The sequence below is a fragment of the Mytilus galloprovincialis genome, chromosome 10, assembly GCF_965363235.1.
Source record: "Mytilus galloprovincialis chromosome 10, xbMytGall1.hap1.1, whole genome shotgun sequence".
Lineage (NCBI taxonomy): Eukaryota > Metazoa > Mollusca > Bivalvia > Mytilida > Mytilidae > Mytilus > Mytilus galloprovincialis.
Window position 1 is genome coordinate 4,337,025 of NC_134847.1, and position 72,089 is coordinate 4,409,113.

The 72,089-nt window shown below is 30.9% G+C and overlaps 1 protein-coding gene across 6 annotated transcripts; it reads left to right on the forward strand.

Annotated features, from left to right (window-relative positions):
* Positions 1–5,267: 5,267 nt before the first annotated feature.
* On the forward strand, positions 5,268–51,807 carry LOC143049683 (PR domain zinc finger protein 1-like). 6 transcript variants are annotated; one of them, XM_076223342.1, is made up of 5 exons: positions 5,268–5,374; positions 28,099–28,265; positions 39,727–39,849; positions 41,194–41,449; positions 46,840–51,807. In XM_076223342.1, exons 1-5 carry the CDS (start codon positions 5,311–5,313, stop codon positions 48,723–48,725), a joined length of 2,496 nt encoding a protein of 831 aa, XP_076079457.1. In that variant the 5' UTR covers positions 5,268–5,310; the 3' UTR covers positions 48,726–51,807. The 6 variants fall into 6 exon arrangements, with proteins under 6 accessions (XP_076079457.1, XP_076079456.1, XP_076079458.1 ...); XM_076223341.1 differs by lacking the exon at positions 5,268–5,374 and adding an exon at positions 12,674–12,812; XM_076223343.1 differs by lacking the exon at positions 5,268–5,374 and adding an exon at positions 22,579–22,703.
* Positions 51,808–72,089: the final 20,282 nt, after the last annotated feature.

Here is a 72,089-nt window from a genome sequence, read left to right on the forward strand (position 1 = left end):
GTTGACGCTCTCTGTGATATCAGTGCATAAGCCCTTCAAGTCCTTATTGTTTAATTTATGCACATTTTTTTAAGGGAATCTTACAGTGAGTTTAATTGGATGAGGAGATTAACTTAAATATTCCCATTTACCAAATTTTATAGTTTTTCAGTTCTAGAGTTATGCCCCTTTAACAAACGGTAAATTTACTGAAACTTTAGTTTCCTTTCTCTAACATAAGTTTGCCCTAACTAAATGTTATGAAACATATTTACAAAGCTTATTGCCACAAAATACAGATCATTGAAGTACAAATTTAGGTAGCATCACTTTTACAGTTCTTGAGTTATGTCCCTTTATAATGTTATATGCAAGTGGGGGCATCATCTGTGTCCCATGGACACATTCCCCATTTATTTAAGTTATCTTTTTAAATTGTTTCTGCTCTCAGGTAAAAGTCATATAAAAATGTGCTGTTCATAACAATATTTTGCTTATATCCAAATTATATGACTTACTGTTAATAGTTGGCTCATTAGCAATTGTACCCATCTCTATAAATTAATATTGACCCAAATGGTTTAATGCTTTTTTGATGAACTATATTAGTATGCACTATTGTGTAGGGGCCTGAATACGCCTCCGGGTGCGGATTTTCTTGCTGCGTTGAAGACCCATTGGTATGTTTTCTGCTCTTTGGTCAGGTCGTTTTATCTTTGACACATTCGCTGTTTCTGTTTTCAATGCTATATATATAAGGGGTCTCATTGGGGGGTTCTGGTCCCGGATCCTGCTTACTGTTTTGTCAGATTCCTGTATCCCGCTTACTGTTTTGTCAGATTCCCGTATCCCGCTAACACTATGTACAAAAGCAATTCTCATTTTTTTTGTAATTTCCCGTGTCCCCCTAGACTTCATTTCCTGTTTTCACAGCACAATTATTCGAATTTCAAGTGTCACGCTTACAAAAAATCGTCAATCCCGCTTCACGCTTATACCCCAATGAGACCAACTATATATAGATATTTGTCAACTGTATTAATTGTTTTTTTTAGTTCAATGAGGTATGATTACATGGAAGGCAGAACAGAAAAAGATGAAATATGGGGATGTAGACAGGAAATTTCAAAATAGTAGAGAACTGAAAGTTTAACTGCTTTTGGAGAGAAAATGACCAAAAGATGAGAGAAAGATTAGAAGAAACAAACGAAGAAAATAGGAATGAAGATAGTGGAAAACATGAAGATTTTCAACCTTTAGGAGCGATAATAACCTTGGTAAGTGATAATGACCTTGGTAATTGATAATGACCTTGGTAATTGATAGTGACCTTGGTAAGTGTAAGTTACTGAGAATTAAAAAAAAAAATTATATGGGTAGAGTCATCAACAAACCAGTTTGGTTGGGAAATTTGAATGGAAAGTTAAGAAGATTTCCGGCTCTGTAGATTACAATTAAACATAACAGGAGACAAATGTCTGTTCACAAGTAACTAATATCCAATACAAAGACTGAATGGACATGTAGGATATCTGTTGGGTTTCCATTTTATTTGAAAAACTTTATTTCCTTCAGAAATTAACAAAAACTAAAAATACAATAGAATTTGTGAGAAAAAATTTCATCTTTTTTATGTCATGCGATTAAAATGATTTTCTCTTTTGTTTATATGAAATTATAGTAGATATTTCTGTAATGAAAACTGGACGGAAGTAAATTATCTGTTAGCTGTGTTTTTCTCTGGTCATTTTCTTCCCTATTTAATTACAGTGATTAGTTAAATTAAAAATCACAGAATTTTATTTTTTTAACAAGAAACTTCTTAGTGACCTCTTTTCGACGAATTATTTTTCCGTTTCAGTGCAGTTAGAAATTGCTGGTTTGTTCGTTTATATTCTTAAAACATGCAACCCTGTATTTTCCTCCTTTTTCATTAAAGATCGTCAAACATTTATTTCTCAAAATTAAATGTCAGATAACTTGTACCACGACTGGTGGTTTCCGGATTTTTAATGTTAAAATTATTAAGAAAACCTTATATTCGATAATTTTTACTGCCAACTATTTCTTGTCATGATACTTTAACTTGTACGACCCTCACAGGTTCACACCTAACTCATTAATCTGTTAAATAAGCATTTATTTACAAGAGAATTAATTGAAATTTATAGTAATTTTCAGATAATTTTTGTTAATCATATAATTATTTTCAGCTTGATTTTCGATTGCTTTTTTCATCACAGGAAGTTAACAGGGTTCTTTTGGCCATTATTATATTCAGGAATAAGTTATTAGAAAATTCTTTGGTTTTTGGCTTTTTACAGAACCGGTAATAGTTATGATTATTATGCAAATCTGTGAAAAAATAACTATAAATGGTTAAAAAAAATATGTTTGGGTCCTTTTATGTAACAGATGAAAACAGAAAACAAAACAAGCTATTTTTAAAGAAAAAGGGGGGAGGTTTGAACTAAGGTAGTCCAGAAAGGTTAGCAGCTAGTCAGACATTCCCCATGGTGCTGCTCATGTAGTATATATTAAAGAAGATGTGGTATGATTGCCAATGAGACAACTGTCCACAAAAGACCAAAATGACTCAGACATTAACAACTATAGGTCACAGTACAGGTGCAGTACAGCCTTCAACAATGAGCAAAGCCCATAGCGCGTAGTCAGCTATAAAATGTCCTGAAATGACACTGTAAAACAATTCAAATGAGAAAACTAACGGCCTTATTAATGTACAAAAAATGAACGCAAAACAAATATGTAACGCATAAACAAATGATAACCACTGAATTACACACAGTAATGTTAGGTAATTTTTTAATCATATAATTATTTTCAGCTTGATTTTCCATTGTTTTTTTTTTTAATCCCAGGAAGTTAAGTACGTACTATTGACAATTATATTTTACAGTACATTTGTACTAGTTTTTATTTGTATACTGGTATATGAAGAAATACCCATAAGTTTTGGTAAAATTATTTAATTTTGGTCATTTTACATAATAGCTAGACTGAGATGAAAAAAATGAATTTGTTTTAACTATAAATTGACCGTCTGCTGTTTTCTATATGGTGTTTTGTGTACTACTGTTTTTCTGTTTGTATGCATCATGTTTGAGGGGGATAGGACCTTTATCGGGACTCCGGGATCGGGTGTTTTTAAGCTCGGGATTTCGGGATTGACCCTTTCGGGATCTGGGAATTCTTTTTTTCCAATTTCGGGACCTCGGGATTTCGTGTTTTTAAGCCCGGGATTTCGGGATCATGTGTTTTTAAGCCCGGGATTTCGGGATCAGGACCCCTCCTACACCCCCTCATGCTTTCTTCCCTGGAACAAGCTTGTTAAAGGTATACTATTGTGAGGCAGTTCCTCCATTGACTAAGAGAGGCAAAAGATACCAAAGGGACATTCCAACTCATAAGTTAAAAACAAACAGACAACGCCATGGCTAAAGACCAACAGACAAACAATAGCTCACAAAACACAACATAGAAAACTAAAAGACTGAGCAACACGAACCCTACCAAAAAAATGAGAGTGATCTCAGGTGCTCCAGAATGGTAAGCAAAACCTGCTCCACATGTTGCACCTGTTGTGTTGCTCATGGTAGTACATGATCAGTGGAAAGTCTTATTTGGTAGGTCACATTTTGGGAAAAGGGTGACCCAAGAATCTCTCCGTTAGCAGTGTAAGTGGTGTACTCCTTTAGCTCAGTTGGTAGAGTTGTAGCTCATACTGTGCCAGGAGTCCCAGCTTTGAACACTGCTGGTACAATTCATGGAAGGAAAATCTGACTCCAATGTTTTACTGCAAATTAAGGAGTTTTGTTTTGGATGGGACTCTTTACTATATTTTAGACAGATTCTAACCTACCTTTAAATTTTTCTGAAAGGTATTGGAAGGGAAATATTTAGTTAAAAAAGTATTGTAAATTTCTTTATAAAGATAATTACATTTTGGTTCTGTTATTTTTTTAGTATTTAAGCTTCTAACTGAAATATATATGCATATTAAAGGAAAAAGGTCATGTATAAAAGAAGTGTTCAGATGGGAAAGAAAGTGCATCTTTAGATGACTTGAAGAGATTAATTATATCAGAATAAACATCATATTATACCATTTTAGCTTAGATTTCACATATTCATTTGTATCTTTTGTTTTTTTCTAGGTGAGAGAGAGAGATGGAATAAGGAGAAGGGATATAGTTATAATAAAGTGAGTCACTTGACTTTTTTTAACAAAATATAGGAAGTATCGGCTGTTTCTATATTCCATTTTCACACCATTATTTGTAACAAAAGGATTCACCGTTTTCATGAGAGTGAGAAAAACACGTGGATAATTTAGAGATTTACTAGTTTTTTTTTACAAAAGATCCAATATTTTGGAAGTTAAATTTAATCTTTTTAACATCTAGTTTTATAGGTTTAATATAATGTTGTCTATGTTGTGTGTAAACAGCTTAAAAGCTTATGAATAAATTAGCACATTGTGGTTTTCATTTTCTAGGGTCCCTGTTATTCAGTAATGTTTAAGATAATTTAACATTTATGATTGTGAAAATTTTATAAGGTGGCAGCATGAATCAGTTTAGATACTGGATCTAAGTGTTATCCGAAGACTTTTGTTAAATCATTGCAGAAATTTAAATGAAATTTGCATAAAATTTTCTTTTATCATATTAAATAATACCGTAAGAGAAACATATTTGTTTTATACCATTAATTTGAATACATAAGCTGAATTTTAATTAGAGATTTGCGATTAAACATGAAATTTACTGGTACAGTCACGCCAAAAACAATTAAATATGATACAAAAGTTACTAAACGTTTATCAACCGTGTTCTGTGTCAATGCACGTTAAAGATAAAAGCCATCATAATTCTGAAATGATTTGAAACTTTGTATCGAAACCGTCCCCTACTGAGAAATTTGTTATCATTAAGATCCTATAGTTCTTAACCAGTGTGAAAATAAGCCAAGCAAAACACACTATTCTCTATAAGATTTTCCGTTAAAGTATTCAGCGAAGATGACATTTGTCTTTGTTTTGTAGGCGGGCACTCACATTGACGAAATTGTAACATTTGAATTGTATCTTTAACTCAAGTTATTTCTAATCTCAAGTAATGAACAATGAATTTTCGGATCAGATTACAGAAAAAATCTTGTCCCGTTCAATTGTTTAACGTTGATTATAACAAAAGCTGAAAAAATACCATTCAACTGTAAAATCTCTTTATCATGTGTATAAAATTTTAATTTGAAATAAAAGTTATCATTTCTAAATGTAAATTTGTTGTAGAAAGTTCGTCCATCATGGAGAGCAGATGTAATTCAGCTTCGGACATTGATCATATTGTGCAACAAGAAGAAACAACAAGTAAGTCACATGACTAAATAGAAGTGAAATTATTGGATATTTTAAACTTTCTATTTTAACTTTCACCCATTCAAATGTCAAGGAAAGTAAAAGGGGTGGGACTAATAAATATTATTGTTTTTCATTTGAGGACATGCATACTTGGAAATATCATATTTATAAGTAATTCAATTAATTTTACAAAATTTAGATATGTGGAATTAATAAGATATTTAGAATACAAATGATTTTTTGCTAAATTCATTTTGATAAGTAATGATTATTAATTAACTTGGTTGAGATAAAGTTAGGTCTATTTGAAATTTTTTATGTTTGATATAGAATTCATCCTGCCCTAATATCTTTAACTGTAAACAAGGTAAAAAGAATGGTAGCATCATAAAATAAAAGAAAAGAAAAGAAGGTTTTCTTGAAGTATCATCCAGGCAAATATTGTTGCTTATTTGGCCTTCAAATCACTTTTTATGATAGTAATATCACATACAAATTGAGAGGAGAATAGCACTGCAATTCTCTTCTTATATTTTTTCGCTTTTTAGTTGGATTGTTTGATTTTAATGGTGCCTTGTAGCTTTGACTGATGACATATTTCACAAAGAAATACTTTTATATTTGGAATATTACTTTATTTTAAAAATTAAGATATGAGGGGAATAAAATGCCACATATTTTTTTTTAATAACATTACAAAATTTATATTCATCGAATAATTGTTACCAACCAAAAAGATTCTGAATTTGATGGTTGATGCCATTGCAAAAGACTAAAATATCTGGAGGTTTTCAAAATACAAATGCAATGCTATGTTTGCATGCCAAAGTTTGTAGTTATTGCAAAATAAAATAAAGGATAAAAAAAGCTATAACCAATTTTAAACATTTTCCGGTTGCATATGTTTGCTTATTCTTGGAATTTTTTTTATAAAAGATATGAGAAATGTTTTTGTGAAGATCTTTTTCTTTTAACCTTGGGTCTATTCTTTTCGTAAACATTGTGTTCTGTATCCATTAAGATTCCAAAAGATATACTTGTAATTGTAAACAAAAAGATAAATTCTGAAGTAAAAGTTTTCAATTTCAACAAAAGAATGTGACTTTTTATAAAAAAAAATTGTCACTAATGGGAGAATATGTATGACCTTTATTGTGTCGTCTTTATCGATCTTTTACCAACTTGAAAGAAATGTCTGCGGAAAAGTGTTACGGACAAATGCAATTAATACTATTGGGAATTGTACGATTTGTAAAATGTTTGAAATCAAAGTCGGCATCTATAGTGAAACTGCGACATAAAAATACCAGTCTTTTGTTTTTGTATTTACCCGGTAGAATTTGAGGTACGCTCAGGTGTAAAAGAATCGTTAAATTTCATCAAGATGTAATGTTGACAGTTGTCATCCGACACGGAGAAAGAGATGCTCCCGAGAGAATAAAATAGACAGGCTTTTAAGGTGTTCCCAAAGCACGTAATTTATTACGTTTTTACCTGAGTATTAAATTGAAAACAAAATCATTTTAACTTTTTTCTTTCAGTTCTTTGGTATTCATTTGCATAGTATTTTGTTTCTATTTCTAAAACGTTTTGCTACGGACGATATCCGTTAACAGCCATTATTACATTTACGATTTCTCGCAAATTGCATGGTGCAGTCTCAATAAATCACTGGTAACGACATAATATTGTCGATGGAATCCAAAGTCTTTTAAAATACACCTGTATCTTAACATTTAAATGGACAGATCACATTCAACACTTTTCACTTTTTATGAGCAAATAAATACTAAGTGATACAGTTTCTAATTTCAAGATTGAGAAATAGAATTTTTCGTTAAGTCCTTTGAATCTTTTGACACACAAACCTGATCTTTCTTTCAGCGTTTTCTTATTCTATGTCTGAAAGAGGATACACGATTTAAAAAGTTGATGAAAGTGATATACTATAGCTAGGGAGAATTATCTTGATTAGTTTTGAGTAACTTCCAACAAAAGATAAAAATTTCTTAACAATTGTTAAAGTTTTTATTTTTATGATACTTTGTCTCAGACTTTACAATGTACTGATCAATTTTTCATGCTGATTTCATCCTTTTGTTTTCTTCTAGGTATTTGTTTTTCTTTAGTTGTTGATACATTTTTTTCTATATTTTTTTGTTTTGTGTTTGCCTTTTTGGTATGTGAACAGAAGAAATTGCAGAGCTTGCAATATGATAACAATGCTTCTCGGTAGTTGATTACCTTGACCTTATAATATCTGATTTGTAAACCTTTGTAAAACCATTAAATCAAGTGTCCACAAAAAATAAATGTTGATATTTGTTCTTCTTCTGTTGTATTTTCCTAAAAACCATTACTGCAATATTCTTTCAAAGATATATCCTTTGCCTGAATAGAAAACTGGGATTTATTTGGGTAATTTTTAGTACATTATTTTGGGTTTTTTTTTTACACATATTTATTAAAACTTTCTGATTATATATGTTATAGTTTTCCGAGTTGGAAATGTACTGCTAAAAATTAAGACTTAGTTTTCTAGACGAAAATTTTTATGGCCTTACAAAACATTTATAACAAGAGCTGATTTCACTACAAAATTTTATATTGAGACATTCAAATCTAATTAACCTTTTTTCTTCTCTCTTTCAAGTGGGAAAATTAATTACTTTTTACATCTTTTCATTAGGAAGGGAACAATAGTTGCTCTTGATAATAAATTTTATACAAAGGCTGTGTCATCTGACATATTATCATCAATATATGCAGGGATCATATTGACAGAGTTTAACGCAATCCATTTTGACGCTAACTATGTTTGACTAACGTAGAAATTGAATATGTTGCATTGAGGAGTTAATTATTTATCTAAAGTTTTGGTTTCGTTTTTTCACTGCTGGCTATGAATAGAGGTTTTGACCTTATTTAATTTTCGAAGGCACCCGAGTAACGTTTCTTGTTAAATTATTCAGCCTCTGGGCCCAGTCGTAACACGTGTTAGAATTTAAATTGAGAAAATAAAAGTATTTTGTTACGGTTTTGGCAAATTAACACTTGGTGCTGGATGCAACATGTTGCTAGTTTTCTACGACACAGCCAATAATTAGATATAGACATTACACGGTAATCGGAGTAAAGCATAAATCATATATGCTAATTATTGTAACAACAAAACTCTTGAATTAATGAAAAATAATTAGTTACAACTTGTTACTAAAAAGTGTCATCTTCAATGTTGCTGTCTGGCCTTTATTCAAAAACTGTAAGTGTTTATAACTTGTAGTTTTTTTGAGTCAGCTACAATGCAAAAGTTTGTCTTGAACATGCATGAAATATTTGCCACTGGACATCAAGCAACCAACAATCAATCAATCAACAATACAAAAGTAATAAATAAAAAAAACAGTTGAGGTCACTAAATATTCTTGTTTGAGGTAGAGGTCACAGATTCACCTGTCTATCTTATATCTGCTGTTTGAAAGTCTGTCCATCTATTTTTTAAAAGAATGCAGTAATCTTTGATAGAGTATATTGTCAATGTATTCAGTAATTTCTTCATTTTTAATCATTGGTGTTTTGCAGTTTCAAGTTTTTTTATTTAGCTAGCATTATTAGTTTCCAGTTCTAATCATCATCTTCTTTTACTCATATGATATCACAAATGAGAAGTTTGGTGAACCATTAATATATATATATAAAGAAGAATATGTGGTATGAGAGCCAATGAGACAACTCTCCATCCATGTCCGTATGTATTTGATCATTTTATAAAACCACAAAATTATCTTAAGAATATGTAAAAAAAAAAAAGGCTAAATCATTGTATATAAAGTTTGAAAAATAAGATGAATTAAAAGTTTCATTTTCATAGAAACCTATAATTTGTGAAAACTGAATAAATGAGAGTTAATGTTATTTTAAGACTAATAAATTTCGTTAATCAAAATTTTATTTGAATTATTTTAATAGTACAATTTTTCTACTTCAGACTTATATTAAAATGACACTTATAAATTTCATTTGCCGATTAATTATTCATGTGACCTCCGTCCTAAAGTAAATCTGAAGGTCAGTCAAAGTAACATTCACGTAAAACTGCACGTAACTTTTAATTGTCCTTGAGAGCTACATAATATGTTTTCATTTGATAAAGGGAGGATAATTATACGACATCATCGTTACTGTTTATCTTGGCAAGGGGTACTCAAAGAAGATATTCGTATGCTAATCTACGTTCTAAAATAACAAAATCGTCTTCAAATTTCATTTAATGATATTTCTTTTTGATGAAAAGTGCAAGAAAACTGATTTCTTCGTATTACATATATATGGTCATCTATATAAACACGTTTGTGCCAGTCGCGCGTCCTGCTTGCTGGAGGCATTCTATTTGAGAAGCACACGAATTGCAAGCTTTCATCCTTGATAGAGTCACACTCCCTTCCTTTGTTAACGAGAGAGATACTGCATAAATTTTGCATATGATTTTAATAAATAATAATCACTTATAAATGATATTTTTATTATATTTTTTCTGCAATATGATTGAATTTTGACAATTTTATCACAATAATTTTAAGGATGAATTTTTACTCATTGAAATTCAGTGACAAAACTCATGATTAATGATTTGATATTTACATAAAATAATTGAAGTCTTTCTGTTAAATATCTACTATTAACATGAAAACATGTGAGGTGCATGTAAAAATTTTGTGTATTTTTTCTGTGTTTACTTTTGTACTTTTAAGTGAAATCTTGCAAAGTCATTTTAATCGAAATTATTTTTTAATTTTTGTCCGCCTTTGCCTTTGTGTCTTTAATGAAATCCGTTATCATGTTTAGACTTATAAAATATTGTAATTGATTTGAAACATTGAATTGATTCTAACTTGTACAAGCAGCATAAAAACTCCATTGAAAAATCCAATATTTGAAGATAAACTGTTTATGAAACATAACTGCCTATACCATTGATTAAGGCAAATTGTAAAAATATGTTTGTTTGCCTTTCTCCCCCATCCCCCCTTTTTCATCCAATCATTTATGATATTGAATGGAAGGCAGGAAAAGGTTAAATTCTTTCATAAAATTAAATTTGAAAACAGTTTTCTGTCTGCATTTCCCCACCTATTATTCTGTTTATTCAAGAAAATTCAGTAAATATTTTCTTGGCTCTTAATTTTCACAGTGAATTTTGGCGATTGTGGAAGGGTCACCCATAGATATTTCTGGACAATCAATAAAAAGAATATGACAGGGTCATACATACGTGGCAGATCCAAAACTTTTCATAAGGGGGCCCACTGACTGACCTACTGGGATGGGGGGACTCCAGTCATGCTTCAGTGATTCCCTATCAACCAATTTTTTTCCACAACAGCTGATCCACCTATATGCATACATGAAAGTGCAATCTCTGCAAATCACCAGTTTTCACAGTCAACCAACAAACACCAGCAAGAGGGACTTTTCTTCACTGTATCCCCTTGTGTGTGAATCAGCTTTAAGAATCCCCTTGTGTGTGAATCAGCTTTAAGAATCCCCTTGTGTGTGAATCAGCTTTAAGAATCCCCTTGTGTGTGAATCAGCTTTAAGAATCACTTTGTGTAGGAATCATTCATTTTGAATCCTTTTGTATGACACCTGTTAAAAGATCACATTTTTAAAAAGTTCTGTCCAATCATGTAAAAGGCCCCCCCAAAAAACTAGTGAAAAACCATTCAATTGGGAAAAATCAACAGTCTATATAAAAAAGAGAAACAAAACACATATAAACTACATAAACAGATGACAACCACTGTACATCAGATTTCTGACTTAGAACAGGTGCAAACAGGATTATACATTTTAATGTACTTAAGCCTTTTTTAGTGATTTTCTTTTAGTATTAATGCACTGAAAAAAAGAAGTATCCTGCCCATTTGTTTTCAAATCTTTTGGTTATTTGTATAGTTGGGTTGCTGTCTCGTTGACATATTATTCACATCTCCTACATTCATATATGTGCCTGTTGAAGGGTGTTATCGCCAAGAAGCATATGTATGGTACATGTAATTACATTTTACAGCAATAATTTAAAAAGTATAATTCAATATAGGATGAAATATGAATGTTAGTTCATGTATTGCAAAAATATGATGTTCATAGGAAGAATAAAATTTAGGATTGAAAAAAAAATACTGGATCAAAACTAAATTTTATTAAATTCTTTTTCTGCAATGTGAATACCTTTTTGAATTGGGTGGGAAAAATTAAAACCCTTTTCATGATATCTTGATTTTAACGAATTAGCTTGTTTACAAATTGGTCTGAACATCAAATTCATTATGAAAACATAGTTATCCAATTGAAATTTGATTCTAATTTTACATTTAAATAAACGAGTGTCTAATCTAAAACTCTTGTTGCTTTTGTAGATACAGCATAAAAACTCACTTTTAAATTTTGTCAAAATTGATTATAATAAGTTTTACAGGTTATTAGTGGAGTAATTTGTTGAAATGTGATCTCTATAAACTCCTTGAAAATATTATTTGTATGAAACTTAATAGAGATATTTACCAATGGAAGAGAAAGGCTGAATGATATAATACGGATAATTAAGGCTAAAAGCGCAAGGACGAAATGTGTTTTCACTTTAATTAAATAATATGTAATTATTAAAATGATAAATGTTGTGTAACCAAACCCGGACTAGATATGTCGTTTAAATGAATTAATTAAAATGAATACGGTTAATAATTTTGAATTTTAGAAAAAATTGATTTGTGTCTGCAAGTGAAAATTCCAAACAATTTCATTTCTATAGGATGAGCCGAGATAATTACTTTTACATGGTCAAAATAAATAAGGTGTAAAATTGGTATCAAATTAAACCAGTGTTCCTTTAAGTCGTAAAATTTATTTGTAATGATAGTCAAATAAAATCATTTCAGTTTCATTTATGTATCTTAAATTATGTTTGAAATGATAATTCAATATGGATTTTAAAACCTTCATCATCAAAAGTCACCGCAGGTGAAAAACGATAAACAAGTATTAAAATTTTATGCTGTCACAATTAACTTTCACACTAACTTAAGCGCATAAAGCATTTAATACTATTCACATCGTTCTGAACAAATTTAATACCATCCCCACTTTGAATGTTTAATGATGGGAAGGCCGTCCTATTAAAATTTTCTTTTTCCAATTTTGCACTTCTGTTCCGCTTGACTTGGCCCCTTGTGACAATTTTTCGAATGAAGGGTAACATCTTCTGATTAGTTTGTGGATGATGCTCGAGTAATCCCTACATGTTATTTCCCCATTGTTGTTCCACCCAGTTGTCAGCGGAAAGTGTTTGATCCAAAAATGCAGAAATTGGACAGTCCCAAAACATCAGATGACGAAAATAGTAATTCTGAATCGTGTAAAAATGATGAAAAATCTTCTCCTGATACAGGTTGGTAAAACTTTGAAATTCTCAGAACGAAAAAAACGATGTTCTATAATTTATGTTTTATTTGATTTTTTGGTATATTGAGAAAAAAAACATATTCTGAAAAATGATGGTAAAATAATTTTTTTTTAATATAAATAATGAGAAAAATGTTTTAATTGATTTAAGTATTCAAAAATTGTGATTTGAAATGAAATTTTTGATATCCATGATTTTCATTCATGGGAAATCATATAGATATGAAAGAAAAGAAATTATTTTTCATTTTTTTTTAATATTTCTGACACAAAACTCTAAATCTTCTATACAAAGTAGCTTAATTTAAGAGATTTATTTCTTCTCTATTTTATTATCCCTCTCATGTTTAGATTTTAAACAACTGTGTTATAATTAAGGGCCAACATAACATCAAAGGTTTAGTGTATTGGGTTGATATAAGATGCCAATCTAGAGGTCATATCATACATAAGTATAAATAAAAACTACATAAATAAAAAAAAGATTTTTCATCTATTAAAAAATAAAATCTTCATTAATGAAAAGAACTGTTTCCTTCTTTTAAAATTTTCTTATCAGCATCTTCTAAGGATATAAAGATTGTTTCAAAAGTTCTAGATTTCTTTTAAATCCCAACATCAAAACTTTTACTTTTGACTGGGGTTCTAACAGCAGCCTCTTGACTCCAGTTAGGATTACTTTACATAAAAAACTTAAATGACTTTTTTCAAGTAAGAGATGATGGCGATAATACAGATCTAATCAGAATATATCTATAGATTTAATAATCCCCACGAGCCTTCGACACTAATTTCAAATGAAAAAACATAAACATTTTCCCTATCTGTAAAATCGCCATTTGACTTGTACTTAAAGAGCCATGGCAGCATGCTACGGTGGCGCTGTGTCTTGAAGGAGAGAGGAAATAGTAGAACATTATACTATCTTGTTATATCTATAACGATGAGATTAGCGATGTTATTTATGAATGGTTTGGAGTAAAGTAAAGTGTTCAAAATGAAAGTACACATGTTGATCATACTGGGAGATGATATCCAGATAGGATGAAAAGATACAAGGAAGGAAATTAAGTATTTATTTGAAAATTATTTTTCTTTGGCACCTAGGTTATGAATAGTTAACAGGTGACTCCGTGCCGAACTCTCTTACGATAAGAATCTCTGGTAAAATTATGAAAAATAGTCTTTTCTGCCATTAATGCAGGAAGTTTTACTTGATAGAGATTTAAGATAGAAATTTTGACATCGGTTATACTGTGGAATATTGCCTTTGTATCAAAATCCGACAGAACTAGATAGGTTATAAATTATACATAAAAAGTCGAAAATAAATTTCCTTCAATCTGATATGACTTCATATCTCCAATTTATACTTATATCAAAATATGAAATCAGATTAGGTTTTCTATTAAAGAAGTTTTATGTTCACTTTCTGTTTCAGTTTTACTGATGTCTAAACAGAAAGGATTTAATATTTTTTAAGAACACCCAGGTTTATGGTTACTGAAAGATATATGCACTTGGTGCAGTACTATCCATTTATTTTTACCCCAATTTTAAATAACCTAATTCTGGAATACCAAAGTCTTCTAAATTTTAACCTCAGCAGCATAGCAAATGTTTTATAAAAAAAAAAAAAAAACAGTAGACAAAGTTTTGAATGAATTGACCAGTTGCTATGATATTGGTTAATGAGGTGAAGCTTTGATCATTAAAAATTTGTCATTTTTTTTATAATGTACCAAATACTAGCACTAAGGAAAAATTGTTTTTGAAATATTTTGTTTTAGCTTGGTTGGTTTTGGCTTTGTGTAAGTCCTGATGCACCTCAAGTAATTATACATCCTTAAGACAAAAATTTATAATGGTTGTGATAGTAAAGGTATCTAAGTTTTTTGCTTGAAGGCAAGCAGTTCTGGCTATGATAGGCTATTGAACACCAATTCAACCAAAAAAACTAGTATTTTTTACTAATTTGGGGCTTATAACGGAGAAGGAAAGAGTTGAGATATTGCATCACACGCTAGGTAGCGGTAGATTCTACATATACATATATCTGGTAACAAATAAAGATTTGACTTCCTGGCTATCAGAATTAAATTTCCTTTAATTGTGATTTAGACTATCATATCATCTACTGTAATAGTTGTTTTTGCTTTCCAGAAATTTATTTGCAAGATTGAAATTATATCTGTCACTCATATTTCCATTCATTTGAATTAGAGATATGGAAAAAAGGGAACAATAAATTAAAAAGTTAATACATCTTAATTATAAATAGTAGATATTGTCTAATTAATGGCAGATGGTTCTTGTTAGGGTTTGGAATATATCATAAATAAGAATTGAAAAGGATAAAGACAAATTGCACCAGAAAGAATAGAGCCTACTAACTATCAACATAGTCACGACTACTTTTGAAAAATGAACACAAAGATGCACAACAACAAATTGTCTGATCACAGAAATCACTCCAAATATTGGACCTAAAAACAAAGACCAACAAATGGTCCCTACTGTACAGGGCTCAAAATGTAGTGGATGATTCAGATGTACTTTTTAAAAAAATGCATTAATGAAATTCTAAAACATTTCAAATTGACAACATTTAAATATCTCTGTTTTCATGGTCGACTAATGGAGAGAGCAAAAAGCATGTTTTGTTTTTTTGTGCAAATAAAAAATACCTCAAATGTAAAGGATTGGGTGAGAATTGCTATGTATGTGATTACATACTCTGATAATTTCAAGTTCAATACCCATTACTCTACGCATCAATAGGAAAGTTCAAAATTACATATAACTGACCACAGAAATTACAAATTTATTGTGCAGTACAACAAACCGCATAAACCACTAATTTATACCCTACTCCTTTTAACTCGTCTTATGCATACTATAACAATATAATCATTAAAAATCAAATATTATTTGAGGAATGTGTAAAATAAGAGCAATATCAATTGTTGAATCATTTACATTTAAATTGTATGAAATTTACCCATGATTCTCTGATAATTACCTATCATTCTCCGGTCCTTGTCATTTAATTATCTTTTCGATGATCATCAATTCGGTTGACCCCAATGTCACTCCAATCCGTTGAATTTCAACCATTAGAACAATATATCTTCACTGATCAAAACTTAACGTGCATGATGCACGATTTCTTTTCGGTTTGATTTCTAGTATTCATCTGATAAATTTAAAAAATATCTTTATGTGTTACAATGAGTGGTCAGTTATCGGTGATTAGAAGAAAATCAGGGTTTTGTTTTCACCATTAAAGAACCCCCACTTTGCTATCAAAATATATCTAACTTTTATCTGCGGTTTTTGATCTATTAAATGAAGCTATGGTTTTGTCATGCAAGCTCCTATTGAAAATCGATGAGGCAGGCAAATTGACTATTCACACCAGTTGAGCAATAAAAATGAGAAAATATAACAATTTGAAAATCTTTTGTAAAATGATTTGTGATCTGTTTATATTGATATTTTCAATTCTATTTTTATTGTTTTATTGTAGTCTTTAACCAATACTTTGTTACAAAGCCAAATCTTATCTTGTTTTGATAGTGATCGATTTTAAGGCCTGGTGATCGGAAATAAAAAAAAAATGTCTTATTTTGTGAAAACTTATTTGTTCCCTTCATATTTTATGAAATTAGATAGACGCACAACAAATGGAAGGATAGCTACAAAATAAATATCATTTAAGGAAGAGTCTGTGGTCTTGTGGTCATGAAGTCTATATATAAATATAAGAAGATGTGGTATGAGTGCCAATGGATGTTACTCTCCGTCCAAGTCACAATTTGTGAAAGTAAACCAGTATAGGTCAAAGTACGGTCTTCAACACGGAGGCTTGGCTTACACTGAACAGCAAGCTACAAAGGGCCCCAAAAATGAACATTTTAATAGGTACCAACCTTCACCCTTATCTAAAACAATAGTGTACCTGACCATGCTGACTGTCTTCATTATGAAAGCTTTTACTTTCAATTACTGAAAAAATAACGAAAATTATGATATTTTACACTGTGGTGATTAATGAAAGACTTGACTTATTTTATAAATGAAGACTTTCAATGAATGCTACCAACAAGATGTCTTTTGTTTATATACAGCCGCTGCATGTCTAATTGAATTGTACCCCACATTTCCTTTCCATTCATAAATAGAACAAGTATAATTCTATAATGAAGACATGATAAATAAGACATTCAACTTTTTTCAATGGGTTTTAAAAAGCCATCAAATAGTTACATAAAACTGATCTACTTGTATCATAGAAGAGTCATAAATAAACCATTACAGTGTTATTAAACATTATTTATGATTGTTATTTTTTTTAACGATTTTATGACTTAATTCATCATTACTTAAAATTTTATATCATTTCTTTTGATAGAGAGATTTTTATCACTGATTTCTAGAATTGAGATTGTTTCCGCGGTTTTGTCAATAAATAAATGTTTTTGCCCTCACTTGAAAAATATTGCTAAATATTTAGTTACTATCTTTAAAAACGATATTTTTTCCGCTGCTCTTAAGTTTGAATAGGTCATAATCCGCAATTTAATAGAAAATCGGCCACATAATGATCAGAAGTGAAGTGATGTTGAAGATGACCGTGGACCGTCCTACATTAGTTTCTATGGAAACCTTATCTATGCCACAGAAAAAAGTTTTATTTTGATTGAAGAGAAAATATGCATTACACCTGAACTAACGCTTTGTTTATTCACATGGCGGAAGTCATAAGGCTCTACGATGCTGGATACTTTTTTATCCACTTATATACTACTTGTCCATCAGGTCGACTTGTATATTTCACTTAGATACCAGGTAAATTCCATACAGGTAAACGTGTCCCTTAGATATCGTGATATGGAAAGTTGTTGAAGATATAATATAGAAAATCGGCAGTTTGTCGGAGATTGATGCCATGCTGAGGATGAGAAACGTGGGCTTGGCAAAAGATTATTTCGTTGTCAATTTTTATCTTTTTATTATCATCAAGTAAGGCTAATATTAGAAATTTATATGGTTTTTTGTAGACAATAGGATTGAAACTAAGATTAAATTCGTCATTTTTTTTGTTTAAAGTATCTAAACTAGGGAAGGGAAGATTATATCAAGTAGGCTGACTTTATTAGGAAATTTACAAATTGAAAAAGTTCAAATTTTGAAATTTCGTACAACACAGTATGTGCTTTTTTTTTTACACTGCAGAAATTGTTGGCTCCACACTGTTTCCTGCTTGGGTTGTAACGTCTCCTTAACACTTTCCCTGTTTCCATTCTCAATTCTATGCTGATTAGATTCTGGAGGTTCTGGTTTCAATGATGTTGTAATTTGAATTGTTCTAAGCATTGATAGATTTAGAAGGGTGAGAGGGCATAAGTTAGAGTCCAATACCTCAAACTCCTTTTATCCTGAATTTCTGATTCCTTGTCTGATCAGAAACAAAAAAATCTTTTTTGAATACACAGTCTTTTCTAAAAATTAAACTTATAAGATTAAATTTACTTTTGAATGAAAAATTTAAAAATCAGAAAAATACATAAATCTTCACAAAGTTAATAAAACTGAAGGAAGCATTACTATGATATTGACCTGTGACCTTAGTTCTTTACACCACCTGGTAGATTTGGATTATTGTATAAACAAACACATTGAAAGTGATTTTGTGATCTTTAAATACCTGAATAGAAAGGAAATCAACGTGATAATAACACAGCTATGTTTGTATAGATCATATTAGGGAAGATAAAACTTTCAATGTTGTTGAGGAGGTCTTCATCAGTTATCAATGGATTACGGTCAATATTGACGGTCGGAGATCTTCAGATTAAATGTGTTGGTGGTCATTTTGTCACTGACCATAGCGTCCAAATTTACAACTAGAAAAAAATAAAACAGGATTATTTATGCATAATATAATTCATGTACATCTTTGATTTTTTTTTAAATTGAAGTTTTAATCTTATTTTGATGGGTTTTTTAACGGTATTAAAAATGTCCAGTGACAAATAGTTCATGCTGTAGATATATTAAATGAAACAAGTCTTATATTATCATAAATTGGTCAGGATTAGTGTCTTTTACACTGTTCTTCATCAAAGTTCTGTAAGTTCTTCTCACACTGATCTAAAAGACCTTACTTCTTTATTTGTTAAAATTGTTGAACTATTTTTCATTATGATCAGTTAAGCTTTTTCTTTATATAATTTTTTTATCAGAATAATTTAATTGCTTTTTTTTTGGTTAAGTTGCTGTTTCATTAGACATATATGCTTCTGTTTCTAATTCTATCAAATGATCTGGAAATAATTTTTGTTTGCATTAATTTTAATGATTGATTTATTGATTGATTGATATTTACTCCATGTCCAGTGACAAATATCTCATACATATTCAGAACAATTAACGTTATATCTTCAAATAAAGATTGCAGCTGTGAAAATTTTAATTTTCTTTTAAGGAGAACTTTAAGGGAACCTTGAAACTGTTTCAGTGAAAGCGTAAACTGGACTATAGTTCTAATTGACACCTTTTTTATGCTGTGAAAAAAAAGAAATAAATATGATTTTACATTAAATATGATTGAAAACTTTCAGTCTTTTCTTAAACTTAAATTTGGTCCAATTTCCTATTTCTGAAATTGAATTATATAGTTTTATCAAGGCTGTGCTCGAACAAAGTCACGACTGTTTTACTCCCGTTGGCCTCAGTCCTCATTGTATATGTATGTTTTTACTCCAACTTTTCAATTTCATAACAAAGAATTAATATTTGTAAACAAGGTCTTCCGCTGACTTCAAAAGCAGTTAAAAAATGAACAGCCAGGAAAAAGTAATTGAATTTCTTTTTAAAAAGAAATAATTTTGTATTTGAATGTTTACCCACTTATCGTATAATCATACAACTTTATAAAAAAAGGTGAAAGTTTTTCAGAAAAAGGAACATCATGTTTTTCTTATGAATGGATACAAAATTAATAATTTATATTTACTTTTAATTGAAAAGAAAGTCAATATTTCAGTTTTCTAACAAATCTCGGAGAACAAGACCTTCTTTATAAAAACGATGAAATTGTTGTATTTTTGCAGGTAATGCACTGGCTAAGTCAACATTCATGGATGACACTTTATAGGTTGTTCTCTGATTCTGTTTTCCCGCACCGTGTAATTTTAGATGTAATGCATTATTAAGTCTGGCGACAATATTCAAATAAATTTCTATAGGGAAAGAAAATGAAATTCATAGTCTGCCGTATAATTTTATAAATATATGATTTGCTGATTTTATGAAGAAGTCTATCAAATTAAATTTTATCCGGAATGAAGACTGGCATTGTAACTTCATTCACTGTAATTATGCTTTCAGTGAAAAATTATAGGCATAGGGGGATGATTATTTTTTCAACAGATATTTTTTTCTTAAAAATATTGCAATTGCTTTTTTTTTAATGTTAAAATGTATAACTTGTCAACACATATATTAATTGCAGGTGATATTTTTTTCAGTTATAATTTTTTTTCAATTTTAAAATATTTTGAATATTATTTGAAGGTAGGTAAATATTTGTAAAATTTGTTTTTAATTTCATAATTTTCAAAATTCATACAGTTGCAATCATAAAGATATAAATGTGATTTATGAAAGTTGCGATTTGGGTTATCATTTTGTCTATGTCAGCAGGGTTCAATTAAGACACCTTTATTAACTACTCAAATCAGCAGGGTGCAATTAAGACACATAATGTTATCACTGAAATACATGAACTTAGTGTATTGAAGAGAAAATCACCTGTCTTTCTTTCAAGTGACCAATCAATGACCAGGATTGACCACCCACTGACCAATGTTGACAGGGATGGCAATTAATATGCCAGCTTTCTTTAATAAATCAAAAATTGAAAATTTCTGACATTCCTATTTGATTGACAAGTTTTGATTATTGATTCAGAATATTTTACATATTTTGATTTTCAAGTAATGAGTTTGAAATTGAATTTAAGATTTGGTAATCAGATACCAATATTATGATTGGAAAGTCAATAGTGTTTTCATCTTTTTGTTTACCTGTTTATTTTGCTAAGCAGCATATGTATATACCTTTACACAAATTCAATTTATCCTAAGCTTGAATTTCTTCTCAATTTATTACTGCCATATCAATAAACCATCTAGTTTAATTATAATTTTTATCCTTTCTGAATTTTTCTACATTCTCTTCATTCAACACATGAAACATTTGCCACTGAACATTAAACAAACAACAATCAAGCATTACAAAAAAATGTAAGTGCCTTCTTTACTAAAACAGATAGCATATTTTATTGTGTAGAAAAAAAAACTACCTTTGTTTGCTTTGACTAATTGATTGCGAAAAACAAAGACTAAATTTAAGTAAAGAATAAATAAAAGCTGAATTTATTTAGTGGAGTAATTCTCTTGAACTTTGGTCAAGGGGTCAGAAATCAATGGGTTTTAGAAGGATGGCTTTAAAGAATCACACAGGTGTTTAAGCCAATAGATAATACCTGTTTAAAAAACAGATAGGTGGGATACTGTTTAGATTGACGACTTTTGAATTCAACAGCCCTCATGGATTTCTATCTTTTCCCTGTCTCAGATACTTCGACTATAAAGCATATTTTAAAGCGTTATTTTTAATGAAAAATTAGGGATAGTTTTTTAGAAGAAAAATTTATTGATTTTTAAAATAAATTGAAACAAAGGAAGTTAAATCGTGATGTCATAATCCCGTTAAATCTATAACATTGGGGGATTTAAATGAATTATCCAGGATACCTAGAGTGGATTGCTGAATCCGCAGTTGTTTACACTGGTATTTAAATGATAATAAATTAGCAGTAAAGTCCATGATAAAAAGTTATAGTGAGTTTAAAATGATTCAAATAATGGAGAATTGATAAACATTTTGATAAAAGGCTGTGAAAATCATGGATAAAAGCTGATAAATTCAAGCCCTGTCAAAACTTGGGGATAAAAAGAAAAGTTCAAGTCCACGTTGAGTGATAGAGGAATAATAAATTTATCTATAAATTTTTATTAAATTAATTTTATGTTATTCCATATTTGTTTTTAAAAAGTTAAGAATATTTAATACTTGCCATCTTTTAATCTAAACTCTTTCATGCACATTTAACTGTTAATTTTATTCTTAAACGAAAACCATTTCAACGCCCAGTGTTTATTGCATTGAAAGCGAAAGAGTTAGGAATATACTTTATTTATAAATATTCCTCCTTTAAGTGTTTAAATACAATGAACTATGACGCCTTATATTAATAAATAAACATAATTCTTTGAATAAAAATGAACAAATCAAGGTTGATTAGCTTCCTTCTACTTCTAGTTTTACTGTAAATAAAACACCAGGAGACAACTAGGGGGCGTGACCCATCAACAGTTTTGTAATTATATGAGGTTAATTAATTTCATTTCATCAGCCAATCCAATGATCAGTTGCAGCCACAGACAATTGATTGCTTGCTGTGAGAATTATAGATCGAAACTGATGCCTGCTGAAATGTACATAATATTTGCTATCATTGAGAAAACGCCCACTTTTATTGAAATCCATGTATGAAATATTTAATATTAAACATAATCAATGTTTGAATTGTGATTTCTCAGATTTTTTTCTTGTTTCTCCTTTTTTTAATAAAATAAACATGTCATTGGGAGATAAAAGATGCTGTGTAATAAAATTGTCCCAGCCCACCTGTAGAGACCCAGGTAGATAGAGGCGTACCTGTACAGGTAAAACAATAGTACAGATTGTGTCAAGATGCTGTACAGAAACTTTCCTGGATTTAGAAGAAATTTTAGAATGAACAGTAAGAAAATTATATTTCAAAATTTTCTTTTCTTTTAAATTTGTTTAAATTATTTTGGCATATTTTAAATTATTTGATTTGAAGATCTGTTAAGTTTATGGGGGTGTATCTGTTCCTCCGTATGAGTAAATGTAATTAGTTATTGTCTTTAATAAGATTATTAAATGTTGTAAAATATATTGTAATGTGATTTTTCATTGTGTTTAATATAACTTTTTTTTGGTAAAAGGTATTAATTTTCATTGTAGTTGAGTCTTAATTATTATAGCATAATTAACTTTTTGAAGACACAAATGGAAAATCTTTTGAAGTTATAAATACTAATTAAAATCAAACAATAAATTAAGATAGTGATAATAATAATAAAGTTTGAAAAGAAATTAGATTTCTCAATTTTTCTGGGTTCAAATTAAAAGTATTAGAGTCGTCAAAATTTGACTTCGATTAAACTTAGTATTTCATATAATTTTCAGTGTAAATTTATTGACTAAATAGTGTAACAGCAAATTATTGAAATAGAAAAAAACACCCTTGTAAAATTTTATAATGACAAATCAATGGTTGATTATTTGATATAAAATCTAATAGCTTTTCATTAGTTTTTTTCTAATATTTTCACATTAGTTTTTAATCTTATGACAATCTCTTAGAACAATTGCACAACATGTTGCCCACCGTAGAGGGAAAAAACGAGTGCCACAATCTGTTGCTGAACGCTTTCTTTGCCAATGACATCACTTTATCTTATCTTGTAGTAAATTAAAACTTGTTTTAGTTTCCATTATTAATTTTTGGTTATTGACTGTATCCTTCAGCTGGTACCATATTTAATTGATAATATCTCACCGATGTAACAAAAGTGTGTCCGTGCTCAAATTAATCTACCATTTAAGTATTTTTCATTGATTGCGGGGGAAAAATGTTTATTTTGTTGCACAATTTGCATAAGTTTTTTTAATCCATTTTTGTTTTCCGTTTGGTAGATTTGAAAATATTAATTTCTACGCAGTTAGTTGATACAATGAATCTGTGACCATTTTAGCAATAAAATAATTTACTTTTCCTAATCATAGGGGTCCAATTATATGATTTAATTTAAATTTACTTTCAATATAAAAGAAAATGAAACTGAAATAAAAACTAAGGGTCAAGAGATATATAATTAAATATACTTTTGTACAAAAACAAATTTTAGGACTATGAAATTTGGTCCAAATGTATTGCCTTCTTCTGTTGCAAAAGGTGTGTCTAACTACCCTTTCATGCATCCAATTTAAACTCTTTGTTGCCCTACTGTTTGTCTTTCCATAATTGTGGTTATACATTTAATAGCATTCTTGGCAATGTTTGCAATTGCCCTCCCTTTCTCAGTGAGGCTGACTTTGCCTTTCTTATTTGGAGCCAACATTTTAGTCATTAACAAATCTTATATCATTTATAAATATGTACTATTGAATTTTTCTGCTATGGAAGTCTTTATGGTTATTTGTGTTGGTTTGCTGTCACAGTTGTTTTTGTAACAATTTCATAAAACTTTTATGAGTGTCTTTGAGTTCTCATTTTGCATATTTGACTAGGAAAACTATAGATTTGTGGTTTTTGCCTATATTATAATGTCTTAAGATAAACCTACATGAAATTGGTAATTATTATATAATTTCACCGCTTTTTTTCAAGGAAAATGAAGTTTGATATTTGAGTGAAACAGACATCGTCCCTCCTTATGACCATAAAACTAGGCGTAACACTGCAGACAATCTTTATCATTTTTTACAATGATAAAGAGAAAACAAAATGAGACTTTAATAGGTTCCAATTTTAAAAGGAAGGAAAATGGTTTGTTTTGGAAAAAATAGATGTGGGGTATGTCTCAATGAGGCAGAAAACCAACTACATAAATAACAAAAAAAAAATCTAGTGGTCAAAATTTACAATAGACAGATATGTTTAACAATATATCAAGCTATTGAAAAAGAAAAAAAAGATGGACATGAGTTTAGTAAAAAGAATCAAAGATCTAGTTTATTCTCATATTCATATTGATTTGCATTTTTACCTGACAGAAACCAACCAAATATGGCTAAAAGGAGTTAAAGGGTAATATACCAATGAGACAGCAACCTGAAAAATAGAAAAGACAGCAAGGGTCATCTGTTTAATTTTTGAAAATTTAGAAAGCCATGATCTGTATATCTTTGGGGGTTGCTGTCTTTTACTCTGGTTAATATTTTCCTACATATATAGATATAGCAAGATGTGGTGTGAGTGCCATTGAATCAACTCTCCATCCAAATAACAATTTTAAAAAAGTAAACCATTATAGGTCAATGTACGGCCTTCAAAATGGCGCCTTGGCTCACACCGAACAACAAGCTATAAAGGGCCCCAAAATTAATCCATTGATTCATAGATTTCAGTAAAAATATAACAATAGAATTTATAAACAAGTACGCATGTACTCAATGTCAGAATCATTTGTATGGTGTTTTAAGGTAGTGATGTTATATATACTTCAATGAGACAGCAACCAAATGACAAAACCAAGACATTTATATGTGGACATTCAATTGTATATTAATAGGTATTGTTGAATGATCTTGGTCTTTATTTTTAGACATTTTGTATCATTGTTTGACTTTGCCCCTGCCCTTTAAGTGGGTATTTCTGACTTTAAATCTCAGTCGACTTTGAAAATGAAATTTAAATTTAATTCAAGGAGAAATCTACCATGCTGAGAGATAAAAATAGTAATTTTTGTTTTTAAAAATTGTATTATTGTTTGTATTTCCCCACCTTTTTCTGTAGGTTACTTTTAAATCTCAATCAACTTTGAAGTTTAAAATGAAATCCAAGGAGTAATCTAACATGCTGAGAGACAGAAATATAATCATGAAATAAGGCATCTCTTTTAGAACTAATAATAGTTTGATTAGAAAGTAAAAACTGACAACTTTTATAGCAAATGCCTTCATGCAGATAAGATAAAATTATCAAAATTATGATCGTTTATAATTGAAAGATTGAAAACTTAAGTGAAATATAAAAATGTTTATCAACGAGAAGTTTAATTGCTTGTTTTCTTTGGCAGATTTAAGATGAAATAGATGTTTCTTTGACCTGATGAATGCTTAAAGGTTTTCTCTGATATTTTTATGTCATGTCTAGCAGTGTGAAATAATCTTTTACAATCTTTCTTCAATTTTTTTTTATTATTTCCTGTAACTATTTTTTTTATATATCTGTCATAATGGTATCAGCAAGAAATATTGGTTTAAATCATGTTTAGAGGAGAAGGTTTATTAATCTTAATCAAAAAAACTTTTAATATCTGCCGTGCCAAGCTCTGGTCAGGATAGGAAAGGTTACAGACGCTTTATTAAAAATTGTTTTAGCGCTGATAACTTTGGACCTGTACCTGCAGAGCTTTCGCAGATAAACAGTGAAAAATTACACATTAACGCGATAAAATATGAAATATTGTAATCATCTGACACAGATTTTGATGAGTGGTTGCCCATTTTTCTTTTCTGCAAGTAAAAATTTGTCAGTTAGTTACGTTGAAAGTCCACAAGATACAAGTTAAGTGTTATTTTTGAATGATAACAGTTTCATTTCGTGTCTAAACTGGCTGGTCGGAAAGTGTTTGCTTAAGATACTGTCCTATCTCCCTCTCTGTGGGCTGCAGACTCAACATCCTTCACTGATAAAAATAAAAATTGACCTTGAAAACAAGGGGAGAAAACTCTGGTTTATTATTTTCTTAACCTTTTTGGTTTCTTTCAGTACATGATATTTTATCTCTAGTTCAGGAAGCTGTATGTGTAAACTGTCAAAATAATTCCTAGAAATTGTTTCAGTATCATTTTCCCCCTTTTTAAGAGGTCAAGACTTTCAGTGAAGATAACCAGTGAACAAATAGTTTGTTTGCTGATATTTATGATAAGGAACAATGTCAAGATATTTACAACATAAGAAACTTGCTTTTTTAAAAAAAACATTTCTTTATTTTCTTGTTTTTGTTATTTGTTGAGATATCAAATTAACCTCCCTATTTCTGGGTTTTTAAAAAGTATCTTTTGTTTTGTCCACTAATTAACACTCTAGACTCAAGGACGCTATTTTTGCCTATTAGTACAAGGATTCATAATGACTGCAATAGGATATTTGACTTTCTATATCTGAAATAGGGAAATAGAATTATGAGCTCACAGGGAAGAAGATTGCTAAGAACAAATATTATCCACCACTTTCAGCTTTCAAAATGAAATTAGGGAGAAGTTTAGTAGTCATTTTACAACTTCCCTGCGGGTTAGGTGCATCTACTGTTCTCAGAAAACTCTTTGCTTCCATGTTAAAAACAGGTAGGTTAAAAATGTTAACATTTCTTTCTTTTTACTAATCCAAAAGCTTTGTGCTTTGGAATCATAGTGTCAAAAAAACTGCATCAATGTAGTTCATTCTTAGAAAACTCTTTGCTTCTAAGTTTACTCACGGAAGGTAAGCTTTTTTCTTTCTGTAGACAAAAAGTAATCATTGCTGTAAAAAAGTATAGTGTAAAAAAAAAGTGGGCTTAAAAAATTATACTGCTAATTAATTAAGTTACTTTTATAGTTATCAATTTTCATTGAAAAAGTTTTTTTTTATCAATTAGGTATCTTTTTTTGTGGCTTTATCATTTGGCTCTTATTAGAGTGACTTGAAATTTATATTTTGATTAAATATTTATATTTGTGGTTTACCACCTTCTGGTTATCCACAAAATTGGTATCTCAGGAATTATAGAGAAACCACAAAAATTTGATGGATTAATGGGATACATGTCAATGAGACAGCAAGTGAACAACAGAAGTAGATATAGAATAGTTAGTATGGTCTACAAGGCAGGACTGCCATTCACATTGGATGTGATGTTCATTCTCAATACTTCAGGTAATAATGTTACTGTACATTTCTTTTCTTCTTTGTATCGTTGGGTTACTGTCTCATTGACATATACAAGAGGGGGAGGACAGGGGTAAGGGAGACGGGGAGAAAGGGGGTAGGAGAAAGGAGAAAGGGGGTGGGAGAAAGGAGAAAGGGGGTAGAAGAAAGGAGAGGAAGGCTGGGAAAAAGGAGAAAAAGTTGGAGAAAGGAGAAAAAATAAAATATCTCTCCTTTTAAATTTTTTTCCAATATTTCAAGAAAAAATATCTCAAAAGGAGATGTTTTATTCTAATGGGAGAAAGTTGAACGGGGATAGGAGAAAGGAGAAGACGGGTGGGAGAAGGGAGAAGGGTACCCCCTGTCCTCCCCCTCATACAAGTCATCTCGTTTTATATTCACATCTACATGTGGCAGGGTTGTAAAATTATGAAAATTGATTTACCAGTAACTGTTTGTTGTTTTATATTTTCAGATATGGACGATAACTGGGACATTTCTAGTTTAAAGGAAGACGACTTTGAAGAATTTTGTGTTTACATTGTCCATGACAGAGCCTGTGAAAGAGTCTGTCCAAACAGAGCCCAGGCCTCACTTCCAAGAAATCTCACTCTAAAACCCTCACAGAGTAACGGTGCAAATGTAAGTACAATATAACCTGGTCCCTGGTCCTCTTATACCATATAATAGAGCCCAGGCCTCACTACCAAGGAATCTCACTCTAAAACCCTTACAGGGTAACGGTGCAAATGTAAGTACAATATAGATTAGTCAGTGGTCCCAGGTCCACTTAAACAATACAAGAGACTTCAGCAGGCAGGCCATTCATTAGGAGGCGGTACCCGGTACTTTTACCCTCCTATGCTATTGACAAGTACCGCCTTAATGTAGGAATTTTTATATAAGATATTCACAGAATAAATTGAAAAGTACCACCTAGAAACGTGGAAAGTACCAGTCAACATGAAAGATAATGAAACCCCTGAGCAGGCATCAAATCACTTTCATGAAATCTCACATTTAAATCTTCATAGATTGATAGGACAAATGGAAATACAATTTAGATGAATTACTGGTCTTATACCATACAATAAACCCCTGCATAAGTCCTAATTTTGTTCACCTTAATTAGAATGATGGGACTTTGACTTTCTTGTTATAAATTGGTCCCTATAATATCTGGACCCATACAATAGACCTCCATCCTCACTTGTAAGATCTGGGATGAGTCTTATAACACTCAGACTCTAAACCTGTAGTATTTATAAAAATGAAATGAGGTTCTTCATGGGTAAGTCTTCTTTTTTTCTGAAATATTTTAGGCAAAGTTTATTATCTTCTCTACTTTATATTTTACTTTTTTTTAATTGATATATTCTCTATTCTTTATATTATAGAACCCCATGATTATCTATTATTGTTTTTTTAGCCAACTATTCTAGTTTTGTAAACACCATCAAGATCCTCATATATTAGTGAAAGTGAAAAGCATGATTAATATCTGTAAAATAACACTTCAGAACTGTTCAATTTCCTGAAAAGCTTACCAAACTGCAATGTTGACGTAATTTTTATAAAGTACTTTAAATTATTTGGTCAAATTGAATTCTGTTTTGCCCTTATTTTCAAGTAATAAATACTTAAAAAGTTTTAAAGATTATTATATGTAAAATATAAAAATACGCAATGTGAAAAAAAATGACATAGATTACTAATACATCATTTCAATTATAAAAAGGGATTCAGTATTTTTTTATTTAGTGTTTTTAAAAGTATGAAATAGACAATTTTTATCATTATCAATTATGCAAATTCATAAAAGAAGATTAAAAATTAAAAATATTTTTCAATAAAGAAAGTGGAAATGAAGAAGCCAGATAAAAATAAAGAAGCCACAAAACTTTGAAAAGATAAGAAGAAAAAGTGTTTTGACAACAATTATCTCCCCTTATCAGAATTAATCAGTGAACTTCAAAGACTTTTACTAAATGTTAAAACAGCAACTCGCTTGTTTTAAATATTTAAAATTAGATCAATTTGATTGGGTTATCAGAGATTTTGGGATATAAGATTTGATTTTGTTATCTGGTATATTTCATTGTAAGAGACAAGCATAGGTCATAAGGTATGTTTATCAGATCTGTTATTTTGATTTTTTTTGCAGATTTTTTAATATTTTTTGCCATTTTTTTTGGCAAATGACAGATTTATAGGAAGTGATTTTTTTAGATTACAGATTTTCTGGTTTATATCAGAATTATTTATAAGTTTTAATTGACTTATATTAATATAGAAATAAGATAATCTTAATGGAAATGAAACTGTGTTGGTTATTTTTAGAATTTTTTAATTGAATTTGTTAATTGTTTTTTACTGCACTAATAAAAAAAAAGATGAAAAATATTGATTTTAAATTATTATAAATTAAAGAATTTGATTGGATATTTGAATCTAGCCCATGGGAGAGGAGAACAATGCAATGTTGCAGAAAACCATTTTACATGATATAAGCTGAATCTCAATTACCACAATAAAGCCTTTTTCATGAAAAAAAGCAAAATGTTGCACCTTTAAAACTTTTTTTAATGGCTTTCCATACTAATGTCAAAAATGTCATCAAAGGTGTAAAACCTCTAACTTTTTTTAGTGGTAAAATATTGCTTCGTCACAAGAATCAAATAAGAGTGAAATATATATTTCATGTAACCCTTACTTAGATACACACATGTATAATCTATTGATTAAGTTAAAACAAAGCCGATATGTGTTTAATAACAAAATTGATTTATGAAAGAGAGATTAAGATTTTGTACCGTGTGACAGTTGTCAGCCCCATTTCTGATTTTAACGCCTAGGAATTGTGCTATTTAGATCAGAGTAGACCATGGCTGCAGGGGCTTCTTTAATGGATTGGTCGTAGTAATTCATCTGCGGTGATAACTTTTTGATGGTCAAAACTGAGGTTGTGAGTTAAAACCTCACTCGTGGCAGGTGTGTTGATAGACAAGAAATGCCCATGGTTGGTGTTTTTCTCCCAACAATTTGGTAGCCACTACAAAGCAAAAAAGTGGCTTACACACCAATAATCAATCAATCTATGGCTGCATGGTTTTTGTTCTGGACAAGCAGATTTCTATTTATAGAGCAAAAACCCTTTATTTAAACAACTTTTTCATTAAAAAACTTTTAAATTCTGAATAATATATATGACAGTTTGTGTGTGTTTATAAGTAAATGAAGGTAGCACTACATCAGGATTACTCAATTTCAATATTTACCTAATAGATGTATACGGTTTACAGAAACTGGACCCTATACTGATATTGTTTCTATACCCGTTTTGTAAATTAAAGGTGTTTGAAAGTTCATGTTAGTCAACACAGCATGGTATCCCTATTAAATCTTGACGTTTCTTATAGCATGTCCTTAAATGGCTTTTTTCTAGTATTGAAACGTTTTCACCGATTAAGAGAGAAAAATCAACTTTCGTTTAACATTGTAATGAGACTTTATATGTAATGATAGAACTGTTATTAGATGGGTGTGAATAATTTATCAACGTCTTATAATTACAGAGGAGAACATTAAAAAGGAACAAAAAAGTATCGGAATTTCATGGGAAAGTTTTTATGTCACCATTTGAAGATTTAAATTTCATTTAGAAAACTTGTTACATAATATTAGTATAAGAATAAGATCTCAATTTGTTATGTGTCTTTTTGTTCATTTTGTCTTTTGTTACATTGAAACTTTATGAGTTATCTCCCCTAGAAAAAAATATCTTTGGTTGATAAAAGCTTATTTTTTCACAAATTTCAACTTGAACTATTTTATGGAAATTAAGTATCAGGGATTTTCCTATGAAAGAATACAGCTTCATTCATTTCGTCTTTTGGTTACATTGGAACTTTCTGAGTTATCTCCCCTAAAAAAAGTACCTTGACAATTTTATTATTTTATTGGTAATTATGTATCAGTCCTTTTCCTGTGATAGACAACAGTTTCTTCATTAGAACTTTCGATCATGGGCATGAAATCTTTAGGTCACTGAATGTAGTGTTAAACACCAATCAAAAATCAAACTCAAGTTGGGTCTGTACATAAATAAGTGGCTTGGGAGGGGGTGAGGTTCTGTACAAAGGTAGGGGATCCCTTTAATCACAAAGTTAGATAAATATATAAAGTCAAATCCCTAAACAAAGTAAAGAAGGACACCCTGTTTATAGAATTCCTTGTTGAGCTGATATTTTTACATACTTAGTTCAACTAATTATTCGTTGAATAAATTCTCTCTGATATATTTTAAAATGACTTTTCATAGATAAGAGTAGCATCACACTCTCTTATGCTGAGATTTGGAGGAACAAAATTTGAACGTATGACTAAACACACTTCAGAAGTGAAGTACTTGTTGAAAAAATTACTTTAATCCGTTTTAAGATTTTGTCAGTCTATTTCAATATATCTCAGAAGAAGTACTTGTGAAGAAAGTATATTTTGATCTACTTGAAAATATTTCAAACAGTCGGAAGAGATTCTTATAATATTTAGTGGGTAGAATCTAGACTAGTACACTTACATCTTTTACTAAATGACATGAAAGATATATTATATCTTAATTACTATGGCTTCTATTATTTTTGTTAATAATTATTTTTAGTGATTAAGGAAATAATTTATTTTTGTTGATAATTATTTTCTTGGTTTTTATGATTTTTTTTATCAATTTTGCCCTTGAAATACATGTCAATTTGTATCTGATAAATGATTATGAATCCAAAGTATTCAAAAATGACCTAATTTTCCAATTAAATCTGTTTCCTGGTAGTTCCCAATTAGCAGCTCACTTAATTAATCTGTTTTTTTTATTACATAAGGATAAATTTTTACTGCATTTCCCGCTGCAGTTTGTTCCTGGTTTGTCTGTTAAAAGCATGGCATAGAATTGATGAGTTCAGGCAAGCTAATGTTGTCTGGAAAAGCAAGAAACTGGTTATATTGTGAGAACTAAGCATAAAGGACATCTAAGCTTATATCTTTTCTTTCTTTTAATCTTGACTTAAATTGTTTCAATAAAAGACAACTTCAAGGTATACTTTAATAAGGCAGCAAGCCCGGCCTTGGAGGCATAAAACTTTGCTCAGTGCTCGGAGCACAAAAATCATGCTCGAAACATGAAATCCAGCAATTTGATTGGTTGATTTTCGATTCGGAGTACAAAAATCATGCTCGAAAGTTTTATGACTGTGAGGCCAGAACAAAAACACAAAAATAAACATCTATAATAGGTCAAGATACAGGCTTCAACAAAATAATTCCTAACATGCATGAAATATTTGCCACTGGACAAATCAACTTAAATCAACAAAATAAAGGTGTCTGCCTCTCAAACTAACATGTGTCTGTATCCACACAGTAAAAGGGACAAACAGCAAACATAGGCAATAGTAAAATTTAGATAAAATAAAGGGCCTTCTTAATTGATTTTCTTGCAAGCCTATAAATTAAATTAACAGTTAGCAATATGTTTGCTCTTCTATACACAGAACTACATTCTTCTGTGTCCACACAACAGAAGGGAATACACAGAACTACATTCTTCTGTGTCCACACAACAGAAGGGAATACACAGAACTACATTCTTCTGTGTCCACACAACAGAAGGGAATACACAGAACTACATTCTTCTGTGTCCACACAACAGAAGGGACACACAGAACTACATTCTTCTGTGTCCACACAACAGAAGGGACACACAGTTATAGGAAAATTCAAATAAAGGACTTTCTGATTGATTTTCTTGTCAGCCACCTACTTAACTGTAAGCAATATGTCTGCAAAAAAATATGCATTAAAGTAAAAACTTTGATCTTATGAAAAACTGTTTATGACAACTAACAAAGTTCTACACTACTCATTTTGATAATCCTTCAACTCAGTTCACTTTCTCAACTCGTGAGTAAAGAAAAACTGAAGTGACATTGAACATTTTTTCAAGTAATTTTTCAAATTTTAATAACTTCTGATACATATTTTTATTCTCTGTCGAGGATTAGGACATTGTAGCTTTCTGAGTAGCACACTTTCCTCTTAGCTATCTCTTTCATGGGAGATATTTACTTAAACTAAAGTTTAAAGAGATGGGCTTTTAACAAGGTTGAGTCGTGGAAAAAAATAAATGAATTCACTTTCCGTTTTTTTTTTACATTTGAAGTTTTTGTACATTAAGTGAAAGACGTCTTTATCATAATAATATCGTCCTTTGTAAATAATACATACTTATAAAAATTATGAAGAGACTTTGTTAAATTGCAAGGATACTTATTGTGTAAAAGGGAAATTATTTTTCGACTGGATGACTTTCAAAGTCTGATCTTACATGATTTAACTAGTGGGTCAGTTTTCAGTAAAAGTTAGTATTTAAGAAGAGTGTCACTTTTCGTCAAGAGTGTAAGAGTGGAGTGTTTTGATACTTTACATCAAGGTTAGAATTCTACGTTAATTATATACACACAGAAAGGATAAGACGATTTTTTTATTTTGGAAAGTTGAAAGTTATAGTTATAAAGAATGATTCAGATAAATGTGGTGCTGTTTTTGAGAAATGACATTTTGTTTTAAAAAAAAGTTAAGTTTGTGAAATTAATCTGTATTTAAGGTAAGAATTATATATTGAATGGGGTGGGGGGGGAGATTTTTTTAGGTGGGAAACAATTTTTTGAGACATATTTTTTAAATTAAATAATATAAAAAAGAATAAGAACTGATGAATTGTAAAAGTTTCAGTATAATTTTGAAGGGAATGGATTAGTTTGGTGATTTTTTTCTTTGAAAGTTAGAAAAGCAGTCTTTGAAGTAGGATTGCTTGCAGTTTTCATATTTCAAGAAGTACTTAAACTGCAGCTTGCACTACTATGGAACAATATAGAAGTTTGTTATTTTCAGCAAATGTTTGTGCAGGTGGGAAGATAAAAATAAAAAAAACATTTTTTTTGAAATATATTAATCAAAATTATAAAGTGCACATTGAAATTAGAGTTTATGAATAAGAAATGTTTCCCTTGATTTGAAACTTTCACATGACATTTGAAATTGTGAGGTCACATCATATGATCTAGGATGATTGGATAAATAAACAAATACACGATAAATGGACAAAGCAAGCTATTACAAGTATTTTACGAGAGAGTAGTGAAAACACTCGAACAACAGTTTGTGAATGGATAATTGTTGGTGTTATCTCCCTTTATCATCCTCCGTCAATATTATAATCTTATCGATATTTAAATATGTGCAACATTCTCCGTTAGTCTAGCTTAATCTCACCATTGACTGACAACATGTAATATCAAGGAAAATTTGTTTTGTTTTAACGTGTCACTCTTATCTGAAAAGTGATAGTAGAAAAGCTCCAAAAGGACAACGATGATCTCATTGTTTTTAGAATATTTTACCACAGCGGAGAAATCAATCGATTTGATCGTTACTTTCTCCACGACACTCGAGAATCGGTACAAACATTTGGCATAAATATTTGGGTAACTTTAGAATACTGACATGTCCTTTTGACCAACTACACCGATTCGTTACATAATACGTGTATACTAGGCTCTAGAATTATGTCAAAGTTGTTAAAACAATACTCCTTCTATGTCTAACTTCAAACGGCTTTACCATTTCAACTTGTCAAGAATTGGTTAGATCGAAAGTCTTATTGCAAAGTATTATAGAAGCTGAGTTTGCAGACAAATTAAGGTAACCAATTTTTGCACTCAAAAGTTATATGAATTATTTGAAGAAGGATAGGCAGTTGTACACTTTTTTCTGTAAACATCAACTGAAATAAAAAAAAAATAAGATCTCATTAAAAAAGACGGTAAAATGTTTATTTAAAAATGTGATTTTTTTTTCAATTGATCAATGAAAAGAAAGTGTTGAATGGTGCCTTTATTGACTGCATGGTTTTCTCTAGGATATGGAAACACTGCTATCTACTAAAAAACAAGTTATTCATTTTGAATCTGTAGAAAGGTGGTTATGTTCTTGATTGTACATTTTAATTAATGCAATTTCATTTGCTTTGTAGATTTTTTTGTCTTAAATTTTAATTATTAACCAATCCAAATAGTTAGAAGCTATTTTTTTAAAACAGGTTTCAGAAAAAATAAATTAAAATCATTTGGTTCTGAATTAAGAAATCAAACCTTGCAAAGTCTTGCTGACTGTATAATTACTACGTAAATTCTTTAAAAGATTTGATTTGATTTCTTATATCACTTTTAAATGTAAAATCATAGCTTTGATAGCATGATTAATACATCAGAAAGTTAAATCTTTCATTCCTTTGAAATATGATATCTTTTCCTGTCAATTTAAAATATAATTAACAAGTGGAGATATTCATAAAGATGAAAAATAAGCTGTCACTTTCGTTTGAATGAAAGTCCTTGACGAATGTACATGTTCTTCAAAATTCTTTCACTTTCGTTGATAAAAGAAATTGAAATTTGAAATAAATTTTACGAAAAAAATATTAAAATAAAATTTGGACCTCAGATAAACATCCTTATCATTTGATAAATTGATTAATTTTTATTTGTTTAGATTGAAATGATAAAATTGATTATGATTTTCCACTCATTTTTGTGTATGAAAAGCTTGAAATGATGGATAAGGGAGATGAGAAAGTTTGAATAGTAATGAATGAGAAATAATTTATAATAACACATGTTTTAATAAAGAAGGATCAAAAGTTGGACATCAATTTCCCTGGTGAACCATATTTTATATTGATATTGATGATGATATGATCAATTTTATATTATGTAAACCACAGAACTTTTGAAGAAAAGTGGGGCAAAGCATCATTGGTAATAGCTCTTTTTTAAATATGAAAGGGGAGATTACTCTAATAAAAAATAATCTTTGAATTGAAAAGTGGGGAAAAGCATCATTGGTATTGTTAATAGGAGATAACTCTTTTTTAAATATGAAAGGGGAGATTACTCTAATAAAAAATAATCTTTGAATTGAAAAGTGAGGAAAAGCATCATTGGTATTGTTAATAGGAGATAACTCTTTTATTAAATATGAAAGGGGAGATTACTCTAATAAAAAATAATCTTTAAATTGAAAAGTGGGGAAAAGCATCATTTGTATTGTTAATAGGAGATAACTCTTTTATTAAATATGAAAGGGGAGATTACTCTAATAAAAAATAATATTTGAATTGAAAAGTGGGGAAAAGCATCATTGGTTTTGTTAATAGGAGATAACTCTTTGAATGGGTCATGTCTTTCTTTCATTCAATTTGTTGGCACTTTACTTTTACTTTTATTATCCAATCATTAACTCAAATAACTAATCAGAAACAAATTTCCTGTTGTTGCATTTTATATTTTGCTTTCCCTAAATTCAAGAGCATTCATCAAAAGATATCATGTGATTGTCTGGAAAATGTTTTATTTGTTTTGATGATAATGTAGTCTTTTGCATAACAAACAAGGACAGTATTTTTAGGAATGCTTTACTTAAAGTATTTTTATGCTCCTTCATGAGTATTTTTCTTTAATTGTATATACAGATTTATATATTTTTTTGTTTTTGTTTTAGTTATATTTTTCAAGGTTTTTACTAGATATATGCAATCTAAAAACAATCTTAAGATATTATTAGATCTTTAGTCAGCAGTAATGCTTTATCTGTACTTTAAGGACACTGATATTTGTCCTGGTGGTGTTACCAGATTTGCCATCTTTTGACCTTGCAGTACTGTCTACCTTAATCTCATTGTTTATTTGGTTTATCTTTGCTTTATAAGTTAATATTATCTATATCATATTGATGAAATTAAAATTTTTCATTATTGAGTCACATAAAAATATTGATCAAGTCGGGATAAATCGGTAGAAATAGATTTGATTGGAGAGTTTAAATATTTGTGAATGATCTTAACACATCTACATACTATCTGACAACTAAATAAGATTTGTTAAACGATAGTGCTCATTTTACTGTTAATTATACACCTCAAGCGTGGAGAAAAAATATTACGAGATGGAAAATTATTGATAAGTATTTTCTAATCGTGTGATTTAAGTGAGCGATAGATTGCAAGTGACCTTCGTCTACTTAATTTCTTTCTCCAACTTTCACCTCAAGATTTCGTCACTTTTTAGTCCTGTTTCAAAAAATTGGTAGATTAACTTACATTTAACCAATTCGGCTATTGTTGGGATAAAAGCAATAGATCAAACCCGATCGTTACTGTCTTTAAAGGTCATTATAAGATACTAACAAATTACAGAAATTAAGTCTGCTATGATATTTGTCATATAGTTATTGATACCATCATAATAGTATTAAAGTTAATTTGTGGAAAATCAGTTTTGTCCAAAAGTGAAAGGATCGACCAATTTTACCAGCTTTATAAGGCGCCCGATAATTATCATGATTATTATCCAAAACTTAGGGTCAAGTTTACATGGAAAAATGATTATTTAGTACGAGAAATTATTTGAATTAGATGTAATTTAAACTGGTGAAAATCAGTATAGTTGTTATCTGTTTTATGAAAAAGATTTCTGGATTTTTTCAATTTCTGAGCTTTGAACGGAGTTGTTGACTAACAATATCCAGTTTGAGATGGTAAATCTCTGATTTTATCGGTTGGAATATTTTTCGTTCATTATTCTGTAACAGGTCAGTAACTGTTGAAAAAAATAATTTTGGCATATTCTTTAATTTTAGTCCTTTACAATTGAGGTTCACTTTTCTTTTAGATTATTCCGTTGAAGATTTCAGATCTATTCTATTTTAAAAAGTGAAAAAAAGCTTTGGTGCTTCTAAAGTGCTTTTTCTAGTTTTCTTCATAAGAAATGCTGAAATCTTGAAAATTTTATTTAATGAATTGCATAAAAATATATTAACATAGGAGGAACTTCATGATAAAATAAGGGACCAAACAAGTTCATAAAAATGTTTGACCATGGTTTTTTTTTAACCAAATTTATCTTATAAGAGAAACATAATATAGAAAACATAATTAGAAAACATAATGTTATGATAGTCATTGCATTATAAGATGGCTATATTCACAAATTAATCCATCTTTTAGAATTAAAGAGTTGTGAGAAAAACGTCAATGAGATGATAAGCTATTATGTTAGGCTGTGAAAAAAATATTAAAAAATAAAATAAAAATTTTCTGCAGAAAAAAAATCTCTAAAAAAAAAATTAATTTATGTGTATCATCTATCACATATTTAAAATGTCTTTTCAAATGTCAGTTATGAAAATAAACAAACAGTAAAATACACATAAAAATATGAAGAAAAAAGTTAGATATGAACATAAATGATTTGTGTCAATTCTAAATCACCTGGCTTAAATAGATAGTTCAACGATTTGATACTAGAATTCTGTTTCATTCACAATAAATAGCTCCCCATGTAGCAAAGTAAACAAATACCTTATTTCCACTCCTTAACACAGCTGAATATACCGTGAAAAATGTATGGTTTATATAGGGTTTTTGTTTTTGCTTGGCTCCAACTGGGCTTATCTTCAAAACAGCTCCAGGTTTGACCCGATGCCATCAAAGTTAGAGATGTAATTTACTGACTTTTAATCAGTTCATCATAAAAAAATCATCTCTTATTTTATCAGTACTTATAAGTGTGGGGGGTGATAGATTAATATTCATATCTGTAGTAAATATATACAGGAACACTTGTCAGAATTTCACTCTGTTTCTTTACAAGCTTTCAGGTAGGAACTAAAAAAAATCATTTTTGTTCGTGTTTTTTTTTTTTTATTTTATTTTTTTATGAATTTAAAATGTTTGCTTGTACTTTTTAGAAATGAAATATTTTAAATTTATCATCTATTCATTTTCCAAGGGTGGGATATGCATTGTTTGAAAGGTATTGTTGTTTGTTTTTCATGCAGTTAAATACATCTTGTATAGAATGATGAACAGATTTGTCTCTTTTCATTCTTAAGTTACAAGTAGGTGAAATAGTTTCTTCCCTATTATTTTAATTGTCAACTGCAATTTTAAAAAAAATATTTTGATTGTTGATGTGTTTTTTTTCATTTTCAGAGTTTAGGAGTTTGGAGTTTAGATTATATTCCAAGAGGAACAAGATTTGGACCTTTAGTTGGAGAAGTGTATACCAAAGAACCTTACGTTAACACAGAACCAGAACGTATTTCAATTTGGAAGGTAAAAAAAATATCTCTTCTTAATTTTCCTATAGAAAGTGAATAGTAAAACTATTATAAATTATGAAGTGAATTACATAGTTTAAATTTTATTATCATTATTTGTCTCATAATAAATTGTTTTGTTGATAAAATAAGTGTTTTAATTTACAAATTCACTTTTATACCCATTTAACTTTTTAAAAGCATCAAATATTTTCAAAACATGCTATTACAATTACAATACAAAAATAATAATTTTTCTGCAGTCGATTTTAAAAATATATATGTAAAAAAAATCCCTTTCACTGTTTAAATTGAAATGCAAAAGCACAAGAAACCCAAACATTATCTTGTTTATTAATGGCAGTCTGTTATCATATAACCTTGATATTGAATTCATGATAATTATATTTCTATCATTTTCATAATTTGAAAATATGGATAAGAATAGAAAATATTACTCATATTTAAATTTCCGTTTGATTAATGTGTTTCGGCTGATGTTCACTTTCGCTGATACATATCTTATTTTTAAACATCGTAATAACTATCCTATTGTTAGGACAGTATGATGACATTTGCTTTAGAACATTATATAATAAAATTTTAATGAAGGTTAGGAGTGGAATAAAACTTAAAAGGACTTAATTATGTTAATTAAGTTGTTTCACAATCCAGCAGTTCAAAATTATAATATCCACTCTAAATATTTCACATAACTTCGATTAAATCTGAATTTTTAAAAATTTTAAACTTTTGTTGAAAGTAGTGTGTAAATGATTGCACTTCAATTATTGAGTTTGCTGTAGGTACTATTTGTAACACCTAATTTGATTGGCTACGATCACAAATCATCAAAGCTTCACCTGCGGGACTAATAGCGTGTTAAATCTCTTAACTGATAGAAACATTTTTTTGTTGCATTTAATTTTTGTGTTTAAGTGAAAAGATGTTTAAATGTTAGATGAATCCAGAGGAGCGAGGTCTTTAATCACAGGTGCTTGTTTAACGTCTTATCCGACACCTGTTAATTTGGGGTAAAAAATTATGTTTCATCACAAAAATTGTGAAATATGAGAAATGTTTATGATTAAAATAATCTCATATGTAAAAGTTACTTTCTAATATCAGATTTTCAGATAGATTTTGCCATGTGTTTGAACTAATTTTTGACTTATTTTCAAAGATTTTAAAAATTTTATTTTTTATTAATAATAATATTCCAGCTGTACATTGATAAAAAAAAATATTTTTATTTTTCGCACTTCAAATTTAATCGAATGTTTGATTAAAATTATAAATAATTCTTTTTTTATAACTTATACTGATATACATATTCTAAATATCTTTTTTTGTTTTGCAGGTTTTCAAAAACAATACTGTATACCAGTTTATTGACAATTGCGATACGACCAAATCTAGTTGGATGCACTATGTGAATTTCTCCTACAACACAACAGCACAGCAGAATTTAATCGCCTGTCAGATCGACTTTAATATTTATTTCTACACAACAAAACCAATTCCTCCCAATACAGAACTAATGGTTTGGTACTGCCGAGAGTATGCTGACCGCCTCAACTACCCCCTCACGGGCGAAGAGATGCTACAAACATGGCGTAAGTTTCACTTATTAATTAATTTTTACAGCGTATAACCTTATTTTTGTAACTTTGAAAAGTGAAAGTAACCATTCATATTCTAAAGTTGATAATTTTGTTACATATTTACAACATAAACAGTCCCCTTGAATGTCAAATGTTTAGGAATAAGGTTGTGGAAATTTAAAAAAAGGGGGAGGGGGTCCAATTTGTTTTAATCAGGTTATCTTTGATTTGATAAGCTGAATTGAGACGAGAGGAAGACTATTTATTGTGGAATCATTTATTTTTCCTGGATTAAGGAATAATCAAATTTTAATGGATGATTGATTTTTTAGGGGTATTAAGTTGGTATTCATTTAGCCCCTGTCAAATTTGTACTTTGCTAAAAAAAGTTGATTTGTAGTTAATCTTAATTTAACGAAAAAATTGGTATGGTAGGGAAAAATAACAAATTCACAGGATACCATTTTGTGTAGTATCTTCCTTCATAATAAAATTGTTTTTTTTGGAGGGAAAACAAAGTTTGGGAAAGTGTTGATATCAATTTTCATATATTTATACATTTCATAACCCTGAGGTTTATTATTGGAACAAATCTGAGTCCATTTACTCCCCCCCCCTCCCTCCTCCCCTTTAAACTTTGTCCTTATGACCTGTACTCTCTAAACCTTGTAACTTATGGATAGAAAAGGTACTCAGTAGAATTTAACAAGAGTACTTAACCACTTCCCAAAGTTGACAAACAGTGAAAAAATATCGTTCATTTTTAGGATAAACCCCAATATGCCTATTTGACAAATAAAGTAGACATTTTTTTTCTGTTTTATGAGAATTTTTACCATGGTTCATATTATTCCTTATTCCTCTGTGGAAAGTACAGATATTTTTAGGTCTTTATTAAGAATTTTAACAGGGTCTATAAAATAAACAATGAATGAGTCGATATGATGTATTTGTTAACTATATTGTTTTTGACAATGAGGTCCTTTGGAAAGTTATAATTAATACAATATAATTTCTTCCTGTTTAGAACAAGTGTATTTTAGTAGCATTATTTATTTTTTCTATGTCATACAATTAGGTTTTCCTATGACCATCACCTTAAAAGATCCTTAAAGCAAACTTTTTAATCTCTTTTCACCTATTTTTGAATTTCAGATTTTACATATAATCTTTTAAGTGGGTTGCTATTGTAGTAAATGTTCCTTTTTATCAATGAGTGTTTCTTTTTGGAATACTGGGTTGAGGCTACTAAACTGATTTTATTCCTCGTAATTGGGAAAGTTTGTTAGCACTGAAAAAGGATAGTTTAATTGAATAGCTGATTAATCCATGTAAAAACCTAGTGGTCATGACTAAACATATGCTTATTACATTTTGTAGTTAAGATGAAATTATCCCCTAAAAAATCAGCAAATTATCTCCCTTTCAACAAATTATGAGTGTGGAATTTTATTTGCTCACACCATGCAATCCCTTCAAATGGGGATAATATTAACATTCTTGCCCTTTAGAGAGGTAAGACATTTTGGTAGTCCCCTTTTATTCATAAATTATCAACCCCTAATTACCATGAAAATGTCTGCTCATGGTTACTAAATAGTCATCAGCACTGGTAACTTTTCTGGGTGATGGATATTAGAAGTTTTACTGTCATGTCTTGAAGAAAAAAATGAAAGGTGAAGAGGAGCTAAAGGCCAAGTTTTATTGTTTCATAAGATATTTTTAGGGTTTTTACTGCTTGATTAATATTAGAATTTTTGTCTGACGATTCTGTGAAACATGATGAAAATTACCGTCATTTCTAAATCCATAAAACTTCTAGAAATTAATACTCTTGAAAAACAAGTAATTAATAAGAAAAGGCTACAAAGAGCACAGAATTTTTTATGACTATTGTCTTGTTTGGTGAAAGGTACAAGAGAACTCTATTATCAATTTTTTGTATGATTAATTTTACTGATGCTAGCTTAGGGTGCGTTTGATATTATTTGGATTTTTTTGCTTTTGAATTTCAAAGGAACTAAAAACGATGAAATAAGTTAATGAAAATGGTTTATAGTGTCTCTTTTTTGTAATTGTTTTTTATTTGTGCTTAAAGCTAAGACGTTTCATTTTAGATTTTATGAAACTATTTCCTAATAAAAATAGAATTATGAGCCATTGATATTAAATACAAATAAAAGGATGTGTGGGATTATGTTAATGCAACAGTATAAACCATATTACAAAAATAAAAAACAAAAATCCTGTCAAGAAAATGTCAATAGGTGAATTATAAAAAAAAATTAAAAAAATTGAATTTGTTTAACAATAATTAAAAAAATTTAATACCAAAAATTAAAAGTGTATGAAAAATTTCAAAGGATAATTAAGTACACATGTCAGCAAAGATTAAAATATTAATCAACAAAATTACAAGCCTAATATTAACTTATTATAATTAAGAAGTTAATTTATTTCTTTTTAAAATCACCAACATCATCCATCGCCCATTAAATACCCGACTTTTATTATATTTTAATACCAAACTTGCAGTTTTAATATCAATCAGTGAAAAAATACCGACCAAGAATGGCGTGTTCTGTATGCTTTAACTTAATAATAATTTCTGACAAGAAACTCGATACTTGCCCCTAATTATAGGGTTTGACAACTTTCTCTTCATAACCATTCTCCGATATTTAACCGGAAAGAATTTATATCAAATCCTCACAACACAAGCTTTTATTCGAAATCATTAAAACTGGTGAAGCGCAAATAATTTGAAATATCATCATTAAAAAGTAAAAATCACAGATGTTTTTAAAATAATTCCCGTACATTTGCTCTATTGACATCTTTGGTCCAAGTAAGGTCATGAAATTTTGTTGGTAGAAAGGTTTCTATGTTTGTTAAGGTAAAGAACAAAGATGTAATTGCATAATTAAAATTAGATGATTATTACAAAGCATAAAATTGTCATCCAAAAGATTTTATCTGTATAAAAAAAAAAAATTCAGGCGATTATTGATAATTATCTTCATGGACCAATCAGCAGGCTTAATCAATGACCAGCATATCCATTGTCAGTTCTTTCAATATTTTGATACTTATCAACATCATTTTGTTATGGATGTTGGAAAATAAGCTCTTCAATTTGTTTTTAAATTTCATCTTAAAAATTGATTCTGCATAAATACATGTGACCAAATGTAATTGATAGTATGGTGGCCCATTTAAGTCATAGCAAGGAAAAACTTCTTTAACTACTTCACAAATTACAATGTAAATGTTCTCTTTTACTTTTTCAATTCCTTTAACTTACGAGACAAACTATTTACAACCTATATATGTGATACTTTTTTGTCGTTAATATGCAACAAAAACTTAGCACTAGATCTAGCTCTCAATCAGTCGTAAATTTTTGATACAAACAGTTTTAGCCTCTCTTTCTCTCAGGGTTAAAGTGGTTTAACTTCGTATTCTTATTTTAATTTTGCAACTTGTTTTAACCCCAACCTGATAAAAAAGAAGGCTTCTAGAAAAAGTTTTACATTTGAACCTTCTCTAGATAAATAAAGAACTGCTGAACCAACTCCTCTAAATTTCATGTTGGTAGAGATCCTTTCTCCAAATAGATATAACTTTTGGCAAAGAACACATTATTCAATATATATTAAAACCTTCATAGAAAATAATTGATCTAGTCTTGGTACGAGCAGAAGTCAACAAATTTTACAGCTGTATATAGATATAGCATCAATATGTTTTCCCTTCATCAATATGACTTTGGTCTAGTTTAACGAATCGTCATTGTATGATTCAACCTCCAGGAGACATGAGTAATTCGCCAAAACAAAGCCAGAAAAAAAATGGCGTTCTCATTATCGGAATCATCCTTTATTATTTGATTGAGAATTAAAATCAAGTAGTTGCACAAAGTCAAGATATTTTTTCGTCAGTGGTGAGAAATTGATTTTGAATTAATTAACAAACATAACAAAAAAAATGTTCGCCCGTTCGTAATAAGGGAGCACTGAGAACATTCCTTTTCTGAAGTGAAAACGAAAATAATGGCGAGTGTCTATCATCTCTTTGAAGCCATCGGATAATTGACTGTTAACAAGTCGCCTATTAATGTCAAGTACTCTTTCTTTGAATTAGAACACCGAGCTCTCTTTACCAAGACAAACAAACAGTTATATAAAACACTCTTACAAGTGATTTGTCAAGTACGAGCCGGTATTATCATTTTCTATTTCGTTAGACTTCAGTTTTATTCAACTATTATATAAGTGATTGCATGCATACTTCACAAAGATGAGACTTGGGTCTATTCATTAGGCTAAAGCACTGTCAAGAGTCTATATCGTTATAACGTTGATTTTTTTTTTTAATTTGCCGATTGTAATTTTGTAAAAGTTTTCGCTGGAAGTGTTTTGTAGAAAAGATATTTTTTTGGATGAAACACCTGTATCAACATTGAGGTTGACATTATGACATTTTAATGCTCAAATTTAAATGAAATTAAAAGTTAAAAATTTTTAAATTGAAATTTAAGAATCTTCCTACAGTTTTATTTTCTTTGGAAAATTAACATTTGAAGAAATTTCTGCTCTAATGATTAAAGCCTTTGAATATAAAATGAGAAATTTTATTTTGTCAACTTCTAAATAGCTAGAAAAGCAAGATTTTGGCACATTTTCTGCATGTACTGTTTCTCTAAATATGAAGTAACTTAAATCATTATTATAGTTCAAAGACATTCACAAAACAAATGTTTAAAGTTCAGCACAGCTTAATCATAAATCTTTTAAAATGTCTTTACCTTTCAAAATACATAAGAACCCAATTTTTTTTACAAAGATTGTATATTCCATGCCCTACTTCAACTCTTTGACCTTTCCTTCTCCTTTCCATCTGCCTCCAAACTGTCTTTTATATAAAGACTTAAAATTGAACCCCAAATCATCTAAATCTGTGTTATTATTTAATTTTTACCCTATTGAATTTACTTAGGTTTTAATATAAGAGGAGCTCTGATAATTTTCGATTGTAACCAGGTGCATTTGATCAATTGGAATATGATGGAGTTTTTTCAGCTACACCCATTTTATTCTATAGGGCACTATGAGGATAAAGTGCTGCCACCATTATGAGGCAAATGTATTCAAAGTTAAAATTGCATTGAATACCAAAGTAACAAGCAAAGAATATGTTTTCAACTTTGAAATTTCTTCAGATTTAACCTAAATGGTTGATAGATGCCTTCCTTATACTAAAGCAAAAGGGAGATAATTATAAAAAAATCTTAGGAATTTAAAAATTGCATACTTATGATAAACTTTATATATAATGGAACTTTTTGTGTATAAAAACAGTATACTAGTCAAATATTATATAGTTTTCTTTTATCTTTTCAGGACGGCAGATGTTAGAAAGACAAATCCCAATGCCGAAGCCATTCCTACCAATCTGTCCTAATCGACCAATGTTCAAAGAGGCACTGCCAGAACTGAAGCCAGACATTGAGAGGTCGCCAAAGGAAAAATGTATGGTTGAAACTGATTACAGTCAGGGTGATGGATATGCAATTGATTATAGCATGCACAAACGTGACGGTAGTCCCACAAGTGATGACAATGATCACCATGACAACAAAAACAAATCAAGATGTGGGACACCAGACGACAAGTATGATAGTGGCAAAGAAAATGAACAGGTCTCACCAATTCAGAACAGCCCAACCAGTATTTTCCCTGGTCAAAATAGAACAATAGCTCATAGTACACCAAAAAAGAACTCGGGCATAATTGAAAACTTATTGTACAAGAAAATGAAAGAATCAGGTGAAGAAATACCAGAAAAGATGTTAAATGGCGGCAATGTGTTTCCAATGAACAAGTCTAGTCTAGACTTAAAACCTCAGATCACACCAGCTCATGAACATAAGGTAAAGATGGAACAGTTTCCAGAGAAGCAAACTCCCGAACAAATGCCACAGTTCAATCCGTTCTTTCCATATCCTCCTAAGTTCATGCCACCGAGTCCATTTATGGACAAGTCACCAATGCAACAGTTTATGAGTCGAACAGAAGAGTTTAACAAAATGATGACACAAGGTATGGGAAAAATGCCGTCGTCTGGTCCGCCATTATACTTCCCGACACCAACAATGCCTGGGATGTATCCTATGCCAGGAATGTTTCCATTCCCTCCTTATCATCCTGGGCTAGCTTGGCAGATGTACCCACAATTCCATCCTGGTCATCCAATGGCCAATCAGCAACAGATGTCACCACCCTTCCATCCGATTGGACAGCAGCCTGATCAAGTACTCAACCTTAGCAAGCCTAAGATTGATTCTAGAGGTCACAGGTCATTGCCATATCCATTACGTAAGCGAGATGGGAAGATGCATTATGAATGCAACGTTTGTTCAAAGACTTTTGGACAGTTATCCAACCTCAAAGTTCACCTGCGCACACATACTGGTGAACGTCCTTTTGTTTGCCAGACATGTGGTAAAGGCTTCACACAACTTGCACACTTACAGAAACATCATCTGGTACACACTGGGGAGAAACCACACGAATGTCAAGTGTGCGGGAAACGTTTCAGTTCAACCAGCAACCTCAAAACACACATGCGTTTACATAGTGGAGAAAAGCCATTCCATTGTAAATTGTGCCCTGCTAAATTCACTCAATTCGTCCATCTGAAGCTTCATAAAAGACTGCACACAAATGAGCGACCCTACGAATGTCCTCAGTGTAATCGTAAATACATTAGTGCTAGTGGACTCAAAACTCATTGGAAGACGGGTAACTGTATCCCGTCTGGGATGAATATAGACTATAATGCTCTGTTAGAGAACACACACCAGTCAATACTGAGTCGTGACAGATTAGATAATTTAGATGACAGCACCTTGTCTCAGGAAGTTCGGGAACAAATTGAACTCAGTATCATGAACAGTACAAACAATCAAAGTGTTTTTGACAATCCAAACAGCAACTCATATGACAATGAGTCAAACTCATTTGACAATCATAATAATTCATACAGCCATCAGACCTCATATGATCCAGAGAGTTCTAATCATCTCCGCCTAAACAGCTGTAATACTAGTGAGAACGGCAGTGAGGATGAGGAAGAGGTTAAAGATCACATGACCATGAATATGGAATCCGACCAAGATACTAATGACAATTATACTAAACCGATTCATTATTTGAGTCCTTCGCCAAGGATGGTTTCACCTCCGACATCACTGTCTCACAGTGTAGAAGCGATTACTGCATCATAAACAATTTGTGTTGGTTCCAGCTGACAAAGCTTCTAATACCCAGTAAATCAGTGTAGTGCATTTAAACTTTTTTTTAAGTCATACCTATGTAGGGCACAGATTATTGCATTTATATGACAGGTTGTATTGTTCTGCTAAGTTTTCAAAGTCCCAAAAATTGTTGCCAAAGGAAACGACATCTAGTCATTGTAATATTATTGCACATGTATAATCAGCAATTGCACATTTAGGTCAGATGTTATTATTGCACAGTAAACTTACTAAATATAAGCATGCATTTGCATTTAGTCTCAATGAATAAAAATTAAGCTAATATCTTGTCAATCATTTTCTATATATTTTGATAGATACAACATAATAATTTTAAAATTGTTTATGATTGTTTTGTAACTAGGGGCAATGAAATAAAGTATTGAAAACAAATTGTGAGATCTGTTTGTTTCAGATTTTAACCTATTTGTGAACATGAAACAATCATGACATATTTTGTTTTGATAAATTTATGTTTTCTTGTTATTTATTTGTAAATACTTTTGATTATTTTTTTTTAAGATTTGTTTTTTATTTGCAATCAAAGTGAGTGCCATAGGATTCTGGGTGCCATGAAAAATTATCTTCGTATGATATTTGTAAAATTTGAAAAAAGAAAGATTTTTAAATCATTGATTTTTTAAAAATTTAAAACAAAAGATGCATTTTTTTTAAATTCCAGACTCTTTTTCTTCTGTGACTTAGGCAGCATTTTTTTTTATGTATATATGTGTTTTTTATTTATAATTGGAGTGAACCAATAAATTTGGTCGTTTTGGGAGTATGACTTCTGGTCTTTAGTTATTCTAACCAAGGTTTTAGAGTGCCATATTTAACTCTTAGTGATTTTGATTTTTGTTTATACTGTAATACAAGCATAATATCCATTATTCTATTAATATAACATGTGCATGCTTCTAAATTTGTCCAAATTTAGGAAAAATATATAAAAGGCACAGTTGACAATCTAGGTTTTTCTAACATTTATAAATCTACTTTTATGATAATTTACACAAAATATTGTTTTTAAAATGTGACATATGTGCATAATTGTCTATAGATTTAACATATGTGCATAGATTTTTTAAAGAAGAGTTATTATAAGAAGCTCATGTGTTAAAAACTTTACCAAACATTAATTTTCAATGCTTTACATATTTTGAAGTCTTTTATAGTCTCAACGATTGCAACATTTTCAACCATGCTTCTGACATAGAAAAAGTCAAACTTAAATTATCAAAAAATTGAAAATTGAATCAATTTTCCTGAAAATGTATAGATATTTTATTTTCAAGGGTTATTTTTGGCAGACTTGTTAAAGTAAATGATTTACAACGCTATAAGTCATATTTTTTTTCCACCATAGGGAAATTTACTAATCTGAAACATTAAGTTAAATATTATTATACTAAATTGTAAACTTGATAGGGGATTATTCTCTCATACGTTCTAATATGACAATCATATTGTGAATAAAAGTGTCCTTATACAGCAATAAAATGAGATTGCTTTCTTATCTGGACTGAATATCATCATACAATATAATATACCTGAACAGGAAAGAAAAAAGACGAAAGTCGTTACAGCTTTGTGCAATTATGTGGGGGATAAAAACTGTCTTAAATTTCAATTCTTAAAAGTGTTTTAATGCATTTTACCTCAATTTTGTAAATTAATATCGGTTACATTAATTGATAATTTCAATTGTATCTATCGAGAGAGCTTGTTATTAACAGGTGTTTTGGATGATTAGTACAAGTTTAATGTTTTAACACGGTGACGTTTTAAGTCTCTGGTGCGATTATTCATTTCACTTTGTCTTATTCCCCAATGAAAGGTTACATGATGCTGTTATTATAGTCAAATGAATGAGGATAGGAAATTGGCGAGTTTTCCATTCTCTCCGATCTCTCGACCTCCATTAACTAGACAAATAATATTCCGTATGCATCACTTAGTGCCACTTGTTAACTAAGTAAGAATCAAAAGGCTGTTTCATCAAAATCAACCATTATAACAAAACTTGTCAAACATTTGATTCTAGAACGAGATATGATCATGTTGAAAAATATTTATACAATTAAGCTGTTTATAGTCTTCTATTGTGAAAGTTTACTTTTTACTGTAAAGCGAACATATTTCAATTTCTGTTCAAAAGGATGTCAATATTTGTCAAGTTTTGATTTTATTTATGTCTGTGTTTCCGGTAGTAATATCCGAGACCGGTAATAGGAGTTTTATTGAGACCTATGGTCTTAGAGAAAGGATGGTTTAATTGATATGTCATTCTGGTGTACTGCTTTAATTCTCTATTGTTAAATGTCATGATTAAAAGGTTTGCAAAGAACAAACATGGCTTCCGTAAGGAATTGAAATAAAGACGTTTGAGAGATATTTGAAATGTTTGTTTTTGTGAATCAGTTTGTTTTCAGTAATACGCTTTTGATAAACAGATAGCAAAATGTTTTCAGTAATACGCTTTTGATATACAGATAGCAAAAATAAAATCATTGAATTTGAAAACACAATTAATGTTAGATTTTTTTAAGTTGCAATAGTAAATGCTTTAGTGTCTTCTCAATGCAATTAAAACAATTCAATAGATTTGAAAACTGTAAAATCTAGCAGCATTGAAAGTGGTTTAATTTGAAGTTTTTTATTTTGAAGTTAATGAGCCCATTTATCAACAATATTCTAGAACATTAACTAGTGCAAGATATTATTGATATGTTTGCAGAAATATTAAAATAGAAATAAACCACATTAAACAAAAAAGTTTGTAACTACATGTAGATACCAGAAATATTGCATTTTTCTAAATCAAATTTTTCATAAATCATACTAGCTTGCATCAGTTCATTGGTAGATTGGAACTACTGTTACCATTTGATTTTATACATTAAGGGAACCAGTTGTATTTTGTACTGTATATTGCATTTGTTATGTGTGCACACTATCAGAGGACCATGCCATGTTAACTATTTAACCTTGTGTTTAAAGGTTGTTTTTTTTGTTACAAAAATCAAAAATAAAAGAGTATTATGTATGAAAAGTTTTTGTTTTATCTTATATATACAATACTATGGAGTTGGTAACTTTAATTCTGAATTCATTACTCCTCAACAAAGAAGTTGCAGAGGGGATGAAAAGGATTTTGAATAAATTGAAATGTAGGGTATACATCAATGACACAACAGACAAAAACACAGATGATAAAAACAAATCTGCCTGTATTATGGTCTGTAAACCCTGAAAATACAAATGATAAAAACAAATCTGCCTGTATTATGTAGATATAGGAAGATGTGGTGTGAGTGCCAATGAGACAACTCTCCATACAAATAACAATTTAAAAAGTAATGGTCTGTAAACCCTGAAAATACAAATGTAAACTCCATCGGCCCTCATCAATTTTTAGAACAATATTTCGCAATGATCAGATGATGAACCATGTTCATAACATGAAGGACATTGGTCAAAAGTCAAGGTCACAAATATATAATTTTAGGTTTGGACAAAAAAGCTCTTAGTATTTGAAAAGGATATATCAAATGGTTTTGGAGGATAGATACATCAGGTCTAGACTCGATATCAAATGGTTTTGGAGGATAGATATGCCAGGTCTCTATACCAAAATGATTTGGGAGGAAAGATACATCAAGTCTCGATAAAATCTGAAATGGTTTGGGATGACAGGTTTATCAGTTTTCGATATCAAATAATGTGGGAGGAAAGATACATCAGGTCTCGATATCAAATGGTTTTGGAGGATAGATACATCAGGTCTCGATATCAAATTGTTTGGGAGGATATATAGATACATAAGGTCTCGATACCAAATGGTTTGGGAGGATAGATACATAAGGTCTTGATATCAAATGGTTTGGGTTGATATCAGATGGTTTGGGAGGATAGATGCATCAGGTCTCGATATCAAATGGTTTGGGAGAACAGATACGCCAGGACTCGATATTAAATGGTCTGGGATGACAGGTTTATCAGGTCTCGATATCAAATGGTTTGGGAGGATAGCTACGTCAGGTCTCGATACAAAATGGGTTGGGAGAATAGATACGTCAGGTCTCGATATCAAATAGATTGGGAGGATAGACACGTCAGGTCTCGATACCAAATGGTTTGGGATAGATACATCAGGTCTCGATACAAAATGGTTTGGGTTGATATCAAATGGTTTGGGAGGATAGATGCATCAAGTCTCGATATCAAATGGTTTGGGAGAACAGATACGCCAGGTCTCGATATCAAATGGTCTGTGATGACAGGTTTATCCGGTCTAGATATCAAACGGGTTGGACAAAATAGATACGTCAGGTCTCGATATCAAATGGTTTGGGATGACAGGTTTATCAGGTCTCGATATTAAATGGTTTGGGAGGATAGATAAATCAGGTCTTGATATCAAATGATTTGTGTGAAAAAATACATCAGGTCTCGATATCAGATGGTTTGGGACGATAGATACATCAGATCTCGATACCAAATGGTTTGGGAGGATAGATACATCAGGTCTTGATATCAAATGGTTTGGGAGAACAGATACGCCAGGTCTCGATATCAAATGGTCTGGGATGACAGATTTATCAGGTCTCGATATCAAATAGTTTGGGAGGATAGCTACGTCAGGTCTCGATACCAAATGGGTTGAGAGGATAGATACGTCAGATCTCGATATCAAATGGTTTGGGAGGATAGCTACGTCAGGTCTCGATATCAAATGATTTGGGAGGATAGCTACGTCAGGTCTCGATATCAAATGGTTTGGGAGGGTACCAAATGGTCTGCGAAAAAAAGGTACATCTTGTCTCGATATCAACTGTTCAGGAAGGATAGATCTTTTCTCGATATTAATTGCTCCGGAAGTATGGGTACATTTTGTCTCGATATAAATTGCCCATTGCTTAGCAAGGTTAAGACCATCTTGTCTTGATATGAACTACTCATTGCTAGTGAAGGATTAGTACATCTTGTCTATATCAACTGATCAATGCTAAGGAAGGATGTGTGTAACTTGTCTCGATTTCAACTGCTCATTGCTAAGAAAAGATTGGTACATCTTATCTCGATATTGACGACTCAGGAAGGATGGGTAAATATTGTCTCGACATCAACTGCTCACTGCTTAGGAAGGATGAGTGCATCTTGTCTCGATATGAACTACTCATTGCTAGTGAAGGATGGATACATCTTGTCTCGATATCAACTGTTCATTTCTATTAAGGAAGGATGGATACATCTTGTCTCGATATCAACTGTTCATTTCTATTAAGGAAGGATGGGTACATCTTTTCTCGATATCAACTGTTCATTGCTAAAGAAATGATGGGTACATATTATCTCGATATTGACGACTCAGGAAGGATCGGTACATCTTTGAGTCGATATCATCCGTTCAGGAAGACAAAGTACGTTTTGTCTTGATATCTCTTGCTCATGAATGACCTGTACGTTTTGTCTCGATATCACTTGCCCACGAAGGATGGACATATCTTGTCTCGATATCAATTGCTCCGGAAGGATGGTTACATTTTCTCTCGATATCAAGTAGTCCGACGGATGGGTGCATCTTGTCACTTGATATACTTTTATCGATATCAACCCCTCATGAAGGTCAGAATTTTTTGTCTTGATATCTGTTGCTCAGGAAAGATGGACATATCTTGTCTTAATATCAATTGTTCAGGAAGGATAGGTGCATCTTGTCTCGATATCAATTGCTCAGAAAGGAAAGATATATCTTTTCTCGATATCAATTGCTCCGGAAGGATGGATACATCTTGTCTGAATATCAATTGCTCCGTAAGGATATGCATGTGCATCTTGTCTCGATATCAATTGCTCAGAAAGTAAGGCACATCTTTTCTAGATATTGATTACAAAAAGGATAAGTACATCTTGTCTCGATATCAATTGCTCAAAAAGTAAGGCACATCTTTTCTCGATATTGATTACAAAAAGGATAAGTACATCTTGTCTCGATATCAATTGCTCAGAAAGTAAGGCACATCTTTTCTCGATATTGATTACAAAAAGAATAAGTACATCTTGTCTCGATATCAATTCCTCAGAAAGTAAGGCACATCTTTTCTCGATATTGATTACAAAAAGAATAAGTACATCTTGTCTCAATATCAATTGCTCAGAAAGTAAGGCACATCTTTCTCGATATTGATTACAAAAAGGATAAGTACATCTTGTCTCGATATTAGTTGCTACGTACGGGTGGTTACATCATGTCTCGATGTTAATTTGCTCCGGACGGGACAGGTACGTTTTGATTTTGTCTCGATATCAGTTGCCAAGGCAGATAGGCACATCTTGTCTTGATATCAATCGCTCCGGAAAGATAGGTACATCTTGTCTTGATATCAACTAACTGGATTGAATATAGTGAAAACAACCAATTTTCTTCTTATTACTAGACGTTACCAAGAGGAAAATGTTGATTACCTGATTATCATGGTTAAACATGTGATTATATGATAATCAGGTCTCTCCTTGAAGGGCCTCGCCAAAGATAAACACATATGTAGTCTTAGATGCATGATTTTTAGGCCATTAGTTTTCCTGTTTGGATTGTTTTACATTTGTCATTTCGGGACCTTCTATATTGCCTACCATGCGGTATGGGCTTTGGTCATTGTTAAAGGCTGTACGGTGACATAAAGTTGTTAATTTCTGTGTCATTTTGCCTCTTGTGAAGAGTTGTCTCATTGGCAATCATACCACATCCTCTTTTTCTTTTTATACATATGCAAATCTGATTTTGAAAATAACGTTATGTGTTGTTTTATTGATTTGTAAGATGATATTCAAATATGTTTATTCTATTTCACTACTTATCAAAAAGGTATAACATTCGTAGAACGTTTTATAACTACAATGTCGGAAATCGATGATGGAAAAGTTGTAACATGTTTCAAATTCTCACTTACCAATTAAGTTGAAAACAGATCGGAAATCAAACTTGAAATCGAAATCTTTTTTAAATGATTATGCGGATGATAGATATATACTTCCAGACACTCCGTAACAAACTGAACAACTAGGTCGGAGCAAGAAAAATGGGGGGAAAATAGCAGATCCATCACTGCAAGATTGAATTAGTCCTTAAAGTCCGCAACATCTACCCAGACAGTACTAGGGATTCTTAAAAGGGGGAGGGCGTGTGTGTTACTTATCTGTATTTTTCATTATTTTTTATACATTTGTTTATGAAAGAACTTCAACATTTGATAATAATGTAAATTTGGATTTGAGTATTGGAACACGTGATGACCCGGCCGGTCAAATGAAATATAAGTAGTTCCTTTAGGTTTATTTCAGAATGCTCGTTCTTGAGTGTGCTATCATTTCGACTTTACATTTTTTGTTATTTGCTACGTTCAGTTTTGGCCTGTAGCAGGTTTCAAGTTCATGTTTTTCTGTGTCCTTGGTTTTACAAACGGCATTATCATTTGACGGTTAAACCTGTTCTACAAAGGAACTTAATTGGGCCGAAAAATACCAATTTCAGAGAGTCATGGGTGAATATATTAGAAATACTAAGAGATATATTATATATTGTATAACTAGATTCGTACTAACACTGGACAATAATATTGGTATCAATTTCTCCCTAGCGTCTTTAGCAAAATAGTATGAGCATCTTTGGTGACAAAACCGTGGGAAATTGCATTACGGCTTAATGTTTTAAGTACTTTAAGAGAATTTTTAGATGTTATCAATGGAAAGTTCTTAATTCTTGTAAACATGACAATCGGATGTGTGAGCTCATCGTTTTTTTCACCATCTTAAATTTCTATCAGAATTTTGTTTCTCTTCTCTTTGGCGACAACAGTTTCATCTCTTAACAAAAAATAACCATATCAGATTAATTGTTATCTAGTAAATTATCTTAGATAAATTGTAATCCCATGGATTCACAAGGAAAAAGTGATATTAGATATTAAAGGTTTACCATGATGTTTAGTCACTAACACGTAAGGTATTGACTTTATGAACCCTGGTCATTTTAGAAAAAAAAGTTTTATTTTTTCGTATTCATGGATGAGTCGTCGCTAGCGTGAGGAACAACATTTGTCAGTGAAAGTCACAGAGGTATAAGTTCTCATATTACAATTTAACTACTTTATCTTTTAATTTCTAATTCATTTGAAATTAATGAATTGAGAAAAAAAAACGCGGAAATCACGTGACTGGTTTACGTATAAGACGAAAGGATTCAAATGTAATAGAGATACCAGTACATTGAAGTCTTGGTAAAAATCTGTGTACATTTTTGCTTTCATCTTATTTAAACAAAGTATAAAATTTCTCCTCATAATCACACTTCTCTTTAACATAAATTGACTAATTGTCATTTTTTTCATTTTTTTTTTTTTTTTTTCAAAACCACAGGCACTTGGAGTTTTAAATGATTTAGTTATCATTCTAATATAGTTTAACTTATTTTCGTTTATTTAATATGCTCTTGTTCTTATTCATACGATATTACAATACAGGTAGTTTATATATTCTGCCCCTCTATAAAAATTTATATTCCGCGCTTCTTACAATTTATGCTTCGGTCGACGCTACACCCCAATAAAAATCAGTCAATTCTTAGATGAAAAAACAGCCATGACTGTCACTGACTTACTATCCGTAACAGTTAAAGTAATGCATAGGAAAACAAGAATGTGTCCATAGTACACGGATGCCCCACTCGCACTATCATTTTCTTTGTTCAGTGGACCGTGAAATTGGGGTCAAAATTATAATTTGGAATTATAATTGGAAAGATCATATCATAGGGAACATGTGTACTAAGTTTCAAGTTGATGTAACTTTAACTTCATTAAAAACTACCTTGACCAAAAACTTTAACCTGAACTTCGCACTATCATTTTCTATGTTCAGTGGAGCGTGAAATTGGGGTAAAAACTCTAATTTGGCTTTAAAATTAAAAAGATCATATCATAGGGAACATGTGTACTAAGTTTGAAGTTGATTTGACTTCAACTTCATCAAAAACTACCTTGACGAAAAACTTTAACCTGGAGCGGGACAGACGGACGAACGGACGGACGAACGGACGCACAGACCAGAAAACATAATGCCCCTCTACTATCGTAGGTGGGGCAAAACAAACGAACAGATTGTTATAACACTTAATTTCATGATTGAAACATCAAAATGTAAGTATAAGAAGGTTTCTTTTGATAATCTTATAGGGTCGTAAAAGTGTGGATCGTGCAGTTAAGGCTTTTAAACTTTAAAAAGAAGCATTAAATTCTTAGATAGAATACAGCACACACGGTTCCTACATTTTGTATGCGCCATTTATGGCCATTATGTTTACTGGTCTGTGCGTCCGTTCGTTCTTTCGTTTGTCCGTCCGTCTGTCCCGCTTCTGGTTAAAGTTTTTGGTTAGAGTTTTTTTTGTCGAGGTAGTTTTTGATGAAGTTGAAGTCCAATCAACTTGAAACTTAGTACACATGTTCTCTACAAAATGATCTTTCTAATTTTAATGCCAAATTAGAGTTTTTATCCCAATTTCACGGTCCACTGAACATAGGAAATGACAGTGCGGATGGGACACCCGTGTACTATGGACACATTCTTGTTTCAAATGAAATTCGCCTTTTCAAAGAGGTTCGAGCTTGATGTTTTGTGAATTTGTATATCATCAATATATAAAGTTTGATAACGTTATATATATGCAAAAGTAGTCTTCCACATACTACAATTCTTAAGGTATATGTACTCGAAAGTTTCAAGTGATGGGGTTTGGGATTGTTAAAAGCTTTTCAATTGGCCATTGAAGAAAAACGGCGACAAAAGTGAAAATTATATGTGCGTGATGGCTAACAATTTAACTATATCTTAACTATATCATAACTTTATTACTTTTCAATGGGATTCGCCTTGAGATATATCCTTGAGTGAAAAATGAATTATATATTTAATACAATACTTAACATTTACGAGAAAGTTAAGTTGTTTAAAATTCGTTTTCAAATACGGTATATTTAAATAATCATAGAAAGGACATATCATAATTAGTGTTTACTTTAGATGTCTTTTTTATTTATTTAAAATTTCTAAAGTTTAGAAAATTGAGAATTAATTTGCAGTTTAAAGATGATAAGATCCTACCCCCTGACAAGTAAAACTTCGAACTGTTAGATGAAAATCGAAATAATTGACATAATGGCTGTTATTAGCTGTAATAATATTGGTTTTTGTCATGTTAAGAGTGAAGGGACGTATACTTTAGTGTGAAAAATTGATACAACACTGATATCATTTATATAAAGTGTTCAACTTGCACATTGATGAAATACTTTTCTGCAATTTTCGAACACAAATATAATTTGACAATTCTTTTGATCCGGACTTATCCGAAGTGACTTGATGTAATTTTTTTAAACGCCGTATAATTTGCTGTTATTTTCATATTATCACTGTTGCTTTTATTTTAAAACGATACCAAGATACGGAAATCTAGTAATTCTTCAATTAAAAACACAATAAGATGAAAAAGATAACATAAGCCTTGCAATATCAGAGACGAGGATAAATTAACTAGATATGTACATTCGATGAGCATGCATTTAAACCGTTAACGGTAAAGCAAATCGAAAGGAAAATTAGGAGACAACAAAACAATAGAATAAAACGGAGGTAAATTAATAAGAAATACGTCTTTAAGCCGACGAGACAACAACCCAGCGACAAAAATGCCAAAGTTATTTAGAGGTCAACATAGCAGTGGTGGATGAGGAGGAAAATAGTACATAGCGTAATTAACTTTCGATACACTTGAATACTGAATTTAGTTTGTCTTCACCACCTGAAAATGCACGAAATAGTTGCCACTGGACTTTAAACAAGCTACAATTAATCTCTTATTCTTTTTTTTATGGGGGGGGGGGGAGATTTTTAATAAAAAAAAAATAGAAATATACTTCAATTTATTTTAATGATTTTAAAGTGAGCTTGTGGTCATACGATTTGATTAAGCTGAGATTTATTTGCCAAAGCATTGTAAGTTTATTTTCGACTTATGAGTTTGAATGTCCCTTTGGTATCTTTCAACGGCTACGCTCTTTTACATTGTGCGAATTGTGCTATCATATGAAGATATATATATATATATATATATAGTTATGAATTACATATCCCTGCAATGCAAAACTATACATGCGGACGTGACAATGTCATAATAAAATAGAAACAAAAACAAATACACACCTTGGAACAAAAATAACGAAATATTTTCTCTGAAAAAAGTGCTATGATGGGATTTCAATTGTATATAGCTTATAAAAATATCTTCTCGTGTGCTTTGTTTAAAATTATTCTGTAATGTTGGGTTATTTCTTTACAAAATGTGATGAATGCTATGGTTAAGCAGATGCAGGGTAAATGTTTAAATCACCACAGATAAATTCATTGCCACAAACAAATGGATCGGGACCCCATATGTTAAGATTGGCGACGATAAACCCACAAGTGAAAAACTAGAAGTATTTATCTACTTTTAAGGATGAACAACTGTCAGTGTTTTAACCAACATCCTATAGGGATGTATGTCACGATAGAATTGTTTCTTTTATTCCAAACATTGATACAAATTTCTCTCTTGAAAGTTACATGGTATTCGTTTCACGATAAACCCCAAGCAAAACAAAGTCACTTTCCACATCGATTCGTTTTCTTTGTTTTAGTCCGTAAGATAACTCTCCGCTTCACCTTCGCTTAAATATACTTTTTATATAGTTGTTAAATATGATACATTAGGTTTCGCTGAAACAATATATTTGTTTCAGTGTTTATTTGTTATCAGATTCTGTCCTATAAATATGATACATCAGGAGACAAGAATAAAAGACAGATTTCTGTAAATATGATAAATGGTGAAATGATTAGAATCGACAAAATATGATACAAAAAAGTTTCTATGCTCCGATGATGCTTTAAAAAAAACCAGCTAAAAATACATTGATTTTCCAATAAAGAATGTACGGCGTCTTTAAGGGAAAAATTATAGTTCATTTCAAATCGACTTAAATGTATTCACGTATAAGAGAAAACTGGGGTGGGTGGGGGGGATAAGAAGTTTATTCTGAGAAATTAGCGTATGTTGTATTTGTGTACAAATTTGGCCATGAAACAGCAAAACAACAGACCCCAACCAAAAATGTGTTACAATGGAGAATTATTTGATCAAACATGTTTAACCTCGCCACATTTTCTATGCGCCTGTCCTAAGCCAGGAGTCTGTAATTCAGTGGTTGTCACGATTTGTTGCTGTATATCAGATTGTTTTTTTCCGGCGTTCATTGTTTTGTATATGCTCGTTTTCTCGTTTGAAACCATTGTTTTACATACGTGTCATGTTAGGGCCTTTTACAGCTGATTATGCGGTATTGGGTTTTGCTCATTGTTGAAGGCCGTACGATGACCAGTAGTTGTTAATTTCTGTTTCATTTGGTCTGTAGTGGATATATGTCTCATTTTGAATTATACCACATTTCCTTTTTTCCATACAGCATAATACTCTTTAAACAGGAAAGACACGTACATGACATTTTCAATTGAAATTTTCTGATACAGAACAAAACTCGTTTGTATTGAATTGCGTGATGACAATTGCAATCTTATACTGTGTTGTTGAGAGATGACTAAATACAAAACCGTCCTAAATTACAATCAAAACAGTCGTTATTACAGAAAGCTTAATATACTGCCAAGCGGAGCTACTCGAAAATTCTTTTTGGCGCTTTTATGCCCCAAAAATTATATTTACTTTCCAACTGAAAGGGCATGGTCCCTCTACGTCTCCCCTGTATTCACTACTTTATTGTTTTCATACTTATAAGTGACTCTCATAAAATTTATCATGCAGCCCATCGTCACATATGTTTTTACTCTTATATTTGTCACAAACTTATAATTTAGAGTTTATATGACAATAAGTATTTGAATTTGAATTGTCGCATTGGTCAACTTTAGAAGACACATAATAATATTATTTGGTAGATTATCTGAAGACATGTAGTTGTAATATTTGGTAGAATATCTGAAGACGTGTAATTGTATATTTGGTAGAATATCTGAAGACATGTAATTGTAATATTTGGTAGAATATCTGAAGACATATAATTGTAATATTTGGTAGAATATCTGAAGACATGTAATTGTAATATTTAGTAGAATATCCGAAGACATATATTTGTAATATTTGATAGAATATCTAGAGACACATAATTGTAATATTTGGTAGATTATATGAAAAAACATAATTGTAATATTTGGTAGAATATCTGAAGACACATACTTGTAATATAATTAAGAAATAATTCATGGGGGCTTGAATATATCGTTATTTTACCACGGGTTGGCCCTTTATGACAAATATTTTACCCTGAGCGATAGCGAGGGGTAAAATATCGGCATAAAGGGCCGGACAACCCGTGGTAAAATCTAGATATATTCAAGCCCCCATGAATTATTTCGATTCTAATAGGACACATACGGCAATTGTTTTGGATCGAAGCGCTCTAGGTGTTGGCCATTATTTGCCGTTCCCATAAATTAACGCACTTTTAAATTGGCGTAAAACAACGGAACAAACAGAATAAGTGACATGCTAAAACTATTCACAAAACTTTTTTGGATAGATTTGGATGAATTTTAATGATAATTTACTTATATGTCTTCTATGTATATAAAAAAAAATGGGCTTATACCACATTTTAGCATCGTTTCTTTACGTTTCCTGTTGTGATGATTTTCGGTATCAAAAGCGTGTATTTTCCCGTAAAATGCTTAAATTATAACGTCATCATTCTATGACGTCAGGTACTTCATTCATAAAAAAAACATATGACGTGGGAGTGCGATCGGAACGGCCAATACAATATATTCATATTTTACCACGGGTGTGTATTCAAAGCGTTTGAAGGACGTCATGTTAGAATATTTGGTAGGTTATCTGAAGACATATAATTGTAATTTTTGGTAGAAAACCTCAAGACACATAATAGTAATATTTAGTAGAATATCTGAAGACATGTCATTGTAATATTTGGTAGAATATCTAAAGACGCATACTTGTAATATTTGATAGAATATCTGGAGACACATAAATCACGTAATATTTGGTATATTGTCTGAAGACATATAATTGTAACATTTGATAGAATATCAGTTGAAGACACATAAATGTAATATTTGGTAGGTTATACATGTATGACGACGCATAATTGTAACATTTGATAGAATGTCCGAAGACACATAATTGTAATATTGGGTAGAATAGCCGAAGACCCATTATTGTAATAATTGGTAGAATATCTAAAGACACATAATTGTACTAAATTGGTAGAATATCTAAAGACACATAAATGTAATAATTGGTAGAATATATGAAGACACATACATTTTATAGGGTCGAAACATTTTAATAATGATATAATAAAGATTTTTTAATTCCAAAGACCAGTGCAACATGACATACAAGTGGCCATCTGACACGCTATGTGTTATTTTTTTTTTCAAAGTCACATCACACCTGTTTATTTTCTATTTTTTTTCAAAAACCGAAGAAATGAAATTCACAATAACAATATTTCACATATGAAATTGATAAATTTCTAATTTCGCTACCAAAAATAAATTGATGATCGAATCTCATTTTACCAAAATCAAACATTTGCAATTAATTTTTTGTTTCAATTGTGACATTTCTCATAACTCGCAAGAGATAACAGTCGCTTCTTTCTATATTAATTCAGAACCACGTGTGTCGATGTCTGTTGCTGTCATTGCTTTTCCATCTCCGTGTCGTCTGCCTTTAGTTTATGATTTTGTCCTAGAACTGCGCATGTTTAACGGTCATCATTCAAAATTTCAAATTCTTGCTTCACAATGCCGACCATTTGACATTAATTGAAATAAGAAAATGATATAAATTGTAACTGATATTGAAAACTGATACAAAAAGCACTTAAAATGATTTTATTTTTCACCTTGGAGGATATTGAAAATCGCAGGTTCGTCCAGGTGAGTATAAACGGGAGAAGTGTTGTCATGCTTTGTCAAGGTTTGGTTACCTACCAATGTGTTTTCTATTGCAGACTTAGTTTCCGTGGCATAAATGAGGGTGTGGTTGGGTCACCTTTTTTCTTTTCTTTATTCTTTAATTATCCAAACAATTTTTCAATATTTTTGTCTTCTTTTGTCCCCCATCTCTTTCAATATTTCTGCACCTCTTGTTCTCTTGGGGTTTTTTTTTGCCCATTTTTGTATTCTTTATTTTTTACTCATTTAATCTGCACTTGATATAGATCATAAGAAGATGTTGTCACATGAGTGCAAACTCTCCATCCAAGTCACAATTTATAAAAATAAACCAGTACAGGTCAAAGTACGGTCTTCAACACGAAGCCTTTGCTCACACCGAACCGTGAGCAAGCTATAAAGAGCACACCAAATTACTAGTGTAAATACATTCAAACGGGGAATCCAACAGTCGAATCTATATGAAAAACGAGAAAATTGTTCAAATCCATTATTCTATATTCTTACCCCATCAAGTCCCCCATGAATGGATATTAGCGATTGGTCGATAGTTTGGAGGGTAAATAGAAAGATTGTTTAAGTTAGAAAGGTGAACATTTGACTCACAATCACACAATATGATAGATAGAATAACATGCAAAGTGCAATAATGACACAGCAATGGCTAGCTGACATCATCGGCTGCATAATAAACCTAGTTTTTTAAACAATGGTTTAATTAGAGCAAATTAATCACGGGATATTGCTTTTTGAAATATTAATGCACATGCAATAAGAATTTTTGCGTTCAAAAACATTGCAAATCCAATAAATTTAAAGCTTAAGTGACGGTCATTTGATATTCTATTAGAAGGATTTTTTTTTCTAACTGAATATTCATCTTCATCTCTTGCGATGCTTACTTTCTATTTTGTAATAATTTGATTTTAGATGTATCACGTTATCTAATCGGCTGACAGTTTTTTTTTCTATCAGCTCATTGACACAATTTTCAGTGTCATGTGCCCGTGGCGTCATCAACATTTTGTGCATGAAAAAAATATTACTTATTCTTGTATACTTAATAAAATAATACTAATAGAATATATAAATGAAATAATCGACAACAGACGATTTTAATCATCAGTATCTTCACCCAATCTACAGTGAGTTCCCATTGAAGTTTGTTAATCGTTATACACTAGTTGGCAATATGTATCGATACATAGTTTACACTATCGATATTTTAATTACAGTCGGCAATTGAAGCTTTGAATACATACACTAAACGATACTAAACGATACTCTACTACATTGTATGTATTGCTATTTTAGTTCACGAATCGACAATACGAATTCTAGAAGTCAACAGTGACGTCATAAGATCTGATATCGATATCATATAGAACAAAATAAACAATAATAATAAAAAAACCAATGCTAAAATTGTAGACAGAGCATATATGACGGGACAACTTGTTTCAAAGAGTGTGCGCATATATATAGCCACACACAAAACCTATCTATAGAGTGAGGAAACCAGTTAGTCATTTTTTATTGTCTATATGGTTGGTACCGCCAAACCATGTCTGCTCATGAGAATTAAAGTAGATACAATCGAGAAACTGTGCCAATTTTCCCAAGTATCCCTTCAACGTATGGACTTTTGTAAATAACCACCAGTATCCGTCCACCGTATGGGCCTCTGTTGATATCCTCAGTTTCTGCCCACCGTATGGGCCTTTGTAAATAGCCACTAGTAAATCCGTCCTCCGTATGCATGGGCCTCTGTAATAGCTCTTAGTAAATCCGTCCTCCGTATGGGCCTCTATAAATAGCCCACAGTATCCGCCCACTGTATGGGTCCCTGTAAATAGCCACCAGTATCCGCGCCTACCGTATGGGCCCCTGTAAATAGCCACCAGTATCGCGTCCACCGTATGGGTCCCTTTAAATAGCCACCAGTATCCGCGACCAGCATATCGGTCTCTGTAAATAACCACCAGTATCCGCGTCCACCGTATGTGGGATACATGTAAATAGCCACCAGTATCCGCGTCCACCGTATGGGCCTTTGTAAAAAGTCACCAGTATCCGCTTTCCCTATGGGCGTCTGTAAATGTACCCAGTATCTATAAAAGTTAATATAAATTTATAATGAACAATTGACAAATTGCTGAAGTAAAGAAAGCTCAAACAAGAAAACCTGTTACTTGGATCGATGCTGATAGTTTCTCAATTATTCTATATATGAAAAAGTTAAACGATTCAAACTGTTTATCAACTTTTATTATATCTCCAGCTGTCGAATACTCATGCATCAATTTTCTTCAAATGAATTACATCAATTAGAAAATGTTTTCCCCTACATCAAAATCGAACTTAATTGTCGCCAAAACAGTTTGTAAAATGAGCAATCCTTTGTACCTACGAGTTCATTAGAAATAAATAAATAAGACTATTTATTTCCCATTTTTGTTCATATCATCGTGAAATTTTAAATAAAAGGTAAAAAAACTGAACTAGATAATAAAACTCGATTGTTGCTGCAGCTGGTTCCCTGAGTAGGTAGGCGGGCACCAGTCATGAAATGCAAACAAAATCAGATTATTTTGTATCATGTATTGTGATAGCCATATGTGAATATTATTATAGTTTACTCTTTGAGGAGACAATATTTGATCAAGTAATGTTCAGTAAATTATAGTTGTAACAGTTTTGTTCATTGTCTTTTTCAATTGAGACATTTAACAAGAGTTATTGAAGCAAACCAACTATACGTCAGTGTTCATCTGTTATCAGCGTGACACCTATATGTCCTTTATATATATCAGAAAAAGAACTTGAATCAGTTAGCTTTTTATAAAATAGTAATAAAATGTATGTTTAATTTCAGTTCGTAACTTGGATTGGCTGACAAGCTAGGAACGTGAGATACTCTAATATAAGATTTTATTTCCATATCAAATACAAGAAGTATGTTTGTAAGTGCTACTCGTAATAATGTTAAAACAATGCATAGAAAACATCGTGTTTTTTTGTCTTAGGGAAATCCCATTTCTCCTTTTATTTATGTAAGAATCTCATTTCTCCTTAAAAGTTTACAGAAATACATACATTGTCAATGCCGCATTGTCTTCATTGTATTGAAATTATACACACATTTTTTTACCTTAGGCATTGACCACTATATATCTTGTTTTCTTGTACGTTTTCTGACGAGGCTGCAAGAAATCTTGCTGGAAGTCCAGACGCCGATTTGGATGTAAGAGTAGTCATATAATTATTTCTTTCAGTTTGATTTAAGTAACTTCAAGCATTATCTCAACCGGTATAATTCTTTTTGAGTGTGATTACCGTGAATTATCATGCGCCAACTAAGGGAGCTACCATTTGATTTTTATGGGATTGGGGGGGGGGGGGGGGGGGGCTAGGATGAAATTTGAAAAAAATAGGCAGGACAGGAGTTTTGAGTAAAAAAAAAAGGCAGGATGTAACACTTGCAAAATAAAAAGAAGTCAGGACAACAGTTTAGGTAAAAAAAAGTCAGGATAAACTTAAAAAAAAAAAGGCAGGACCGATTAGAGTGAAAAATAAAAAGGCAGGACAGAGATTACAGCTAAAAAAAATGCAGGACAAAATTTTTCATCCTAGCCCCCCCCATAAAAATCAAATGGTAGCTCCCAAAACAGTAACTGATATAGTAAAATGCTTTTACTCAAACTGAGTGTTGTACCGTGTACGCGTTTCAAAATACTCATACTAAATTGTTATAAATTAATAAAATAATTTCTTATTTTGACCAATGTTCATTTATACAGTACAAGTAAGGCTGACATATCGGATGGTCAGCGAGAGGTCATTCAATAGGTCCAACCAACCGATAATTTACACATCGCTCAAGCCACGCGAAATCCTAAGAACACCGGAACGATAAACAGTGTTTTTATAAACAAACAAAAAAAGAAAAAAAAAATAAGAAAAAAAGAATAGGATACAATGGTCATTTAATAGAAGGATTTTTACTAATATCCTGGCACGGAAAGAGTTGAAAATAAATAACCTTGGAAAAGACAGGATGAAATGCATATCGATCCAGCCCCTTGAGAATATCAAATGGTTGTTTTCTAAAGTGAGCTTATTCGTTATGCGTTTCATTTTTTGCAAAAATAAATGTAAATTTCAAGTATGTTGACAGTCTTGTCATGTGTGGTAAAAGGGTGATAACCCAATAGTTTTCTTGTTGTTTCACTGATATTGGCAGGCTAATAATGGTCATTCTTACAGCATTGCCAAACGATACCGGTCCAATTTCATAAAAAAATACACAAGGCAACTGATCTATTCCGACTTATTTATAGTTATTGTTATTGTGACCACTGGTTGGTCCTATAATATATTACTTCGCATTATCATCATTTATCATATATTTAGTACAAAATACAGCTATTTTGTATATCTAATAAAGGTTGTTTTTCCAGTCTGTATCACCTACCCTGTATCGCATACCCCGTATCGCATAGCTAAACCCGTATCGCATACCCTGTATCGCATGGTAAAACCCGTATCGCATACCTTTTTTTTTTTACATAAAGTTTTTTGTTTTTTTTTTTGCTTAAGAAAAAATTTCCTCAAAATAGGTCATTGTTTGGTATGTAACGTCACGAACGTCAAGTTTTCATATTGTATGTGACGTCACGAACATCAAGTTTGCATATTTTTTGGCACACTAAATGCAACTATAAAAAATATAAAACACTCAAATAAATACAATAATAAACAAAATATTTTTAAAACAGCAGCAGGCAAATGGTAAGAACCCAGGTGCTTTGTATAAGCAGTTATTTTAAGGCTTTGAACCAAGACAAAAGCAGAACTGAAGGTAACCAAGTGCTAATCTATCGGGATCAGAAAAGAGTTCATATAATATAATACTCTTCTGTTGAAATATATGATAAAGCGTATAATACATGGCAAAATCCGTATCACATGCCGTATCACCCTCGACCAATATCATCCCTCGGGCCTAAAGGCCCTTGGGCTGATATTGATGTCTCGGGATGATACGACATATGATACGGATTTTGCCATGTATTATTCTCTATGTTATATGTTTTCGTATGTCACATGTTTTCGTATCATCCATATTTCATCGGTTTCGATTGTACACGCGTATATTATGGCGGATTTGTCGGTTTCTATATTTGGAACAACACTACAATTTGACAAATTTAAAACATATTCAAAGTCGCTTTAAAAGACGTGAGAACAAATTTGATAAAACTGACCTTTTTATCCATTTTTATTTAATGTAAAAAAAACCATCACTATAAAAAAAAAAAAAAAAAAAAAAAAAGTGTGTGATAACATTTTGTGAGGGAATTCGATGTTTGCTATACCACTGTTCATTTCAACGCACTTTATGACGATACCACTTTATCAATATGAATGAAATTTTTTGCAGTGTTTTAAGAAATAATTTTATTTTTAAAATCACCATTTGTGAACTATTAAATGTTTTGCAAGGACGAATTTTCTGCATAAAGTCAATAATTGTGTGAACTTTTGAGGCTCAAACTTTTTATAGCTTTATATGCGCCAATTAAAGGTCCGAAAACTATACCAATACAGAACGATATTTTTTAGTAATTGTAGCAAAACTTTTGGTTGACAAATTTTATTCCGTTATTGCATAAATATGAACTTGAAAGATCTGTCATTTTCTCCCTACCCACTTTACCCCTATTACTTATTATAATGTGGACTGGACATTGTTATTGAATCTTATGCAATTTGATTGGATTAAGTTCTTTTTGATTACTTTCAAACTGTTCATGCTTTTCGTACGAGTATATTCATGCGTGAATGTGTACAGTAAATTAAATGACCTGCATATTGGACACTGGACCAGTCCATACTTACGTTTTATCAATGAAATTTAAGGTATGAAAGGTAACAATTGCCACTTTTTTATATTTTCACATAATTTTCCGAATTCACATTAGATAAAATATTTTTGAAAGCTTATTGCGGAAGAAAAAAAGGGAAAGTTTACTGTTTTTACGTTCTGTTCCATTAAAAACGCCATTTTTCGAAGATAAAATGCAGAAAAACATTTTACGCACGACTACGCCAGGTAAAATTGTTATTTATCCTAACAAAAAAATACATTTTTCAGTTTTATTCGAATATTATAATAATAATAAATCCCAAATTTATGTAGTCATTAGATAAAGTCCTTATATGTACGATCTGACTATTTTTTGGACATCAAAACACAATGCGATCGTTTTAAGGTCAACTTCGTCTACCTCACACAATCTTGTTAGGCACTTTTATAGAAGAGTTGTTGTGAAAATTCTGAAGGGTTACATGAATTAAAGATAATTTATGTCGTTTGCCTGTTAGACACTGGATCTTCAAGACATGTGACTGTCATGTGGTTTTTTTTGTTGTTTTTATCACAAACCAGAGAGTTAAAATTAACAGGGTTCTTATATAGAATTGTTGTTCTAACTCCATTCATTCAATCAAGTTCTAATGGCAATTCTTTTTATATATTTTTAATACATATATATGAAAACAGTCTTGGCTGTTTACATTTAATCATATATTTTGAAAATTGCATTTTAAATTCCAAAAAATAATGTCTTTTGTAGAAACTTCGTGCCAATCTAAAAAAAATCACAAAATTACAATTTCAGCACATGAAACATCAACCAAAAACTATTTACAAGTAAAGTTGAGAACTGAAAAGAATCAAATAACTTTTTTTATGATTGAAGCAATTACAACAACCACAACTTTAGAAAATACTGATTTCCTGATTTTATATTTACTAGAACACACCCGCGAAATCGCGGGCATATACAGCTTGTGAACTGTTGTAGGATGATTTTTTTGTCAAAGATATTATGTATTGAAAATTACATAAATGGTATCTCCCTTTTTCCAAAGTCCTATATTTGTTTCCTTTCTGTTAAATTCAATTATATTCGTGTTTCTGGCCTACGACCACAATTATTCTTTTCCTTTGCTACAATGCTTTTTTTTGGTAAAAGTCAAATCAAATTAAGATTTGCACCGTTTCAAACATGAAATAAATGTAACTGCTTATATATAGACCATTATTAGTCTAAAAAATATGCTTCTATGACAATTCATCAGTGCTTTTTTTTAGAAAGCCTTATTAACATGCCAATGGTAGGATTTGAATCATGTATAAATGACTAATACCGACTAAGGCTAATTTGAGGGGTTGTCGATCGGAGTGGTCCTGATCCCGAAATCCCGGGCTTAAAACCATGAAATCCCGAGATGCAGAATTTAAAGAAATTCATATCACGAAATCGAGCTTAAAAACACCCGATCCCGACGCCCCGAAAAAGGTCCTGCCTCCCTCTAATCTCTACCTTACTTTCATTTTTGCCAAATCACTATTTTCCCTTTTAACAATAAATTTTTATGCCCCAATTGTGAGCATTATATTGTATAGTCTCTGCGTTCGTTTGTTCGGTCGTCCGTCCGTCCGTCTCGTCCGTCTGTCCCACTTCAGGTAAACGTTTTTAGATGAAGTTGAGCATGTTTTACTTGTTTTAATATATATGCAAGTAGTATGACCCCTTAAATAGTAAACTTTTCAAAGAAAACAGTAAACAGAATCAGGGACTTTCTATACTAGCATAGACATTTCCTGACAGAATACAGAGAGTCTCTATATATTAAAGTATTATAATCGTAGTTTACATGTAGATAAACACGAAAAATATTTGTCTTATGTAAGGAGGTATAATAGTTGTGATTTTTGGGATCTAAACACCATGATATGGAGAACGCTCTACGATTGGTTGTACTTATGTCACATGTTTTACTTATTTTAATATAAATGCAAATGGAATGACCCCTTGAATAGTAAACATTAAAAAAAAAAACAGTATACAGAATACAGAGAGTATCTATATATTATGCGACTTATATTAAAAATTTCAAAGCTCAATTTAAACTGACTGTAATGTATGACTTTGATAGAAAATACTTGAAAATTTCATTTTGGGCTACAGGAACATAAACTTTCAATATCAAGATCAATTTTTGCTGATTTTTCCTTGTTTGTTCTACTTCTTTAAAGACTTTCCACAATTTTTGCAATGAATTTAGTAAAAAATCCAAGGTATTGAAGTGTCAAGGAATATTGACCCCCCTTTTTTTCATCTGGTGTCAGTAAAGTACTACAAATTGATCAAAAGTGCAGTCATGGTCATTTAA

Bases quoted from the DNA above. Each gene is read 5' to 3' on its own strand.
- LOC143049683 (XM_076223341.1), top strand. From the start codon at position 12,722: ATGCAGAAATTGGACAGTCCCAAAACATCAGATGACGAAAATAGTAAT. The intron at 12,813-28,098 runs GTTGGTAAAACT...TTATATTTTCAG, and splicing joins AAAATCTTCTCCTGATACAG to ATATGGACGATAACTGGGAC. The intron at 39,850-41,193 runs GTAAAAAAAATA...TTTGTTTTGCAG, and splicing joins AACGTATTTCAATTTGGAAG to GTTTTCAAAAACAATACTGT.